This window comes from Oryza sativa, chromosome 12 (assembly GCF_034140825.1).
Source record: "Oryza sativa Japonica Group chromosome 12, ASM3414082v1".
Lineage (NCBI taxonomy): Eukaryota > Viridiplantae > Streptophyta > Magnoliopsida > Poales > Poaceae > Oryza > Oryza sativa.
Genome location: NC_089046.1, coordinates 8,777,436 through 8,849,524, shown reverse-complemented (window position 1 = coordinate 8,849,524; position 72,089 = coordinate 8,777,436). Strand labels below are relative to the sequence as shown.

At 41.4% G+C, this 72,089-nt stretch overlaps 3 protein-coding genes, 2 long non-coding RNA genes and 1 pseudogene across 7 annotated transcripts; 2 read left to right on the top strand and 4 right to left on the bottom strand.

The window, feature by feature from the left end:
- Positions 1 to 2,486: 2,486 nt before the first annotated feature.
- Positions 2,487 to 6,687, top strand: LOC9272000 (uncharacterized). The gene is made up of 4 exons (XR_001541996.3): positions 2,487 to 2,951; positions 3,041 to 3,140; positions 4,987 to 5,042; positions 6,383 to 6,687. It is a non-coding gene; the product is annotated as an uncharacterized lncRNA (long non-coding RNA).
- A 14,536-nt stretch (positions 6,688 to 21,223) lies between these two features.
- Positions 21,224 to 24,111, bottom strand: LOC136354701 (uncharacterized). The gene is made up of 2 exons (XR_010738280.1): positions 22,587 to 24,111; positions 21,224 to 22,201 (listed from the first exon to the last, which is right to left on the bottom strand). It is a non-coding gene; the product is annotated as an uncharacterized lncRNA (long non-coding RNA).
- A 197-nt stretch (positions 24,112 to 24,308) lies between these two features.
- LOC136354518 (uncharacterized) lies at positions 24,309 to 27,285 on the bottom strand. Its single transcript, XM_066306027.1, has 5 exons — positions 26,469 to 27,285; positions 26,032 to 26,141; positions 25,691 to 25,866; positions 24,755 to 25,291; positions 24,309 to 24,330 (listed from the first exon to the last, which is right to left on the bottom strand). Exons 1-5 carry the CDS (start codon positions 27,283 to 27,285, stop codon positions 24,309 to 24,311), a joined length of 1,662 nt encoding a protein of 553 aa, XP_066162124.1.
- An 11,073-nt stretch (positions 27,286 to 38,358) lies between these two features.
- On the bottom strand, positions 38,359 to 39,746 carry LOC136354503 (uncharacterized; annotated as a pseudogene).
- Positions 39,747 to 48,056: 8,310 nt separating this feature from the next.
- On the bottom strand, positions 48,057 to 48,792 carry LOC136354517 (uncharacterized). Its single transcript, XM_066306026.1, has 2 exons — positions 48,345 to 48,792; positions 48,057 to 48,199 (listed from the first exon to the last, which is right to left on the bottom strand). Exons 1-2 carry the CDS (start codon positions 48,790 to 48,792, stop codon positions 48,057 to 48,059), a joined length of 591 nt encoding a protein of 196 aa, XP_066162123.1.
- Positions 48,793 to 53,236: 4,444 nt separating this feature from the next.
- LOC9272184 (probable staphylococcal-like nuclease CAN4) lies at positions 53,237 to 64,846 on the top strand. 3 transcript variants are annotated; one of them, NM_001424583.1, is made up of 11 exons: positions 53,237 to 53,777; positions 56,820 to 56,875; positions 58,143 to 58,308; positions 59,183 to 59,238; positions 59,796 to 59,910; positions 61,461 to 61,571; positions 61,645 to 61,823; positions 62,942 to 62,998; positions 63,079 to 63,238; positions 63,344 to 63,412; positions 64,527 to 64,819. In NM_001424583.1, exons 1-11 carry the CDS (start codon positions 53,382 to 53,384, stop codon positions 64,647 to 64,649), a joined length of 1,488 nt encoding a protein of 495 aa, NP_001411512.1. In that variant the 5' UTR covers positions 53,237 to 53,381; the 3' UTR covers positions 64,650 to 64,819. The 3 variants fall into 3 exon arrangements, with proteins under 3 accessions (NP_001411512.1, XP_015620734.1, XP_015620733.1); XM_015765248.3 differs by lacking the exon at positions 64,527 to 64,819 and adding an exon at positions 63,561 to 63,791 and having other exon boundaries at positions 53,241 to 53,777; XM_015765247.3 differs by lacking the exon at positions 61,461 to 61,571 and having other exon boundaries at positions 53,242 to 53,777; positions 64,527 to 64,846.
- The last annotated feature ends 7,243 nt before the right edge of the window (positions 64,847 to 72,089 follow it).

Here is a 72,089-nt window from a genome sequence, read left to right as displayed (position 1 = left end):
AATTACTCCCTACAATCCTATTTTAAATGCATTTATATGTCCAATGTTAAATTTTTCGTCTTATTTAAAAACTATAAAAAAATTTAAAATAAATCACGTATACATTACTATTTATATTTGATCATCTAATAATAGTAAAATACTATTTAAAAAAATTAAATAAAACGACGATCAAGCATTAATTAACAATATATGGCATCATCCGCGGCATGAGCAAGTTGCTAGTAAATTAATTAGCAGCATAATCTCCGTGGTTAATCACGCTTACCCTCCGTGGGGTTAATGGCTGGTAACTAATGCTGACTTGTTACCTCACCTGCCTGCGTGCGCTTTTGCTTTGCTTTGTTTTGCCACCGACGAGGTGGCGCATGTCGGGGTCGGCGCTCGCTGGCGGGTGGGGCCCACCACCACCAACGGCAGGACGTTAGGGAGCCGCGCTCATCTGTGATTATGTTGGCCTTGGGATTACTCCACGGTTGACGCTCGGCTCATCGGAATCCGCATTGCTTTTGTGGGCGTTTTGCCGTGTCATATCGGAGGTACGAACACACGTTTAAAGTATTAAATATAAATTAATAATAAAGCAAATTACGTATTCCGCCTGTAAACTGCGAGACGAAATTATTAAACCTAATTAATCTATCATTATTAAACCTTATTAAACCTAATTATTAAACCTAATTACTATAGCACCACATTATCAAATCATAAAGCAATTAGACTTAAAAGATTCATCTCGTACTATAGCACCACATTATCAAATCATAAAGCAATTAGGCTTAAAAGATTCATCTCGTAATTTACACGCAATCTATGTAATTAGTTTTTTTTCTATTTAATACTCCATGTATATATTCAAACATTCGATGTAATAGGGTGAAAAGTTTTTGCGTGCGAACTGCCTTAGAAAGAAAAATCCATGGAAGTTAGAAATAGTTGTTGTTTTACGTAAGACTTGTATTAGACTTTCAAAAACTTTGAGTATAAATTTTAAAAACTATGAATAATTTCTAAAATATTTGCCGTATAAAATGAATACTCTATTGTAACATACCCAAATTCTAGACCTTAAAAATTTCCTATCAAAATAGTTGGAAGCTAACTTTTCTATTTTTGAGAGCCAAAAATTTCCATTTTAAACAAAGGTGAAGTTGATCAAACTCTTGCATGATAAAATTTTAGAACAAATTAAAACCTTTGCATCTCTAACCTAGGACAAAAAAAAATAAATTTATGTGTAAGCATGCATACTCTCATAGCCATGTTTGACTTGAGTCCTTCATATGCATTTGGATTGCATTTGGATTTTCGATTTGCATATCATAATAGGTCTCATGAATATTAATTAAGATCTAGATAAACAACTGAACCATTAGGGCCTAGTGCTAGCTAGAGGAAGTTAAAATAGGAACCATACACCTTAAAATATATCAACAAGGCCAATGTCAAGCCCCACAAAACTATTTGGTCATCCATCTGAAGACTAGTCATGAACCTGGTAGTGAACAAATAAATTAACTCATATAGGGTATATTCCACCTTAGTTACCTTTATAAGCATTCTCTTAATTAAATACTAGAGTAAACTTATGCATAAATAGTTAAGGAGCTTATGACATGTGTAAGGTAAACTGTAATTCTAACATATCAATATCACCTCAGGTTAATGAGAGTCCAAATATAACTTTTATAAACATTTACATGCATTTAGGAAAGGAAAACACATATATAAAGATAAGTCTTGCGAATTATCTAAAATAATTCGTGCAAGATAAAATCATGGGAAAATTCATGTAGGCTCTACTTAACATATACAACTCACTGTAATTTTGGTATAATTTAATAACTAAATTTGGTACCTCAAATAAATTAGTCAAACTAATAAAAACTAGATTAACTGTAGTTCTTAATCGGCTAAAACCATACTTTGTCTAAAAGTGCATTTAACTGCATAAAAGTGTATAAGTAAAATAATTTATTCAAATACTAGGTTATTTATCATGAATAAAAATAATTTTTCCAGAATTTATCTTCTCTGTTTAAGTCTCCTAAAAATTCGAACTAGTTTCCAAAGAACCCATATTCCTCTAATTTCTGTGAGTAATCTATCCATAATTTTTGAGTGCAACTAAAGAAAATGGAAACTAGGTACATACACCTACCTCCAGTAAAATCAACACTAGTTAATCTGATCAACACATTGAGTATTGAAGCTACAAAATTAGAGGAGAAAATAATTCCGGAAATTCGTCCAAAAACCAAGCTCACCCATGTTTCTGCCTACACATATCTTTTCCACTTAGTTTACTTCGACCTGGGCCCCCTTGTCAGTCCCTCCGACTTGCCCTTCCTCTGTGCAACTTCCCTAGCCGACCGAGAAACACTGAGAGGGAGAGATCGAACGCCGACTGGCTCTGGACGCCGCGCGACGCGTGGCCACGACGTGTCGACGCCCTAAAAACGCCGAGCTCCATCTCTGCCTCTCCCAGACGCGTCGCCACTCTTCACCCACCATTCCAGTGCCAATCCATCCGAGGGAGAGCATCCTCGCTGCTCTTCTCCACTGGTTCTCCATCGCCGGCCGTGAAGAAGACGATGGCCGCAATCGTTGATGAGCCGCGGTCGTTTCCCCTTCTCTTGCGTTCCATACTCTCCTCACCATGCCGAATATTTCTCCTTTTGATTTCATCCTCTCTGGTGCAGCCAATCGACGGGAACGCTGCCGTGCACACCGGAGCTCTGGAGCGCGCTCAGCGCACCGCCGCAGCGACATCGTCGCCGTTGCCATCAATCTAGATCAAGCCGGAGCGAGCCACCACGCCACCAGCTTCACCTCAACCTCCTCTCCATTTACCCTCAAGAAACCCATCCAATGGCGCAGCGATCTTGGAGGTCGACATCGTCTTTTCCAACTCCGTTCAACCGCTTCCATCATCGATTCCATTCTCTCTGGTGAGCGTCAGTCAAATTCCATGCATGCATGGCCTCTCTAGATAGCCTTTGACCTCTTGCATGCACCGTATTGGTGACTCCCCTTACAGATCGAGCAGCGGACGTCATCCCTGGAGTTGTGCCATGCCGCCATGGAGCTTCGCCGTCGCTGTGACTCTACAGACATCCCCAGCCTTGTCTAGCATCTCGGTGAGCACCCAGAAGCCTATAGAACATACATGCATGCACCCAATTAACCAATACATGATTGTAGAAGCACATGCATCACCACCCGAAAACATCCTCTTTTCAGACTCGCCGCTGGCGTTACTCCGATGTCCACTGACCAAGAAAAGTAGAGGAATGGAATCGCAATAGCATGATCTTCATTTTGTCTTTTGTCGCACCCCCAAACGAGCCATCGTTTGTCGCCGGTGAGCTCGAGATCGAGCTCAGCCATGGCTGTTCTGCCTCTGTGCGTGAGAAAAGAAGTCAGGGACCTTGTTTCGAGAATTTAAACAACTATAAGGTTTAATGTGCAACTTTTCAACTCACTGACATATGGGCCTAGGTCTGCGTGTTGATTCTTAGAAACCTCAGAGATCTTTTTGTATATTGATCTCTCACTGACAGTGGACCCCTTGGAAACAAAATCTGAAATTATAAAAGAACAGTAACTAAAACATGTAAAATCCATATAAAATTAAATATAGCTCATTTTAAGATGATTCAAATTTCTGTGAAATCACCAAATTGAGAACTTTGATGTTATGGAATAAAAACTTGCACTCACAGTACAAATTTAGCCTCTAAAATTTATCCAAGTTAAATCACACATAAAGCATGCACAAACTTATAAAATGCATACAAAATTCATTTCAACTCATTTTGGAGCAATCTCAGTTTCTACAGATCCACCAACTTATGTTCTCCTATAAAGCAAAATGAAATAGTATACATACTATACATCAAATGCCTCTAAAACTGTTACCTTTAAATGACTAGTTTTAGATAAGCTGAATTTTAGAAGTTCATATAAAATTCATCTTAGATCCTTTTTGAGTAAACCCAAGTTCTGTAGAATCACCAAAACATACACTTCCAAGTTATAAAATAAAATTATATACTTACTGTATGATAAAAGCCTCTAAATACTTATGTAAGTAATAACCATCATAGAGCAACCTTAAATTGTAAAATTTGTAGAAAATTCATCTTTAGTCTAAATGAAGTGAACCAAATATCTATAGAACCAGCAAACAGTGGGCTTCAACATAGTAAAATAAAATATGGAACCTTCTGTACAGGTTATAGCTCTAAACTTTAAATTTATAGGATAGGTGCTAATCACAAAGTATCGATTGAGCAATATGTATATATATAAATGTATATAGAAATACACTCTAGCTATAATGAAACCCAAATAAAACTTGTTAGACCAGTGAATGCATATTTCTATCCCCATCCACCAAAACTTAAGGCACTTAGCTCATATAATAATTTCTAGGTTGATATAATAAATTGCTAACATGGACTAGAGCTCCCCTAGTTTATAAAATATGAACCATGATAATAAAGACCATAAGCCTATGAACTAAGGTTAGATTGGTTAACTAAAATACTCATTTTATACATCACTAGCTAGATGAGGAAAGTTTTGGACCTAAACCTCTAAAGCCATGAACCTATAGAACACTATACACCTATAACACGTTATAACTTGTAAAATACATAAAGAATTCATATTAACTCTAAAAATTATGAAACCAAATGTGTTAGTCTTAGAAAATACATATATTCACCCCCCACAAACATGAACTTAATAAGAATCACCTTACGACAGCGGTTCATAATAGTACCTAAGTAAATCCTACACTATACCGACGAAACTTCTAAAATTCATAATTCTCAAATGAAACGAGATAAAATAGAAATTCTTTCACCTAAATTCATTTTAGACCAGTACCTATTCACTGTGCTCAAATCATGCATTTTAGAGTATTTTGGATTTTTCGCATATTTCGGTGTTTAATTGCATAACGTGTACTTTGTATAGATGATTGCTTAAACGGTGAAGAAGTGATTTAGGTGCTGACATTTTCCTGATTCAAGGCAAGTCCCACCTCCCTCTCTTTGATCACTTTGAACCTATGTTTTGGAGGTTATTGAAAATGTTTGCAAATCTTGCATGTCGATTGTACACTAATAAATTAAAATTTTGTTAAACTTGTTAGATAAACTCCTATTATTTGCATTATCACCTTAACTCCACATATATCCATATTCCTCATTCCTAACCTTAGGAACAATATGACTATACCACTTTATATATGAGTTTTGGTGACACTAGGTTACTATAAAGCTTAGCCATGCTTAGAATGGTCTTCCTTGTCATTATGGGCTCATTACAAACATGAAAATTGATTTTTAATTAATCTGGACGGAACTTTAATACTTGTGATTTTGATAAATAAAATGATGGAAAACATGGATTTTAGGTTTGGGCCTCAAGTGGTGCACATATGGTGATTAGTTGTGTACCGATAGGGGGAGAGTGTGCCCAAACCGACCTAAGGACTTCACTCAATGTTAGTTCATTTCGTATACAGTGCAACCACATGTGCTAGTATGGGATAGCCCAAGCTTAGTAAATTATTTATGGTTTAGCCTTACATTCTGGTAGGCCGGTGTGTATGAGTTCGTATAATTCAGAGGAGCTTCCTATTTACCCCGAAGTGGTAGTTTAGGCGACTAAGCGTGTCCAATACAACGGTATTGTGCCACGTGGTGGGTTCCTGTTGTGTCCGCCACCACGGCGTTAAGTTTAAGGCGTGGGCCCGCCACTTAACGGTTCTAGGTCATATAACGTGTATGGCTTAGGATGGAGTAACACGTATCGTGCTGGTGTAAGGCTAAATCATGAATTTTGGAAAAGCTTTGTTGCGGGTAATAAATCGGGTACTTATGTATCGCGTGCCATGCTGTTGCATGATTATTATTTCGCATCATGTGGGTAAAGTGTACAGACTCTGCAGAGTTAAAACTAATCGATTAGCCATGCTCGCGGTCAAGAGCGATGTGTGGATATGTATTGAGTATAGACTTGTGTTTATTCTTCAAAATGCTGAAATTTACCTTCAAATTGTGATGAGATTTGAGAATGATCTCCTTGCTACCATGGAAGGCAATGAGGTGCATATTTATACATGATTAATGCCTACCTTGATGCCCAATATGTCAAATACTAGCTTGCTGAAATTTATTTGAAAGTAAACCTGATTTAGAAATGTTTTATGCAAATAAAACTTGCTTTATGCTAAAAAGAACCATATTATACCTTCCTTGATTATATGCCTTGCAAGTAGGGTCTTAGGCTTGTGTTGGTGCTTGCCAGTACATTATTAAATAATAATGTACTGACTCTTGCTGTGGAATTAACCTTTTGCTTGCAGGATTTAGACTTAGCCTTTGAGTGATGCGGGTGATCGACTGCTTCTTCTAGGACTTGAACTTAATGGGGGTAAACCCCTAGTCGGTATGCTTGTGGATTGGGTAGACAAGCTTCCACTGTTCTATATATTTATTTGGCCGGTCGGCCAATGTAACTAAAGTAGATGTAGTTTATAATCGCTTTCATCTTATTTGTGTTTGCTATGTATAATCATGCTTGAGATGAAAGTGTGAATCTAGTGCACATCCTGGGAACTAGATTCACATGAGTATGAGTTAAGAATATTTGAGATGTTGTAGATCTTTAGCTATTTTTGTCAAGTCTCCTGAATGTGTAACACATCTGGTCGTCGCCTTCGAGTGGTTTGACGGGCACATCTCAGGCTGAAGTTGACTGGCAGGCTAAAGACCTAGCAATGTCTCCAATATTCTTCTCTCGAGGCGTCGGATGTTTCATTATGTTTGTTTGATGACTTGAATTATTCACTTCATCCCTCAAATATAATGGAAGGTCCGTAAAGCCTACGACATCTATGAATAGAATGTACTTCACCAAAATCATATACATTTGTTAATCGGGATCGCTAAAAGCTGTCACAAGTTTTTTTTTTTGCAAAATACTTTCAAATGTAATTATAATGTAGTTATATTATAACTACATTATAATCTATAGATAAGTTAGATATAAAATGGCATATATTGTTTTAGTACATATTATAGTTATAATATAGTTATAGTGGAATTATATTATAATTATATTATAGTTAGATTTGAAACTTTTTCCTTAAAAAACTTATGGCAGTTTTTAGATAGTCCCTCTCTTAATATATTGTAATAGAAAATATTGGTCAAAGTTTCTATATAGTATAATGTAAATATTTTTGGAGACCGTGTTATGATTCAAAATGATAGCGGAGAGTACCACTGTGTCTTTATCGTTAAATAATTAGGCTTCTTTATAAATAAAATAGTCGTTGTTGTCATGATTTATTCTCAAACTTCCAACGCTCATATTTGTAAATTTACATATATACATACATGATCAAATATTATCGAAATATATTTTGCATCATAAATATAATGTTCCCATGCAATTCTCATTCATGATATCTAATCATTTTCTTACTGATCAGAGTAAAATTATATTGATTAACCCTGACAATTATTTGAAAACACAGAGATTATCAACCTTAAGTCCTTAATTCCTTGGTCTCCTAAAATAACATTAACCTTGACCCACTTCGGTTCCATAATTCTTGATATTTTAGACATGAATGAAGTTAAACTTTTATTATTTGGATTATTAGTAACTTAAAAACAAATATTTAGTTTAAAGACACTAAAACATAGATTTTTCATACAAGAATAATGTAATATAAATAAAAGGTTATTTATTTATTATGTATTATAATAAAAATATAATCAAAGATATATTTAATTTTAGAGACCGTATCATTGTCTAAAACGTCTACAACTATGGAATAGTTTCTACTGTAATACTCCTGTATCTACAACTATCAACAAATATATAATTTTGTTGAAATAACTTTTAGGATTAACTAAGAAGGTGGCCCGCACGATGCGTGGGCATTTATTTTGTTGAAAGATAAGATTATAGTTTATTTAGAAATTGTCTCATAGGTAACAAACTTAGGATCGAACAATATCCTTTTAAAATGATTCGGGTGTTCTATTTTCTTAACATATCTCAAAAAACATTCATCAACTCTTGAATAGAAGATGGATTAAGTTAGTACAACTCTTGCATCAAATAAATATTAAACTACCGCTAGCTTAATTATCAAGCATATCACTTGTATACATACCATGGAAATATGGCTACAAGCGAAAATTGTGAGATCAAGGAACTCAAAATGATCAATGATCTTATGAAGGCATATGACAAACAAATTAAGGGTAAATTAAAAGTTGGATTATCCCCCTCTATATAAGTTCAACAATTTCATATTTTCTCCATAGTTCTGAATAACTTTAAAAGGTTTTGGTGCATACAAATTACCTACACCATCGCTTTGCTTGGTATTGCAAAATATCAACATTGTTTGAAGCTAATTTCTTTAGTTTTGGCAAGTTTGATTATTTTCTTGAAACAATATTTGTTTAAAATAAGACCATAATTATATAAATTTAATTAGTATGGGGTAGTTTACTTATAAATTTTGAAGTGTTTTGTAGCAAAATTTCATGTAGTCTAGTTATATCAATAATATAGTTTTGTTCAATAAATTGAATATTATTTACAGCACCAGAATTAATAAAAATTTATCAAACCATCCATGACTACTTAAAAATTTTTGGTTTGTCTAATTTGTTTATTTCAAATTCAAATAATCACATATTCTCCTTCTAACCGGTGTGTTTGTCATTATTCATAATAAAAAACACATCGATGTTGTCACTCAATCACATATAAATGTAAAATATTTGTCATTATTCTCGGACCGCTCATTCCTCGGTGGTATTCTTCACTCATCCATCATCTTAAGATAGTTGTATACAACATATTTTGTCTAATTATTTAGTTTACATAAGGGGTGACACCACGCTCCTCCTCCCTCATGCATGGGACACAGTGTCCAAAATGTTTTTTTTCCAAAGCAAGTTCTTAATTAACCCATGTAATTTATTAGAATATTACATGTGTAATATATGTGTATGTGACACATGGTAATTTTTGTCCTAGCTTCGCCCTGCTTATATACTATAAAAAGAGATAAATTATATTCAACCCGCAGTGCTTGATTCTTCTTCTTTCTACATTGCATCTTCACGATTTATTTTCATGTTATTAAAAAAACCAATCGTTGTCCATTGATAATTTCATACGTCTTCACTTTAGCAAAGCAGTAGCGCTACAACATCATGATCACCTTAGCTACCTTAGGTATACGATGCTTTGTCATACGTGTAGAAGGTAAAGATGTCACATGTGTTGTATAGAGAGACAAAGAGGACTTCCGAGGCTGTTTTTTTTAACAAAAGATAGATCTCATGGTCTAAATAATATGTCCACCGGTTTAACTAAAAATCAACAAACAAATATTTTTATTAGGAAATAGTCTAAAATAATTGTTACATAATATCATATAATGGTGTAAACTCTATTTTTAAATATTGTAGATCCAATTTATTAACATCTGATTGTAACGAGTTATATGCTGATATTCAATTTTTTATTAGGAAATAGTCTAAAATAATTGGTACATAATATCATATAATGGTGTAAACTCTATTTTTAAATATTGTAGATCCAATTTATTAACATCTGATTGTAACGAGTTATATGCTGATATTCAATGTTTGTAAAGCAACTATTATTTATAGTTTATTATCATGAATAATAATAATTATTAGTGTCTCAACTAAATACATGGAAAATGGAAAGGGAAAAAGAGGAAGGTTACATACCTCCTGGGTGGAAGGAAAGGTGTATACATAGGGGGTGGAGAGGTGGAACTGTTGTTTAATCTAACGGCTTATAATATTGGACCCACCAATTTAAGTGGAAATAAACGGATATATGTTTTGTTTTTTTTCTCAAATTTTATAGGATTTGTTGGCAACTTGCGAGAGTTTTGAGGAAGTTTAATCGAAATACATCGTATGATTTATTTGAGGCACTTATATAAGGATAATATTAACTGGAGAACATCTACCACATTTTCTCCCTAAATTTTTTCGTCGGCTTTGCTTTTATAATTTTGTAACCTAGTAGTTAGCTTTATACTATATCGTAGTTAAGTAATACATAGAAGCAATTATTTATACTGTTATTCATCAACTGTAAAGAATGGTAGGCTTATTTTCTTTAATAAAACATGTCTACTAAATTAAGTGTTAAAGTAAAATTAGGACTTTTTTAATTGGATATAGGTTATTGTTTTCTATTAATGGATGAATTGCGTGGACATGAAAATCCACTAAATGCATTGGTTTATATAGTCTAATATGATTGGTGCAGTTCGAGATGTGGCACAGGAATACAAGAATTGAGAATTTTTTATGGTGGATTAATTGTTTTTTGGATTTTAATATTTGTACGTTAAAATTCAGCAGGTATCAGTGAGATGGAGTAACCTGTCAGTTTTGTATTTTTCTTCAGAACTGATGAATTAAACATTGGTGCTAATTACATCTAAATAGTAAAAAGTACGTTTAGTTCTAATAACAATGATTAAAAGAAGCAATATTAAACACATACGTGATAATTGCTGATCTTCGTTCTTTCTATCCCATAATGTTTTCTAATCTGTAAACTCAAAGTAGCAGTCCGAGAAACACTTTTTTTTTGCTTTGACCTATTTCATTATTGTATCGTGTGATAAAAAAAAATTGAGACTATTTTTCAGTACACAGTACTTATTATCATGTTCCATAACTTTGAAATTTTTAAAAATGTATCTTACTTTTTGGCCTAAAGTGGTTTGCCAATTGCTTTGGGATTAAGGCATGTATTGTGTTGCCCTGAAGAAAATAGTATTTACATAATAGAACAATATATTAAATGATATGTTTGCAACAATCATACCTCTGCATCTAGTAGAATCATCCGCGTATACCATAGAACTCATCAGCCATTATAGGATTAACCGCTTCCCATATCCTAATCACTCTTACTTTAATTATCCACCTATCATTTTTCTTGTTAACGCAGTAATCAAATTGCAAGGTGCCATGTTATCTGCAAATGCGTATATGCAATATAATGTATACATTTATGTTATTTAATAGATGCAATATAGTGTAGCCCTAATTAATTAATACATGATAGCACTATTGTGTTCTTCTGTAGGTACACGATTACCTTCTTTTGTCAAAGATGACCAGCCTGAATTGACTAATGTCACAAAGGTGTCGCACACGTCTTATGCTAAGATGAGTCGCCAGAGCCGTGTATTGTAGAGATTAAAATGCCATCTGGTCGTGGTGTTCCTAAAGGAGGTAAATAATATGAGATTCTACTTAGGAGTAACTAATCTTGCCGGCCTCATCGATTTAAAATTTGCTAATCTGCTGACCGGTGTGCATATGTATATGTAGAGATAATCTGAGATTACGTTGACGTAAGTAGGGTAACTAATCTTGCCTACTTTATTGATTCAAAGTAGGAAACTAACCTTGAGATAAATGCGCTCCATGTTATGATCACGGTAAATACATGAACTGCACGTGTGGGTCCTCAACTCCTATGCGTGGGTTCTTATTGTGCCATGTCATGTTGAGAGCGTTTTGAGAAAGCCATGTGGCAGTTCAAGAGTGTTTGTAGGAAGTTTAATGGACTTTTAGTATATAATAATAGATAGAAGATAATAGATAGATAGACAGATAGATTTAATACATGTTATCCCCATATTTCTAAAGTAGTAAATATTTTAAAAGTTATTTGTAGTTAGAGTTTTAAAAGTTTGACATCGGTCTTGTTTAAAGCAATAATTATTTTTAACTGGAGTGAGTACATAACAAATTCTTCCTGAATTATCTAAAAGAAACAAATTCTTCCTGAAGTTAGTAGTGTCATTAGGCTTTTATTTGCATTGACCGGCTGGAAGCTGCTTCCATTATATTAAAAATTATTAGAATTTCTTTTACTGATATTTCGTATTGGACGTGACAACTTCATCAATATTTTACCAAAGCTAACTCAGAGCATCCCCAGCAGATAGTCTGTCATGTCCTTCATCCACGAAATAGCGTATGGTGGGAGAAAATCTAGCTCCAGCGGATACACTATCCGGGCATGCAGGGATAGCGCATCCCAGAGAGTTCTCATGACACGAACACGCAACTGCCGCTCCCAGCCGGATTGAGCCATGAAGAGTGAAGGAGTGAAGGTAGAGAGGAGAGAGGATGCGCTGGTGGCCACCTTCGATGGCCACTCCAACCGTCGGCTACTTGCACCCATGCTGCTCCCGTCATCGGCCACTTGCGCCCGCCCCTTGCACCGCCCGCACATCCTCCTCCGTCCCGGCTACTTGTGCCACCCCTCCGTTCAACAGCTCGTGCCGCTTCTCCGCCTGCGCCGCCTTGCCATCCACTCCGCCCCTTTGGCCCACATTGGCCCACTAACCCCACACCCCCCCGGCCACTCGCGCCACTGTTTGGCCCATGCCAACCCGCCGCCCTGACGGTCGGTCCTCGTCCTATCGACAGTGGACATACAAGAGAGATTGAAAGAGAAAGGCGAGGAAATATTTTTAGAGCGGGGAAAGGTGAGGAAGTTAATATAAATGTATGGTAGTTGAAAGATATTAGTAAAATATAGGATATTGGTATATGGAAGATGTAATATAAATGATACGTTGGAATGAAAAGTAACATAGAGTAGGAATCGTTTTGGATGATCATCTAAATGATAATATGGAGGATGAAATTTGGATGAGCTGCTGAGATGTTCTAAAACCTTGATATTCTGTTGGTGCCAAACCAACTGATGTCAATACAGTACTAAAACAGACATATATTGGTAACACAGATAGACACCCATGATTTCCTTCGACCTAGCTTTTTGCATGATGGGAGTTTCTAGAAAAAGTGGCTGGTTGATGGTGTAGTTTATCTGTTCATGGGCGATATTGCACTGATTCTGTTGTCTTGCAACAAGCAAAGAATATGTTCAGAGTAAGCCTTTCTTCGTACCACACCATAAATATATGCAATAAGGGTTGTGTTTTTTCTAACACTTAGCTCTATTTAAGTTGAAATCGAGAGTTAATTACAGAATAGTTATAATGTATTGTGTTATGTCGTATTTGGATTTTATACTATTTGTTGCTCTATTTAAGTTGGAATCGAGAGTTAATTACAGAATAATTATAATGTACTGTGTTATGTCATATTTGGATTTTGTACTGTTTGTTTGTATAGGTAAAAGAAATCATTATGTTATAAATGTGAGCACAATATTAACGAATATCAATAGAACTCTTACAGAGACAAGGGTGCTATAAGGGAGTTTAAGACCCTCTTTTTTTCCCTGATTCTATAGTTGGATTTTTGTTTGCACGCTTTCCAAGTTTCTAAATGGTGTCATTTTTAAACAACCTTTTAACTTTCTAGAAGTCAATTCATTCATTTATACCCTCGAATAGCTATCACATAAATAAGATAATTCATCAATTTTAGCAGTTCTAAACCCTGAGTAGTATATATTTTTTCATGCTAGTCATGGTGATCATTAAATTAGGGATCAACGGTTAATCAGAGTCGTAAGATGAATATGTACGAACTACTATCAACAACTGTAGATTGGTGTCAAAATTAATTGCTACTAATTAAACATCTAATGGCTTGCTAGCCACATAATTAATTTCTCTCTACATGTATATAAACATGCACGAAGCTAGAACAAATATTACCATATGCCCCATACATATATATTAAGCGGTTAATATTCTAATTACATGTGTTAAGTCCTTTAAAATTTCTTAAAATGCTCTCAAGCTATCACGTGGTGCTCTAATAAATTAGAGGAAATATTAGAAATTCTAAGGAAAAAAAAGCAAAGTATCCATTACTTGATTTTCGGTTAAATCGGTACGCCCAATATTATAAACCGCTATATTAAATTAATCTTAGAGCAAACTAAATACTACAAGGTCCGACCTCTCATCCGCTGGCATAGGTAAGCACCTACGTACGTGGGTACGTACGCTTTCCGTCCCTTTTTTCATTTTTCCCTTTCTTTTTTTCCATGCATACACTTCCCTCCCTTTCCTACTATATCATGCGTCTTCACGAGACAATTTATCACAATAATTTTGAGTATCTTGCTCTCGCATTTTTCATTTGTGGCCATATAACACGGTATGTATATGAATGGCCTGTATGATATCTAACTAGCAATAGTTTATTATTTACTTGAGAAAAAATGATTCAAAAGTCGTAAGTATTTAATCCATCTCCTACTCAAAGTTTGTGAATGGTTTTTAAAGATATATTAAGAAAAATAGAACCCTTAAATTATCATAAAATGACATTATCCGAACTTTAGTTTGCCCTTAATCTATGAGACAAAATTTTTGAACAACAATAATCTTACCTTTCAATAATATAAGTACCCGCGCATACGCGCGGGCCACCTTCCTAGTTATAAAAAAATTAAAAAGATAAGTCACGCATAAAATATTAATCATGCTTTATCATCTAACAACAATGAAAATACTAATTATAAAAAAAATTCATATAAGACAGACAGTCAAACGTTGGCACGAAAACCCATTTTTTTGGGACGGAGGGAGTAGAGCTGAAGTCAACGAAGTATCTGTCATCGGAAAATCTGCAGATGTGATGTTTTTTGATGAATATTAGAGCACCATTGCTTCTTGGTCTTACGAACAAGCTTCGTTGTCGATATATTGTTCTTGACGAGAGCCGTAGGAAGATCGATGATGTTACACTGAAGACCGGAAACATGATGGATCTGAATCGGAGAAGAGTGAACACTGGCTACATCGTATCTGGAGAATCGACCTCTTGAGCCTATCTTTGTCGAAACTTTGAAGCACCAAGTCCTCTATCCTGCGTACCACTGTCAATGGGCTATACCCGAGTATGGTATTTGGAGAGTAATATATATATATATATGCAAAACTGTAGTAAAAGGAGACAGGAGACATATATTTTTATACAGGTTCGGACCCGTACCGACGGATAATAATCATATTTCTATTGGCCAGAGCTGATGTTATCTTTATATATCAATCTCACATAGACAATAGATAAGAAAACCTAATCTAGGCTCTGTCAGTGCAGCGGCGTAAAGCTCGATTAGGTGGTCGACAGCTCCCTAGAACAGGAACGCGGCAAAATTTGTAAAATTATTTCCCATTATCGGTTCAACGTTTATTGCCAGATCAGTTCCTCTTAGAAGATGAGATACTGTAGTTCAGCTCTGTTTTGACCATCCTATATATGAGACCATTCTTGAGAAAATTATGGACCGCAGTGTTGCTTAGGCTGAGTTCTTTTCCCGACTCACCTTTCTTTTATTCCGCGCGTGTGCTTTTCAAACTGCTAAACGGTGTATTTTTTTGCAAAAAGTTTCTATACAAAAGTTTCTTAAAAAATCATATTGATCATTTTTTGAAAAAAAAGCTAATACTTAATTAATCACGTATTAATGAACTGCTCTGTTTTCCAAATTAGCTAATACTTAATTAATCACGTGTTAATGGACTGCTCTGTTTTCCGTGAGCAGGAGATGGGTTCCAACCCATAGCAACGATCGCAGTATTGTTTAGTAATTAATCTATGTCGATTATCTGTGTTGTCAAATGGACAACTGCGTCACGTCGAAAGGCGTGCTTCTCTCGACAGTGGTTGGAAGTAAAAACAATTGTATTGCTTAGTAAAATTTTTTGGATCCCCCCATTACATAGCATTAGGTGGCTATTTATAGCCCTATTACAGATTCCCCCTTTAGTGTTTAGGTCTTACAGGGAATTTACATGGTTACCCTTGTGATAGGGACATTATTGAGGGCACACTGTATCCTTTACATCTATGGCCTCCTATTGGGCCATATGGCTTGGCCCATCTGCTTAGCGAAACCTTCCGGGAGTACAACGGCCCGCTGGGCCACTTTACGGTGAGGTTCGGCACTTGGCGAAGTCCGCGCCCTTATGCTGAGGCTTTCGCCTTATCGCCTTTGCCCGTACAGCCTTCTGACGAAGTCCTTGTCTGGCGAAGCCCGAGTGTCCGAGCCATGGCCTTCGCCATGAGACTTTCGCCTGTACGGTTCCCTTCTCGATTTTCGCCGCTTGCCTCTGGTCTAAGCTTGTCGCTCAAGTCCTCGGTTTCGGCAGGTCGGGCCGAAGGCCCTTCGTGGTATACCTCCAACAAGCCTCTCACGGGCAAGGGTGAGTAGGGAGCTTCGGCCGAGACCGTGTAAGTCGTATGGTATACCACGAGGCGCCCCCTTTCGGCTGATGCTCCTACCGAAACCTATGTTGTGTTCCTGCAAAGTAAAAAACTTGCTCTCGTGTTAACGAAAAGTTTTTGAGGAAAATTTCCTTCCTGTGTTCGCCGATGAGGGGCGAAGAGGTTAGGCTGCTCTTTATATTATTATGAATAGTAATGGCCCCATGGGCCTTACCATTCTTGGTTTCGGCCTTTTACTGTTTGGCCTCGGTCCGACGGGAATTTACCGTTTCGTTTACCCCTAGACACGTGTCAGGTTCTGATTGGTCGGTAGCCGAACTGTCACGCGACGGGGTTATATAATACCCCCCGGGTTACCACTTCCCCCCCTCTTTTCATTTTTACCGCTGTCACGCTCCACGCTCTCTGCCTTTGCTTGCGCTCTAGCGTTTCGCCACCTCCGTGCTCTCGCGCTTGCTCCTTTGGACTTTCTTGTTCTCTTTTTCACCTTTCGATTCCTTTTTCGCTACGGATTCGATGGCTCCTCGCAAACCCACCAAGGCTGGGTCAACCGGCAAAGACCCCGGTAGCCTCGGCGAAGGGTGGTCTTGCTACCTTGGCAAGTCCCTTGTCAAGGAGTCTAACCTAGCCGAGTTCGTCCTCTCCGGTGCTCTTGCAGAGGGCTAGGCGACTTGCGGGGGTGAAGCCGTTGTCCCTTCGCCTGGCGACAGGCGAATGGTTGTCTTTGCCGCCTTCCTCATCGTTGGACTTCGCCTTTCGTGCAATGATTTTCTTCCGTCCGTACTGGAGATATACGAGGTCAAGCTTCCCCAGCTCAATCCATCGGCGTTCCCGAAGTTGGCCGTCTTCGCATGGATGTGCCGAACGTGCGGGTTTACCCCTACCGCCGAGTTATTCGTCATCTTGTTCACGGCGTGCGCGACAACCAAGGACGTGAACACGCTGGCTGGGCCAAGGAAGACGATTTTCGGTTGTGTGAACTTCAAGCTTCGACCGGAGCGTTCGGACGCCTGGCCGGTGCCTGCGTCGATGGCGAAGTGGGATCGCAACTGGATGTAGAAGTGGTTCTACATCGACAACCCATACCCCGCCGAGGACGACAAGGCGAACTGGCTCTGTTTTTAGCGCCTTGCTGTCTCCATCGTCGCTAAACCGAATATGGAGGTCGACGGTACACTCGAGTCCCAGCTTATCCTTCTTCGCAAGGTTGCGCGGCGGCCAAGTACCCGCGACCTCTGCGAGGAGTTTTGCCTACTTCAGATCTCCCCCCTTGCCCGCGACTGGGGGGGGGGTCTCCGTTAACGAGGACGAAGAGGTGCTCGGGCTTCCCCGCCTTGTTCTTCCCGTCGGCACCGAACATGAGTTTCTATTTCGCTTCTTCGACATCGTTCTGTCATGAAGACATGTTTCGACTCGCTTCGATTTATCCAGTTCGCACATTGGAGGATGCTGAGGCGGAGGCGTCGAAAATGGTTGAAGGTTTAACCACCGCCGAATTCGGTTGCCTGCTTCAACGTCAAGCCGACGGGAGGGCAAATCGCGTTCACGCCGGCGAACTGGCCTGTTGGTCGATTCCTTCCAGGGTTGCTGACGACGATGTATGGACGTCAAGGAAGCACAAGCGAGCCGTTGCGAAAGGCCGCCAGGTGCGAACCCAGCATGTCACCAAGGACGCGGCCGACACCGATGCCGATGAGGAGGACAATGACGAAAGGGAGGCCGGGTCTGACGAAGATGGCGGATCGCGCGGTTATACCCCCAGTCCAACCTGGCTGAATGCTGGGACGGGTTCTCATGCTTCGCCCACGGGTCCTCAGGACGTCGCCGGCGCGAACGTGCTCCTGGAGATCTCCAGCTCCGTGGTGAAACCGGGAGTGATTGACAGGAAGAAGAATAAGGGTTGGTGAAAGTCGCCGACGGCTTTTCTGACAGCGAGGTGTCTTTCGATTGGACGCTTACTTCGCCGGCGCCACGACGTGTTGCCACCCGGAGGAGACAACTGTCGCCACCTCCCATTGGTGACGCCGAAGCGCCGATGGGTGGCAGTGCTTCGGCCCCAGCCGTGGCTCTGGTTGGGGCGATTGAGTCAGTGGAAGTGAACACTTCTGGGGCCAGGAGAGTCGAAACGGTCCCTTCGACGAGCCATCAGCGGGAGGGGAAGGCACCGGCGGTTGAGATGACAGTGTCTGACATGACACTCACCGCCCCACACTTCGTTTCCACGGATTTCGCCTCCCGGCCGGAGATCGCCCCCTTCGTTGGCTTGTGAGGTAGTGATTGTTGTCGACGTCGTGGCCAGTTGGGTGAAGGCGGCGGTCGAAGGCGCCCCCAGGGTTTGGGACGACAAGGTCGCGTCTCTGACTTGAAGGGCCTTCGCCGCTACTGCCGCTTTCGCCGCTTCCGCATCAGTCGAAGATATAGGTGCCGAAGGCAGGAGAGAGGGTGGCACCACCGGATGCGGCGCCGCTCCGGCTTCGCCCTCCGAGGCCGAAGGCTCTGCTCCCTCTTCGGCTACCATCTCCCCTTCGCTCCCGCCTTCCTTCCGCTTGACAACTCTCTCCTTGACGATCTTCTTCGGTGGTATTAGTGGTTTCGCTTGGAGGTCCCCACGGACGGCGCCAGCTGCGTCACGTCGAAAGGCGTGGTTCTCTCAACAGTGGTTAGAAGTAAAAACAATTGTATTGCTTAGTAAAAATTTTTGGATCCCCCATTACATGGCCTTAGGGGGCTATTTATAGCCCTATTACAGGTTCCCCCTTTAGGGTTTAGGTCTTACAGGGGAATTTACATGGTTACCCTTTTGATAGGGACATTATTGGGGGCACACTGTGTCCTTTACATGTATGGGCTCCTATTGGGCTATATGGCTTGGCCCATCTGCTTAGGGAAACCTTCTGGGAGTACAACGGCCCACTGGGCCACTTTACGGTGAGGTTCGGCACTTGGCGAAGTCCGCGCCCTTATGCCGAGGCTTTCGCCTTATCGCCTTCGCCCGTACAACTTTCTAACGAAGTCCTTGTCTGGCGAAGCCCGAGTGTTCGAGCCATGGCCTTCGCCATGAGACTTTCACCCGTACGGTTCCCTTCTCGATTTTCGCCGCTTGCATCTGGTTTAAGCTTGTCGCTTAAGTCCTCGGTTTCGGCAGGTCCGACCGAAGGCCCTTCGTGGTATACCTCCAACAATCTGGATTCACACATCTATACTAACTAGCAAAATGCCCGTGCTTCGCTACGGTGTATTAAAACTGAAAATATTTGTTTTTAACCGAATTTTTTTTACACTGCTTTGGTACTTTTGCTCGCTAGAAAAAGTCTCAAATGATAGAGGGAAATATAGCTCATAATAAATTATTATTCAATAGTGCGTTGCTACGGAGTAATTTCAATTAAAATCACAAGAAATAATTTTAGGATTTAATTTGTGATATGAGTCCTTTTAGAGTAAGGCATTCTTGATATAAATTTGCCAATAAACAACATGTTGAAAACAATATATTTCAACATCAACTAAGGTTTTATCGCAATTAAAAAAAGACTAACTTCCTCTTGTTGGGTAATTGTATTTTGTCAGGTAATTTTTATTTTTAGTTTTTCTATGAAAATTAGATTGGAGATATATTTTGAGAGAGACAAAGTGGACTTGTTGCTTAAAAAAAAAGACTAACCATACCAAATGTGGCCCAACAACTCAATCGCACGCTGTTAGTGCTTCATGTGCTGCGTGCGGCCCAGTAGTGCTGCAGCGCAGAGATGGAGGCCAGCTCGATGCGGGATTGATCCGAGCCACTCGTTTTGATGGATGGTTCGGATCGGTTTAGAATCCATTAAAACGGCCGGTACCAAAACCCTAACCCTATTTCAGTTTTTCCTCTCCTAACTCCCGATCCTCTCAGGCTGAAATGGTGATGACGCACCACGATGGATGAAATCTGATTGTTATGTTTAAGGCCCCCTTCTAAACTCCAACTCTAAACTTCAACTTTTTTGTTTTTCGTTAACACGTTTCCAAACTACTAAACGGTGTATTTTTTGAAAAATATTATATAAAAGTTTTTTAAAAAATTCAAAGGAACCCATTTTTCAAATTTATAATAATTAATAATTAATTAATCATGTATTAATTGCTTGCTCTTCCTTTTTTTTAAAAAATTGCCCATACGAGCGTGACGGTGGACACGAGCGGAGAGCGAGAGAGCGGCGCGCCTCGTTACTTCCGCCCGCCCTTATCTCGTTACTTCCGCCCGCCTCTTTTTTCTTTTCTCCGCCCGCCCCTATCCCCTTCTCATCCGGCGATTCCTTCCCCCTCCCCTCACCTTCTACGCACGCCGTCCCCCTCCCCCTCCCATGGCTCCTTCCCAGCACCCTCTTCCTCCGTCCCCTCCCCCTCCATGACTCCTTCCCAGCACCCTCTTCCTCTGTCCCCTCCCCCTCCATGGCTCCTTCCCCATGGCCAGCAGCACCCTCTTCCTCTCCGTCTCCTGTGTGGTGGTAGCGGTGCCCTCCCCTCTGCCGGATCCAGTGGGAGGGGAGGCGGCGGCGGCCCGGTTTCCCGGAGGGACGGTAGGGGAGACGGTGGCGGTGGGGCAGCACCCTCCCCTCCGCCGGATCCAGTGGGAGGGGAGGCGGTGGTGAGATGGTGGTGGCCCGGCGTCCGGATCCAGCGGGAGGGGAGGGGAGGCGGTGGCAGCCCGGCGTCCCAGCAGCGGCGGCGCCCTCCCCTCCTGATGTGCACTAGGGTTCCCGATCTTCCGAAAGGTTCTGAGAAACAACGATTTGGACGGAGTCGCGACACAAATCGATCCGGCTTCTTGAACACGCACGCTCTTGAGCCCCACAATCGCAGCACCACGTCTCCTCTAGTTATCACCCATGTTGAAACGCGGATGACCTCGCCGAGAAGGCTAATCCCTGTTTACCAATCAAAGAACACAAACAAGAACGAGATAGAAAAACAACCAAAATTGCAGATGAATGATTAAGCTCACGAGTTGGGGTCTTACAAACTGATCTAGCGGCGAAACTGTTCTCGACAGATTAATCTAAGCAAAACCCAAAAACCTAAAGATGGCGGCGGGTACTGATATATAGAGTTTAGGGTCGTGCAAACCCCTCTTGACGCAACCCTAATGGGTTCCAACACGATACACGGGCCAAAGGCCCAAATACGGTGACGCAGCACCGGGACAGATTCTGGACGTCAACTTGTTCGGTCAATTCCCGTTGACTCGGAAAGAATTTTGACGTGGGACCAAAACCATTGGAAAGGCTATCTTCTTAGCTTTCCATCAATATAAAGAACGCTCCAATCCGAGCACGTATGCGCAGCGGCGGAGCTAGAACAAAACGAAGGGGGTTCCACTCGCTTGTTTTACTCTGGTTTGAATCAAATTTAGCTTGATACGGGTGCCTAAGTTTAAAATAACGGGGTATATATATGGTGAAAATAGATAAAGTATAGGTAAAAAGTTTTTTGAACCGGGTTCCTGGGCACCCCCCTAACTATACTAGCTCCGCCCCTGCGTATGCGACCTGGGCGCCCGTTTTAGTGCAGATTGGTCCTGAACTCCGAATTGCACCAGACGTCGACTTGGTTTGGGCCTCCACCTTGACTTGAACATCCCCGATGATCCTCCATGGCTGTAAGTCCTTCTCCTAGTGTCTCCTTGTCCCCTCCATTGTTCCAAAGCACAATATAATCATTAGGTAGCAATCTATTCTCGAATTCATACAAAGAAGAACATAGGAACGAGCTCACCTCTAAATTTAATTGTCGCGCACGAGCTCTTGTTATCGGTCCTTGAATGACCGTTGGAGGATTGTTGTGTGTATCCGAGGTAGTGATGTCCGCATCATCCTCCCCCTCTTGAATTGAAGTCGTCCTCGACTCAAGCTCATCCTCTTCTCCCAAGTGTGGCTTCAAATCTGAAATGTTAAACGTGGGACTGACCCCAAACTCGGGAGGCAACTCAAGTTTATATGCATTATCATTAATCTTCTCAACTATTTTAAAAGGACCATCAGCACGAGGCATCAACTTAGACTTTATCAATTCCGGAAATCTATCCTTTCGCTAGTGCAACCAAACTAAATCACCCGGTTCAAGCTTAACCTCTTGCCTACCTTTACTACCAGCAATTCTATACTTTTCAGTCATCTTTTCAATGTTGAACTTGGTTGACTCATGCATTGACAAAATAAATTCAGCGTGTGCCTTATCATCATTATGAACCCTCTCACTAGTAGGTAAAGGCAAAATATCAATTGAAGCACAAGGGTTGAAACCATACACTACCTGAAAAGGACTTACCTTGGTAGTAGAATGTATTGTCCGATTGTATGCAAACTCCACATGAGGCAAACATTCTTCCCACATCTTCAAATTTTTCTTTAAAATAGCCCTCAACATGGTACCCAAAGTGCAGTTGACTACCTCCGTTTGTCCATCTGTTTGTGGTTGACATGTTGTAGAAAACAATAGCTTTGTACCCAACTTGTTCCATAGCGTGCGCCAGAAATGACTTAAGAATTTTGCATCACGATCTGAAACAATAGTAAAAGGCATACCATGCAAGCGAACAATCTCATGGAAAAACAGATCAGCAATATGAACAGCATCATCACTTTTATGATATGGTATGAAATGTGCCATCTTAGAAAAACGATCCACCACCACAAAAATACTATCCCTCCCCCTCTTAGTTCTAGGCAATCCCAAAACAAAGTCCATAGAAATATCTGCCAAAGGAATAGAAGGTACAGGAAGAGGCATATACAAACCATGTGGATTCAAACGAGACTTAGGGTGTGTTTGGTTGGGCTGTAGCTTTTGTAAAAGCAGTTGTGGGCTTTGGCTTTTGTAAAAGTAGCTTTGGAAAAGCAGCTACGAGGAAGTCAAAAGCCTGTTTGGTTGATTAACTGTGGCTTTTGGAAAAACTTGTCTCACTTACGACTGGACCTCGCCTGTCAGCCTCACACAGCTCGTTCAGTTCTTCTTCCTCACGGTCCATTTCGGCGGCGACGGGGAAGAGCATACGCGCGCGGCAGAGTTGCTGCCGTCCTCTCCTCCGCGCGCCCCAACCCTAGGCAAGCCGGCGACGGGCGGGGACGAGGAGGGTGGCGCTGGAGGAGGACGGGATGCGGCCTGTTGGGGACGAGCAACGTTGGCGTCGGGCGGGGACGAGCAGGGCGGCGCCGGACGAGGACGAGGCTGCTCCGCGTCAATGAGGTGCTCCACGTCGTCGAGGAGTTTAGCGGCGTCGCCATGGACATCCAGGAGGAGTACGGCGGCGTCTTGGCGAGGAGAAGGAGGAGCAGCAGCGGAGGCGGCTCGTCGAGGAGTTAGGCGGCGTCTTGGCGAGAAGAAGGAGCAGCGGCGGCCAGTCGGGGACGAGCAGCGTCGGCGCCGGACGAGGACGAGGCTGCGCGGCGTCGGGCGGGGTCGATGTCGGACGGGGAGAAGGGGCGGTGTCGAGCGAGGAGGAGCAGGGGCGACGCCGGCGTTGGACTGGGAGGGTGGTGCCGGTGTCGGGCGAGGAGGGCGGTGGCCGGCCGGTCGGAGGGCAAATGCGCTGCTGCATCCCCGGGCGGGGAGGGTGGTGTCGGCGTCGGGCGGGGAGGGCGGCGGCCGGCCAGTCGGAGGGCAGATGCGCCGCTCCATCCCCATTGCCGTGCGCGTGTGAAGACTGAAAACGAGAGGAGACGAGAATAGATCGAACCGTTTTTCTCATAATGGCAGAGGTGGGTAATTTTTTCCCCCAAAAGCAGATGAAAGCAGGGGGTAGAGGTGCTTTTGATTTGTACTACACCAAAAGCTGGCTTTGGGCAAAAGTAGTTGTGGCTTTTGGGCCTTTTGGTTAGCTTTTGGCTTTTGCAAAAGCAAAAGCAGGTTGAAAAGCCCAACCAAACACACCCTTAGCTTTCTGACAAGTGGTGCAACGTGCCACGAACCTCTCAACATCCTTTCGCATCCTTGGCCAAAAGAAATGCATGGCCAAAACATCTTTCGTCTTCTTAGCTCCAAAATGTCCGATCAACCCTCCTCCATGCGCTTCCTGTATCAACAAAAGACGAACGGAACCAACTGGAATGCATAGACGGTTAGCTCTATAAACAAATCCACCATTGATCACAAATTTGTTCCAAGTACGTCCCTCTTTGCAATTTATCATCACTTCATTAAAATCAGGATCAAGCGCATATTGTTTTTTAATTGATTCAAGTCCAAAAATCCGACAATCAAGTTGGGACAAGAAAGTATAGCGGCTAGACAAAGCATCTGCAATCACATTATCTTTCCCTTTCTTGTGTTTGATAACATAAGAAAAAGATTCAATAAATTCAACCCATTTTGCATGTCTATGATTCAAATTATTTTGAGAGCAAAGATATTTAAGCGATTTGTGATCGGAGTGAATAACAAATTCTTTAGGCCACAAATAATGACGCCACGTCTCTAAGGAACGTACAAGAGCATACAATTCCTTATCATACGTGGAATAATTCAAAACAGGACCATGCAACTTCTCGCTAAAGTATGCAACAGGCTTACCATCTTGCATCAACACACCTCCAATGCCAACTCCACTAGCATCACATTCTAACTCAAAAGTCTTACCAAAGTTTGGAAGTTGTAGCAATGGTGCGTGTGTAAGCTTGTCCTTCAAAGTGTCAAATGACTGCTCCTGTGTCTTTCCCCAATGGAAGACCACCCCTTTCTTCGTCAACTCGTTCAATGGTGCAGCAAAAATACTGAAATCTTTGACGAAACGGCGGTAGAATCCTGCAAGACCAAGAAAGCTCCTCAGCTGTGTGATGGTTTGGGGAACCGGCCAACTCTTTATGGCTTCAATTTTCGACTCATCCACCTCAATTCCCTGTGGAGTAACTACATATCCAAGAAAAGAGACTCGTTCCGTGCAAAAGATGCAGTTTTCAAGGTTAGCAAACAAACGTGCATCGTGTAGAGCATTAAAAACAGCACGTAAATGATCCATGTGTTCATCGAAAGACTTGCTATAAATCAATATGTCATCAAAGTACACTACCACAAATCGTCCAATAAAAGGCCTTAAAACCTCATTCATTAAGCGCATGAATGTACTAGGTGCATTAGTCAAACCAAAAGGCATTACTAACCACTCATACAAACCAAATTTAGTTTTAAAAGCTGTTTTCCATTCATCTCCAAGTTTCATTCTAATTTGGTGATAGCCACTACGCAAGTCAATCTTTGTGAAAATTATAGAGCCACACAATTCATCAAGCATGTCGTCTGACCTAGGAATAGGATGACGATATCGGATAGTAATATTATTAATGGCTCTATAATCAACACACATTCGCCAAGAACCATCTTTCTTAGGAACCAAAATTACAGGAACTACACAGGGACTAAGGCTTTGACGTACATACCAGCGGTCCAAAAGGTCTTGAACTTGCCGCTGAATTTCCTTAGTCTCCTCTGGGTTGGTTCGATAAGCAGCACGGTTTGGCAATGATGCTCCTGGAATCAAATCAATTTGATGCTCTATCCCTCTCATGGGTGGCAATCCTAGGGGTATCTCAGCTGGAAAGACATCCTCATACTCCTGCAAAAGGTTAGTAACAACAGGAGGCATCGAACTAGCAATATCATCTAAAGAAACCAAGGCTTGTTTGCATATCAAGAAATAACACATATCATCATCTGAAATTTCAGCAATTTCACATTTCGTTGCAATCATAACACCACCCTTCAACTTAATTCCCTCAACCTTAGAACTAGGTGAAAGCTTATCCTTTTTAGGTGGAAAAACAGATTTAGCCACTTGCTGATTTTCAGATTCATCAAGTTTCAAACTAGCAGCTCGCTCTTTATCAGCTTCTACAATTTCAGCAGGGGTCAAAGGTAGCAAAGTAATTTTCTTCCCATTATGCACAAAAGTGTATTTATTACTCCTACCATGGTGTGTAGCATCATTATCATGTTCCCAAGGACGGCCCAACAAAAGTGAACAAGCTTGCATAGGAACCACATCGCAATCAACAGAATCTGCATATGAGCCAATGGAAAACGAAACCCTACAAACCTGTGTTACCTTTGCTCTTCCGGAATCGTTTAACCACTAAATATGGTAAGGGTGTGGATGTGTACGTGTAGTCAAGCCAAGCTTCTTGACAAAATCATAACTCACCAAGTTGTTGCAGCTACCTCCATCAATGATCACACGTGCACGACGGTTGTTGATGACGAAAAAAATCTGAAACAAATTATGGCGTTGCAACCTGTCATGCTGCTGTACCTGCGTGCTGAGCACCCGCTGCACAATGATGGTTCTGTAGTCCGTTGTGTCATCACGACCAAAGATTTCGCCATCCTCATCCTCAACTTCTTCTTCCTCCTCTTCCTCTTCCATGTCAGAGGTGGTGATGTAGCCATCTTCTGTAGCAACATAGGCCCGTTGACTAGGGCAATCTTTCTGCACATGCCCAAACCCTTGGCAACGGTGGCACTGAATGCGTCCTGTCGAGGCGACATATGAGGCACTCTTGGCGGGTACCTGCGTGGAACCTTTACCTGACTCTGCTGGTCGTGGTGGTGGAAATGGTTTTGGTGCCGCAGAAGCTCCGGATGCAGCTGGTCGCTTGCCCGCTGGCTGGGAGGACGCCCGAAAAGAGACGGCCTTGGGCAATCCCGCAGATGGCGTCGTGCGCGGAGTGTATGTGCTTGCCTTGCTCTTGCCCTGATGGTCGCGCCCCTGTAATTCCTTCTCTGCAGGCATAGCAAACCGAAACAACTGGTTGACAGAGTTAAATTCCTTACAATCAACAATGTTATGAATTTCCTCCCTCAAACCAGAATAAAAACGACAAATAGCATCCTCGACCCCCTCCACTATGCCACAGCGTCTCACACCCTTTTGTAGCTCACCATAGTAATCCTGTACAGATTTATCCCCTTGTTCCAAACGCATCAGTTTCTTGCGTAAATCTCTATGATAAGATGGAGGAACAAACCTATCGCGCATAGCTACCTTAAGTTCTTCCCAAGTAGTAGGTAGGACCCCCTCATCAGATAACCCAGCCCACCACATAATAGCAAAATCCTTGAACTCACTACTGGCTTGTCTAACTCTATGTTGTTCGGGTACAAGGTGGGCATTATACTTTTGTTCTACTGTCATCTCCCAATCAAGGTATTTCTCAGCATCATAATATCCCGAAAAAGATGGTATTTTTAACTTAACCTTAGCATAAGGATCATCGAGCACACGATTATTATTATTACCTTGTTGGTGGCGAGTGCCACCCATACCTATGCGGTTTGTGCGTAGGCGACGTCATAGCCGTCCTTGCCTTGTAGCCGGTGCGTCAATATAGCCACTGGAATCATACACCGTGTCTTCAGGATGAGCATCGTCGTCACCACTCACCACTTCCTCATTGGAAGGTGTCTCCAACGCGGCGACCCGATCAGTTAGCGTGGATATCCGCTTGTCCAACCTCTCCATGTGGTTCAAGAAGCCGATTTTAGTGAAGGCATCTTGGACAGACTTTGCAACGGCCTCCGTGATGTCCTTTTGAGTATTTTGTTGGAGAGTTCGTAGTTGCTCTTGGCTGACACAGTCAGCAAAATCCTAGGGACTCTTCTCACCTTCGTTACCTGACATTGAAACACCAAAACAGAAACAAAACGGTGAAGGTTATCCCTAATAATCTACTACGCAGGTGTAGTGGTGCCTCTGAACGATTCTCAGCAATATGGAGTTCCTAACCAAGCTCTTATAAGGTTCTTACCAGCAAAGCAAAGGATACCTGGAAGGCGTAGTCAGCGATTGCAGGGATCAAGAACCTGTGATGTCCAGAAGTAATATGTGGAGCTCGGAAGGCCAAATATATGTATATGAGTGGTACACAATCCAATGACAGATAGTAATGCTGAATAAAAATCCCAAGTTACTTGCCCTTAGTTGCTAGTCTACTCGTGTCCTAGACAGTAGTGGTAACAATTATAGCTCAAGAAAAAAACACTAGTAAGCAGCAAAGGACTTGCAGGCAAGCTTCGGTGAGTTTCAGCAAAAACTACAAAACCGAACTAGCAGATAAGCTTAACGGAGCGCGTCGTGAGCTCAATGCACTAGTGGAAATCAACTTTTCTTTTTTTTTCTTTTATTTTTTTGATATATTTTTCTTTTTCTAGAACACGAAAATAGGCACACCTCCAAGTTACAGCTCAATCGGAGTAGGTATCTGGCCTATGGATTTTTCTGAAACCACTATAAATAAGGTGCAGGAACTTGTGAGCTCGAACAGACAATTTTGCAAACCAAATTTCAGAATTTTGGATTTGCCAAAGCCGCCGAAGGTGGGGAGAAACGGATGTAAAATTTTTTTCTCTTATCCGAAAAGTTAAATTTTGCTCTGATGCCACTTGATATGCACTAGGGTTCCCGATCTTCCGAAAAGTTCTGATAAACAACGATTTGGACAGAGTCGCGACACAAATCGATCCGGCTTCTTGAACACGCACGCTCTTGAGCCCCGCAATCGCAGCACCACGTCTCATCTGGTTATCATCCGTGTCGAAACGCGGATGACCTCGCCGAAAAGGCTAATCCCTGTTTGCCAATCGAAGAGCACAAACAAGAACGAGATAGAAAAACAACCAAAATTGCAGTTGAATGATTAAGCTCACGAGTTGCGGTCTTACAAACCGATCTAGCGGCGAAACTGTTCTCGACAGATTAATCTAAGCAAAACCCAAAAACCTAAAGATGGCGGCGGGTACTCATATATAGAGTTTAGGGTCGTGCAAACCCCTCTCGACGCAACCCTAATGGGTTCCAACACGATACACGGGCCAAAGGCCCAAATACTGTGACGCAGCACCTGGACAGATTCTGGACGTCAAATTGTTTGGTCAATTCCCGTTGATTCGGAAAGAATTTGTATGTGGGACCAAAACCATTGGAAAGGTTATCTTCTTAGCTTTCCATCGATATAAAGAACATCCCAATCCAAGCACGTATGCGACCTGGACGCCCGTTTTAGTGCAGACTGGTCCTGGACTCCGAATTGCACCTGACGTCGACTTGGTTTGGGCCTCCACCTTAACTTGGACGTCCCCGATGATACTCTATGGCTGTAAGTCCTTCTCCAAGTGTCTCCTTGTCCCCTCCATTGTTCCTAATCACAATATAATCATTAGGTAGCAATCTATTCTCGAATTCATACAAAGAAGAACATAGGAACGAGCTCACCTCTAAATTTAATTGTCGCGCACGAGCTCTTGTTATCGGTCCTTGAATGACCGTTGGAGGATTGTTGTGTGTATCCGAGGTAGTGATGTCCGCATCACCTCCGCCGGATCCAGCGGGAGGCGGCTGCGGTTCGGCAGCGGCGGCGGCACCCTCCCCTTCCGGTTTGGTTTTTTTATTTGTGTTCTTGTAGTAGTGTTTTGTCTAGGATTTGGATAAAATTTGTGTGTATATGTTTCAGTTTTCCCTCTCCTATTCAATTTGTATGATGGAATTCCGGATGGGATTTTGGTTGTGTGTATATGTTTCAGTTTTCCCTGTCCGATTCAATTTGTATGATGGAATTCCGGATGGGATTTTGAGGGCGGACGATGGGGGGGGGGGGCACGGACGAGGTGACGATTGGAAAAATACAAATCTTTTAATTAGTTAAGATTAGATATAAAAGGTACATTTTGTTTCTTTTCTGCATGCACCTAACAAAGTGTACCCATAAAAATTTGCTAACTGTTCGATGCTCTCATCTAACTATCGATGTTGCGAGTTAGATTAACACAAGGATTAGTGCTTGAATCAGCACTTGGATTAACTCGGACAAGGGACTGATCCGGGTCGGGCTCAATAGTTTCGAGCGCCATAGGCGAACTCGGCGCTATAGGCCCTTAAAGCTAAATTACTTTTGCTTGTAATATACTCCCTCCATCCCTAATGTTTGACGCCGCCGTTGACTTTTTTAAACATGTTTGACCGTTCGTCTTATTAAAAAAATTAAGTAATTATTATTATTTTTCTATCATTTGATTCATTGTTAAATATATTTTTATGTATACATATAGTTTTACACATTTCACAAAAATTTTTGAATAAGACGAATGGTCAAACATGTTTAAAAAAGTCAACGGCGTCAAACCTTTAGGAAAGGAAGGGAGAAGGCTACGGCTTGGACGTCCGAGAAAACTCAAAAGATCAGACGCCCTACCTGCTGTAATTCTGAGCAGATAGCAAACCATGCGCTATGCACCATCTCTTTCCTACTGTATACATGTACACTCTTTAGCAATTTTTGAAATGATTTTTCTCCTAACCTATCTATCCGATCTATGATCTAATTATATCATTGTATTCATTGTAATTAAATCTTTATAACAAGATCTCACATGAGTATATTACGTTGAAAAAAACATATTGAACATTTTTATACTATAAATGAAATAATTGAGTTATAAGTACTGAAACAACATACCTATTTACTGAAACATCAAAAGAACACTATTGCAACATTTGCAAATAAACTAGTGAAACATTTGAAAAAACTTATTGAAGCACCTAGATAATAGGATGTGCAGCATTTAATAATCCATTTCAACATAAAACTTTAAATGTGCAACAAAGTCGAATTAAAAATTGAGACATTTGTTTCTCACGCGTGAAACATTCGATTTTAACGGTTGAAACATTTGTATTTTTTTATCGAAATATAGTCATATGGTCTTGTTAAGAAGATTTAATTGTTATGAATACAATGGTATAATCAGATTACGGACCGGATAAATAGTTTAAGAGAAAAGGAAATTTTAATGTTTCAAATGGTTATTGGTTGTTGGCTTTGGATGAAAAAATAACTATTCTATTGTGTGAGTCCTTTACACATACGTAACAAAAAAAAAGTTTGCTGATGTATGCTTCTATTGAGTACTACTCCATTTCTACTTAGTTAAATGTGAGGATCCCGTCCGATATATTCTTCCGGGTCGGACATCTGAAATAAAGCATTTCCGGAAAGGAGAGAGTATATTTTATAAAGCACATGTCCTATAAAGTGACACAAATAAATATTTTTAACATTATAAATACAAATCAAGCAGTTGCAAATTGTAATATAAAGCAGTTGCAAATTGTAGTATAGTAATTTATTACTGATAAATAATATCAACATTATAATTGAGAATAAAAGAAACACCGTAGAACAAAGTAGTACGAATGAGGTGCACAAATTTTCTTAGAACCAATGAAAGGAAGTAGCATGAACTTTTTCTCTTTTCTTTTCTGAGCACCGAACAAATGCATTTTTTTGTGTACCTTGTAAGTTTGTAACACCTAAAATAATAAAATTGCGAAGTAAACTAAAGAGCAAGAACAAAGAAAATCATGCAAATAAGAAAAATCCTTAATTCGTAACCTAATTTTCTTAGAACCAATAAAGAAAAGAAATAAGAAGGCTAACTGTTGTGTCGTGCCGCTGGCTGTGCATATGCTCCACTGCTGGTTGCTTTGCTTTGCTATGAGATGGGATCAGTCGATCGCCAGGCGGCAGGCCTCGTCGGCGTCGACGTCGCGTCGCGGTCAGGGAGCGGAGCCGAGAGGAGAAAACGGCGCAGCAGCAGATAGAAGACGAAGCGACGCGTTGTGCCATGGATTGAATCACCGCATCACCTTCTGGCCTCAGTATATCTGTCGTTTGGTTCAAGTAAACCCTCAGTATATCTGTACGTCTGCAGAGGATTCTCGAAGGAACTCCCATTAATTTAGACTGGATGCTTTTCAATAAAGTTTTAATCATAAAAGGTTGTGTAAATTCAAACTAAGAAGTAACCTAGCATGATTATTTTACTTTGGTAAAACATGAAAACTACTTCGGGTAACTAAAAAGTAAATTTGGTTGAGAAGCATGGGTTGTGCAAACCCAACAGATTTGCTCCGTAGCTGCACAAGCCATGGCGGATAGGGCACTGAGACTTGGTGTGTTGGTGGTGGTCATCACGTACGCGGACCAACTGCGAGAGATTCTCGTCTTGTTTCATCTCGGGAACATGGCATGGATGTGGTAAGAAGTGAGCTGCTGCTGAATGCAGTGTCGAGAGCTCTGATATCGCTAGTTCAGAATGATTGCATGGCAACTTCTCTCTTCCCCATGCCTCTTATTCCGAGTAGAACTTTATATGCAACTCATATGATATGTTTGTGCACAACACCAAGAGCTAGCATGGAACAAGATTGGCTAGCTAGTCGAGAATGTATATATAATCTCTGCAGCTAAACCGACCGGATGATAGCGATTTATAATAACCAGCTAATAACAAAGTGAACATTCACAGGGTTCACCTGATAGTGTCTGTTTTATTAGATAATATACCTGATAGTGTCTGTATGTATAATATATCTACGTGAAATCGTTGTGAATGGCACTTGTGCTCACTTCAGACCAATCTGCCAGTATATATAAACACACGATTTCTAGGCCACTATTAAAAAAGATTTTTCTATACGAGGGCTCCAATATATAGGTTGTAGACGGACCGTAACTAATCGCGTCTGCAAAAATCGCCTTCCATTTTCGCATGCGGCTCCTTAAGGCTGCCTGCACGGAAGAGGGGGGGGGGGGTTGGGGTTTCTGGAGAGAGAAGGCACATGGTGGCTAGGAGGAGATGGGAGGCGCGGCAGAGTGGCGACAGTCGCAGACCACCTAGGCTTTTTGTGGCAGCGAGCTCGGCGAGCAGCGGCAGGGATTGCGCGGACGGATCGAAGCGCCACGGCGGGTGTCGGTGAGGGATGGAGAGGATGCACGACATGGCAATGGATGGATGGATGCGTGTGGCGGCGGAAAGAGGGCGTCGGTTTTGAGAATTTGTGGCGGCTGCGGTGATTTGGGCGTGAGGGCGGAGGCAGGGAGCGCGGCGGGGATGTGCGATGGATTGAACACGATAGAGATGCCAGATACCGCCTTATCCGTGATTTCACCGCATGATGAAATCGTGCGGTAGAGATGGGTGGACGGTAGTACAGATTATACCATATTTGCAAATAGTCGGTAGGGATTCAATAAGATGATTTGACCTATAGGATTGGATGGGTGCAACTCCGTCTTTTTATCTTAGTATAGATATATATGTCTTTCTCTCTACAATCATTATGCTTTTATTTATCTTCTAATTAACAAGTGTATGTGTATGTGGTATGCTTTTTTTTCTTTTTTGATAAAACGACGGCAGGAGCTCTGCCGGAATTTCATTAGAGGATAGAAAAAGTTCAGGAGGTACAGGGGGACACAAAGAGGAGCAAAAGGAGAACAGGGAAAAAAACAGACTCATAGATCAAAGAACATTAGAACATTGTAAAAACTAATTAAGGGGGTTGAAAGGCTGAGCGTCGAAGGTCTAGGTCCTCCTTTACAATCCTCACGATGAAATCCTCAGAGGATGAGATGTTTTGGAAAATCCTTCTGTTTCTTTCCGTCCAGAAGTTCCACCAAGTGGTGAGAAGAGTTCCTTTAACTTTAGATTGTAAGGATTTGGGGTGTAGCTGATCTAGGTCGATCCACCAAGCTGCAATGTCATCTGGAGGTTGGGTTCCTTGGATATTTTGCCATTGACATATCGAGCTCCAAACTTTCCTGAAGAAAGAACACCCATTGAAAAGATGGTTGGTGTCTTCAAAGGCGATCTCCACACAAACTGCAAATCCAATTGCAAGGCCAATGGCGGCGCAGGAGGTTGCGGCGCAGGAGGTTTTGAGCCGTGAGAGTTTTCTGAAGAAGGATTAGCCACCCGAAAAAACGCATCTTTAGTTCAGCTGGACTCCTCCAAACCGAACTGAAATCAATCGGGGAGAAAGAGCCTTGGAACTTGAAAAGATTGGCGCTTTTTGATGAGTAGGAACCCGATTCATTCAGATTCCACTTTATGTCATCAGTGGTATGTTGCTGAAGCTGAACGTTTTGAAGCATACCTCCAAGCTGAACGACTTCATTGATTTCCTCTATCGACGTTATATTCCGGAAAGAGAGAAGCCAAGAATTATTTGTAAGCTCCGTTTTGACCGATCTCTGCTTGCGCTTAGCTAGGTTGAAACACATGGGTGCAATATCTTTTGGACATGAACTTTGCAGCCACTTGTCCTGCCAAAAAGCTGTTTTTTCACCGTTGCCAAGAGAGATTGTTGTGGCAGCTTGAAAAAGTCTCATGTCACAGTTATCACAGGGTATGTCCATTCCAATCCATGGCTTATTTTCCTCTTTCCATTTGAACCATAACCATCGAAGTCGCAGAGCGCGAGGGAATTTCTCCAACTCCAGTATCCCAAGGCCGCCTAAAAATTTCGGTTTGCAAACTGTACTCCAATTTACTAAGCTACTCCCTGGGTTTGTTTTGCTAGGATCCTCACCTTTCCATAAAAATGACCTATGGAAACGATCTATTCTCTTGATTACCCATTTGGGGGCTTGAAGGGCAGATAGATGAAAGGTCGGCATTGCACTTAAAACTGATTGCACCAGGATTCTCCTACCTTCAGATGTGAAGTATCGACCTTTCCAACCTGGGAGACGCGATCCAATCTTTTCAATGAGCGGTAAGAAGTCCACTTTCCTGAGTTTTCGAAAATGCAAACGTAAACCAAAATAGCGGCAAGGAAAGTTTTTTGAAGTTCCTGGGAACTAAGAGATGACCTGAGCCAAGACCATGTTATCACATCGAATGGGGTAAATTTCTGTCTTATTGAGATTTGTATGGAGGCCTGATGCTTTGGCAAAGATGTTGAGAACTAATTTGACAGTGTCAATCTCTTGAGGACTGGGTTTGACGAACAAAGCGACATCATCAGCGTAGAGCGAGCATCGAAACATGCTAAAACGCCCTCCAATTGGAGTGAGCTACGAGGCCTCTTCCGTTGCTTGGAAAAGTTTATGAAGGGGCTCGATAGCAAGGATAAAAAGCAAAGGAGATAGGGGATCTCCTTGCCGGAGTCTGATGAGGACATAACTAGCTCGGATATAACCATGACTACCTTATGTATTAATCAAATAAAGGTGCATATGTTCTACATTAGATTTACTTGTTATATATTTGAACAAACGTTGCTACACAATGAGTTTTGTGTGTTTTCGTTTGCAGAGATACTTGCTTGGGCGAAGGAAAAGAAACCGAGCATAACTAATGCATGGATGATTAAAGAAGTTGATTGGGGACCAAACTAAGACCTTCTCCAAGTCTACTTCTACCTCACCACGTCACTTTTGGACCATAGAAGACAAGACATAAAGTTGTACACGTTTTGGATTCGGATTCGGGCCTCCTGACAGCATCAACTTCAAACGGACCTAGCCGCTGATATAGAAGGAATTTCGGGGCCCATGAGTACTTGTTGGAAAGCTTATGGAGTCTACTTTCAGATGGTTTTGGTCCCATGTCAAAATTCCTGCCGAGCTGCCGGGAATCTGCAAAACAAGCCATGTATCTCATCCAGTCCGAATCTGACTTGGGTTTTGGGCCTTATAATTGTGTTGTGGGCTTAGCCCAAGGGGGTGTGCGCCCTAGGGCAACCCTAGGACGTCCCTAATCACATTTATTCAGTAGCCGTCATCGTTTAGAGTCGGGTTTTGCTTAGATTAATCTGTCAAGAACAGTTTCGCCGCTAGATCAGTTTGTGGAACCCCAAATTCGTGTGCTTAATCATTCATATGCAATTTGGCTGCAATCTATCTTGTTCTTGCTTGTGTTCTTCGATTCACATGCAGGGATTAGCCTTCTCAGCGAGGTCAACCGGGTTTCAGCACGGTTGATAACCAGAGGATACGTGGTGCTGCGATTGCGGGGCTCAAGAGCGTACGTGTTCAAGAAGCCGGATCAATTTGTGTCGCTACTCCGCCCAAATCGAATGTTTATCAATACATATCGGAAGATCGGGACCTAACTCCCTCATCAGAGTCCTCGTGCGTGCGGTAATGAAGCACCTGGGGATCCATTTAGAAGAATTTGGGAAGAGGAGGTTGCAAGGAGGTTTGATACCCAGTTTCTCCATCTAGTACCAAAACCATACCTCTGGAGGACTTCTAACAGGTAAGGCCAACCCACTGTATCGAACGCTTTTGTGATGTGCACCTTTAGGAAAAGCGCTTCTTTGTGATTTCTATGCAGAATATGCACTAAATTCTGCACGAAGAGGAAATTGTCGTGAATTGCCCTTTTCCTGACGAAAGCACTTTGGTTTTGAGAGACTAATTCATTTAGTCGGGGAGCAAGCCTATTTGCAAGCAATTTAGTCCAGCCGCTCCTTCTTTTTTTTGGGAGGAGGCAGATGTAAGCTGTGTTCAACTTTTTAAGTTGATTTGTATTTAGGGCCATGAACGATTTTGCAGCTAGCAGCAGATCTTCTTTGATTATTTCCCAAGCATGTTTGAAAAAAGCTCCAATGTAACCATCCGGTCCTGGGGCCTTTTCTGACGGCACGGAGAACACAGGATGTTTGAGTTCCTCTTCTGTAATATCATCCTCTTGATCATCTAGGTCGAAAGAAGGGAAATTTAGGGTAGCCCAATTGAGACAGGATTGCCTTTGTGATGGAGTGCCAAGTCTGTCTGAGAAGAAACGAAAAAGAGTGTCAGCCTTTTCCTGAGCCGAAACTGCTATGCCATTTTGAGTCTGGAGAGTTTGAATGAAATTCTTTCGCCTTCGGGAGTTTTCTTTGATATGGAAAAATTTTGAATTAACATCGCCTTCCTTTAGCCATGTTAGTCTTGATCGTTGACGAATTTGAATCTTGTTTAGGACAGCCAAACCTAGGATTCTAGCTTTTAGGTTGCTGCGAAGAACACATTCATCATCCGATAAGGGCCTTGTTTCCTGTGCAACATCCAGTTGAAAAACAACCTCATTTGCCACTGCTAACTGAAGCTTGATGTCTCCAACATTTTGCCGATTCCATCTCTTGAGGTCTCGAGCTAGCCGTTTTAGTTTGATGTACAGGATGGCAAGCGGATTTGCAGCTAGGAGAGGGCGGTTCCAAGAATCTTCAACAACTTCTAAAAACCCTGGAATTTTTAACCAGAAAGCTTCAAATCTGGAATTTGGGGGTTTACCCCTCATTTCATTTCCTATTAAAAAGAGTGCCGCATGATCCGAGGTCGACGAAGAGAGAGGTTGCAAAGAGGCGTTTGAAAACATGATATCCCAGTCAGGTATGACAAAGGCACGGTCAATTTTTGTTTGAGTTGGGTTTTGGCCCGCTCCTGCCCAGGTGAAGCGCCGGCCTGGGAGATGAAGTTCTTTTACCTCAATCTTGTCAATTAGCCCTTTGAAACGCTGCATCATTCTCCTATTTAGGCGATCATTATTTTTGTCAGAAACTTTATAAATTAGATTGAAGTCTCCAATTAGAAGCCAAGCCGGCTTCATAAACGAGGACATGGCTTCAATTTCTGCTAGGAAGGCTATTTTGTCAGCTTCCAATTGAGGGCTGTATACCACCGTTATTGACCATTGGAGGCCCTCCTCAAACATTGTGATTGTTGCTGACAGAGAAAATTGTCCCTGTACAGCTTCTGACAAAGAAAAAAGGTTTGCATTGCAGGCAAGAATAATCCCACCTCTAGTTCCACTGGCCGGCAGGAAAGCATAAGATTGGACAAAGTTTTGACCTAGGATACTTAAGATGTTTCTGTCAGTAACTGTTGCTAATTTGGTTTCTTGCAAACACACAATAGAAGCACCAACTTTATGAACAAAGGCTTTAACTACATCTTGTTTGGCCTGGGCATTTAGCCCTCTCACATTCCAGTTGAACAGGTGTACATTGTGTTGAGACATAATGAAAACAAGAAGACAACTAGCATTGACATTATGGGCAGCGCGCAGTGTACAAACCACACCGAAACACAACCAGCCATGCTGGGAGAAACACAGGTGCGACAATTGTACACAACTGTGGCAGCTACTGCCACCAAAAGAACTTGACAGCCAAACAACTGGAACTGCTGAAGTGGAGGACGACCGCTGGTACTTGTGGTCATTGCTGCGAGGTGATACATAGCCACACTCATCACCTCATCATGTCTTCTTGGAGGAGGGGACATCACATTGGCACCACCGCCGCCTTCTTCTTGGCAGTCTTCAGGTGAATGCCTTCGCATCCACCCTTCTCGACCAAGGTTGTGATAATCTTCATCGAGGCAGGGGATATAGGCTTCTTGAAATGCTGCACATAAAGTTTTTCGATGTTTTCATCAAAACGAGTTTGATCGTTTAAAAAGCCAAAGTTTTTTGCAAGAATTTCTTGTGCGAAATGTTCAATCTTGGTCCCGAATCTGCGCTTGCGTGCTAGGCGTTCACTATGCCTTTGAGGGGAGTGAAGGGTCACCTTATTGCGGCAAGGGCGACGGGAGCTCACATCAGGAGTAGGAAGGATCGCCGGCTGGATGGGAGTTGAGAGGCTTGCCGCGAACTCCTGGAGGTTCTTGGCAGCGCCTAGGACCCCGTCAGCAGCGCCAGAACCCAGCTGGGTACTGGAAGGGATGAAGACGGGGGAGGCGATCCTTGGCGATGAGGTGTCTGGTGAGTACAGAGAATGCTGGATTGTGGCCTCATGGAGCATGGGGTCAAGATGCTTCTCCAGCAACTCCAGCACAGCGACCTGTCCCTGCGAAAAAATCACCGGTTCAGGCTGTACAACCAAGGATGAGGATGGAGAAAAAAGAGTGGCCAAGGCATTTGCCCCCTCATCAGGGCTGCCGCTGCGGCGTGGAATTGCGCTCTTGCAAGGCGAAGGGACTTGTGGAGACGACTGAATGCGGGGGGATCTTGTACCTCTTCTAGGACAGCCGGGGGCGGTCGTACTGCACTTGGCGAGCGAGAACGGTAGGAGCAGCTGCTGCCAGCGGAGGGCGCTCGAACATGCTGGCGTCCGCACGTGTCTTGGTTGTAAACTTGTTGATCTCTTCCACAGACACGGCTACGACTTTACGACCGTCCACAGACACGGCTCCAAAGGGAACGGCTCCTACGCTACCCCTGGGAGCGCTGCTCTCTGTCTTCGTCTTCATCATCTGGACCTCTTTTGGGATCAGGCTCCCTTCTACAAGGAAGGGGAAACTCCCGAAAACGGACACCATCAGTCTCTGCGCCGTACTGCCAGTCGTACGCGCGGGCCACCTTGCTGTGAAGGTCTTCTAGGGTGTCGATGTGAACGAGGATGTCGTAGGTCCACCCTTCCTTTGGCTCGTCAGGCGGAGGGTTGTGGTGAGGTTCAAGGTCTAGAAGAGAAATGTCTGTGGGGAGCCCTTCTTCATCAGCATTAGTGATAGAGAAAGTGGAGGAACGCGGGATGAACTTTGGTGCGTCAGTCCAAATCCAAATGTCGAAGGTGCGGTTGTAGTTCTGGCGGCGAGAGTACTCTTCGACATAGTTGATGGAGCACTTTCTTCCAATGATCTTGGCTGCCGTTTCTTCTGTTCGAGCATGCATTGGGATCCCCTCAATGCACACTCTTGCTCTGTATCTGAAGCGCGCCGGAACGCCGTGAAGGCCTTCCTCCCACGGGCAGAAGAGATAAACCCTCCCCGACTTGGTGGCAAGCCGGGGCTGCCTCAGGATGGCATCTCTATCATTCTGGCTGGAACAGGTGATGAAGAAGTCTTCGGGGTGGAACTTCGTAATTTGAATGTCTGAGCGTCTGATGCGGAAGGCCGAATGAACATCATCTGCAAACACATTGGGATCCACATTGGAGCCCTGATGGCCAACCTGCCAGGCAACAATAGAGCGAGCAGAGAATTTCTGCCTCAGTCGCTCAATCTCCCCCGTGGCCGAAATAACCACAGGCTCTTGAGAGGGACGAGCAGAGAGGTCATCCATGGAGGAAGGGGAGGAAAGAGCAGATCGCGGGAGCAACTTAGGGGGGAAACGAATTGGGGCGAGAGGAGGGAAAGATTCAACGGAGGTTTGGGGGAGCGGCTGCGAGGTAGCTGTGGATTTAAAGGATTTTCTCTTTAGGCACGAGGAAGCACAATGACCAATGCCCATACAGAACCAGCAGCGAAGGGGCTCTCTGCATTCAATAACTCGATGATCTGACCGAAGACAACGAAAGCATTTACCTTCCATATGCTTGAGGAACCTCGCTCGGCTTAACTGCAATTGAAATTGGTTGGTGCTATCGGGAGAGTGAGCAGGGCTCCTCCTCCATCGATTTGCTTTGACTTCTTGCCACTCTGAACCAGAGACATCAAGGCTACCTCTCGGATGCTGCACTGCAGAAAGGATTTGAGCTGGCATCTGAACCTTGCGTCCACTCTTGAGGATACGAAGATCTTTGGGAGCTGCTCCTTGGGAACCCACATCTGGATCCGTCAGGTTGACTGGGTTAAGGCGCTCAGTGACGGAAGAGCAGGGTTGCGCTGCAGGGAAGTTAAGGCGGCCGGCGAGGGACCGGATTTTGGGCGGAGACAGCTCCTGTTGGGACTTGGAACTAGCAGCTAGGGGTATGGGAGCAGGAGCGGCCAGGACCTCAGAGTAAAGGCGGAGTGCTCCAAGCGGCGCTGTGGCTGGCAGATCTTGGAGCGTGGAGGATTTGCTGGGATCTTGAGGACGCAGTGTGACGAACCTTGAGTCCAATCGAGGGGAAAGACAAATCGAAGCTGCAGTAGAGGAATCAATGCCGGAGATTTGAATGGTTTCTGGTGGATCTGGGTGGGTGGAGAAAGGGGATTTTGGCGAGGGGGTTTGGGCTGAGAGAGGAGGGTTGTGGCGGGGAACCGGGATGGGGAAGGTTTCGAGGGTTGGGGATGCTAGCGAGGCTTGGAAGACGCCGACGAGATGCTCCGGCGAGGAGCGAAATCGCCTATGGCGGGGGTGGGTGTCGGGGCTGAGGGAAGGGGACGGAGCCATGGGGTTTGGTCTAAAATGAAAACCATGTGGTATGCTTTGGATATTCGTGTTTACGCTACATTCCAATATTAGTTGTGTCACGTCCTTATGGTCTTGCTTCATGCATATCAGATAAATTTATGCACCAAAGCAAGTGTTTTATAAGTTCAAGCACTATATTGCAGTTAAATGGCAAGTCCATGTAATGCTAATGCAATTTACTCCCTAAGTAAATATACATTAAGAGTTAGCTAGTTAAAAAACATCAATTAGTAGTTCTAGTCGTGTATGCAGTACTGTAGTGTCTACATGCTCTTTTCCCATCACTAGTTTGCTTTGTCTTTGGATTGTGGTTTGAGTTGGGTTCTCCGAAAAAGCGCAGTGGACTGATAGCTGGTTTCCCCAGCAAAAACTATGCATGCAACATATTGCTTTCCATAAAAAAGCAGGGCTGCCCTGGCATTTTTAAGTACAGCCATCCATGGCACACACCTGATTGTCCCTTGACAAGAGAGGATTCTCATAGGAACTTAATTGATAGCAAGTGGATATGTTTATTTCCTAATAATATATGAAGTATATTCTTATACAAATATGAAACTTTTAATGAAGAAAGATTGTACAAATTAATCAAACTAAGAAATATCCTATAGCTACATTTACTAATTCACAATCCACGAAAACTTCGAGTAATTCAATTATTTGTTATTATTTGCACTACATGTTTGCTTTCACTGTTTTAAAAAAATAGGTGATCATTCACCCTTCTGATTGACTCCATCTTAATTTTATAGCCTCTCTTTCAGTCTCTTATGCTTTCGCAGCCTTGCCAACAATTTCCCTACCGGACAACATCAGGGAACCCTGGTCATCTTGGATAATCACCCCGAATGTAAATGCACTTTGTAACTGCAGGTAATACCACGAGAGATTAAAGTGAGTAGTTCTCAGCTTATTCCATTCTACTCTCTTCGTCCCACAAAAAACCAATCTAGGATTGGATGGGACATTTTCCACTACAACGAATCTGGACAGGAGCGTGTCCAGATTCGTTGGACTAGGGAATGTCTCATCCAATACTAGATTAGTTTTTTATGGGACGAAAAGAGTAGATTGGAACATGGCATCCATAGCAGACAAACCGCTGGATTCCAAAAAATCAATGTAACAAAATAGAGAAAAGAAATCACAGGAAATGGTTGCACTGTGGGAGTTTAATCAGTCTCATGTGGGCAATTTGGAAGAGACATAGAAACAGAGATTGCTAATTAAGAATGATCTTCTATCAAACCAAGCTGATCTAATTCATTACATTTGTTCTTGGATTTCTTCATGGTCAATATTGCAGAGCTCACAGGAAAAAAAAAAGAGAACAGAATCCACCACTGGAAGTATGGCTTGAAGAGGAGATGGAGAAGTTTGCAGGGAGGAAGAGAATGAAATATACGCTGTATTTTGCTCCAATTTGTTGGCCCTGCTACGTACTGGTGGTTCTACCTGGATGGTGATTCTGGCATCTAATGGCTAGGTGCAGCGTTGTTGCTGGGGACTTGAAATTGAACAACAAAGAGAACCTTGCAGGTAGGTTAAGCAGTACAGGATTCCAGAGGGAAAACTTCACACGAACTTCTTTCTTCCTGATGTCACTCATTCTGAACAAGTTTACGCAAGTGATCTTGGGGAATCTCAAAAGCATGACTAAAAGATTAATTGGCTTGTTAAGAAATAATATAGCGGTAATATATCTAGCTAGAAAGCTATGCATAGTAATTTTTTTATTGATATACATATGTTAGATGAGAAAGACGAGGTGGAATAACGAGAGAATAGGTGTCTCATGTGTTCAACTTATAATAGTTGAATGCATGATCGAACAGGTGTATAATTAATACGGCCGAAATGAGTAGAGTGCTGCAAGGATTGCAGCATACAAATGTGTGCATTTATGTGCAACAATTTTCATTTGGAGCTGAATTTCTTGAAACTCTTGCGCGGCACTCGGGACTCGGGAGGTAAGCATGTTTTTGAGAAAAAAAAAACAGGTCGAATGAAAATGTGGTCTTTCTTATTATCATAGAAAAGAATACTAGCTCTTCAATACCCCCTCATGGAAAGTACTGTTAGATAGTCCCGTGATTTCTCTTGATAAACTAATGTGCATAAAAGATGAAAAATATATTAATAGTAGTATTTTTGGCATGGCAAATCTACCAACACCATTTTCACAAATCGCTCTAATCATTTGAGCTACGGCTGATAAGCAAAAAAATAAATGAACGAAAAGAAAATTATTGGTAAAGCTTTTATTCTGTATTTTTGAGGTTTATAAACGCCATGGTACGTAGAAAAACGACTACATAAAAAAACCTGCTAAAATCAACACAGAAATGATGTTTCTAAGTTTATTTTTTTTGCTACGGATGACAAGCTAACAAATACAGTACTTGGTCTATATTTTCTAGGCTTACATGTTCTTCTTAAGGCACTAGAAGCAGTCCATCTATTCGTCCGAAACAATCAAGTATTACATGTGTATCTCGGCATTCGAGCTTCTGAATATATGATGAGACATATATTGCATTTTTCTGGTTTTGGATATGTATCACGGCATGCTGGCTTGAGGAGGCTGTCGTGTGATTCTCCAGAGAAACTAGCATTGACATGCTCCCTGATTCCACTCATTCCTAGCAAGTTAACAATTCAAAATAGGGAGGAAAAGCAGATGCATGTTAGAACAGACAAAAGATTATATGAGGAAAAATGAGGGGTGGGATATTTAATTACAGAGCATCAGTAGTATAGGGTACACAAAAGTAGTATGGTACTTGACCCAATCTAAGCTAAAGAGCCCTGATAGGAAATTATTTCGGTCACAAATTAAATTATTTTTGGATCAAGTAATTTTTCTTCAGATTGAACCAAAATATGTTCAAATTTCAACGTTTTGATTACCACGATATAGAACTTGCCTCTTGTAGTAATATCATTAGAATAGGATTATATGGAAAAGGGTTTACTAAGGTCAATGGTTCAGTGTATTGATATCCATGGTGAGTTACATGAAGTAAATCCATTGTGACCCAAAATTAAATTAAATATCCATTGTGAGTAACTTAAAGTAAAAAAAAAAAACATGCAGGACATCCCAATATCATTGTTTGCAGAGGATTCTCCAAGGAACTCCATATGTTCAAATTTAGCCTGGATGCGTGTCAAGATAATTTTAATCATAAAAGGTTGTGTGAATTCAAACTAAGAATTAACCAGGCATGATTATTCACTTACTTTCACAATACATGAAAACTACTCCGAGTAACTAAAAAAAAAAGAAAAATGGTCGAGAAACATGGGTTTGTGCAAACCCAGTATATTTCCTCTGTTTTCTGCAAAAGCCAGAAATGAACATATGACAACTGAACTTGAGATGGATGCTACTGATCGAGACGGGTGGTGGTCATCACGTACGGTTACACTGATCAGCCAGACACATTTCCGTCTTGTTTCATCTCAGGAACATGGTATGGATGTGGTCAGGAGTGAGCTGCAGAATGTAGGTGCTCTGTGCTCCGTATTTTTTTTTTCTTTTTTGCCGTGGGAAAGGAATTTCATTTCTGGACACATGACAAATTACAATCGTTCAGGATATCTGGATTAGACCTGACACAAAATTAAAAACAAAGCCATACCAGAAGCCAAATAAATAAATCTTGACTTCTAGCTGTCCTAAGCTAGTTCATGACTAATCCCGATTTGGTCCCGCTGAGTCTTCACTATCTTCACGGTCTGGATTCTCCTTTCGCCTGAACGAAGCAACTTTGCTTATTTGATAAGACAGGGAAGCTCTGAGCCATCCACGTCTATCTCATTAATCAGGTGCCTAATAGCAGCCAGGGGCGACGCTAGAGTCACTTATCGGGGTCAGTAGACCCCGACGATTTTTTGCAAACATCTTGTACCAGCACTAATTTACCAGCTACGACCCCAGTCAAGGAAACTACTAGACCCCGGTGGTCCGGTGATATTGTTCTGGTCAAGCTCAATTAGCAACTAAACAATACTAACAAGTAGTAAATAGAAAATTAGCTAGCACTTATTATACAACAGCCCAATATACGTATGAGATTTGAGCCCAGAAGGCTTTGTATTCCTGCTAAACAAGTCCACAAATTGCCTTGTTGTGCTGCTCTGTATTCCTGCTGCAGTGCAGTCTGGCTCGAAGCGCTTCGCCCAATCTTCGCCGATTGGCAAGGGTAACCCACTAACCCCATCACAATTTCTTAATTATTATCATCACAAATTGGTTGTAGGCTGGTTTCTCAAGTCCAAAATTTTAGGAAGTTAGGGTTCTGAAATATGAAATTTCTCCAAATTTCTGTTACATAAACATAAATTTATTCTTTCTAGAAAAGTGGAAGGTAAGAAATTAGTGATTTTGATCATCTACAGCAGCGTGGGTATTTTGTTTTACATATTAATCATTCCATTTTTTAATAAATTAATAGGCAAGCAAAGTATAATGGAGTGTGATTCTTGAGAAGAAAAATACCCACTTACTAGTTCATGTGGTACTAATTCTCCTTTATCATTGGAGATAACCTTCTCGGTAATAAAAGTTGTGTAGACAATACTGCACGCAATCGTATCGGTAATAAATATATGGATTACTCCTTGCGTTTTAAAATATAGCTACAGTTCCAAATGATGACGACGTGGTTGTTCGTTTTCACAAGATGAAGGATCGTAACTGTACACATGAGAAGTTTGTAACATGTAAAACATAACCACTTTACTAAAAAAACTTTATTTTATCATATTATATGGTCGATAGTTTTGTTCTAGGATTATCTTAAGATTATTATAAGCTATAGTCAGTTAGTGGTGGCCCCGATAACTATTTTTCCTGGCTTCGCCCCTGATAGCAGCACATTCTGTGATCGGATTTGGCTGGTGCAGAATGAAGATTTGGCAATGTCTCTCTTCCCCATGCCACTCATTCCGAGTAGAACTTCGTATTCAAGTGATATAATGTTGGTGGAAAACGCCAAGAGCTAGCAAATCAAGAATGTATATATATAATCTGCAGCTAATCCTACCGGTCAAGAAGAACTGAACATTCATATATTCACCCGAGGGAGTCTGTATGTATATATCTAGGTGAAATCGTCATGAATGGCGCTTCTCTTCACTTCAGACCAATCTTCCAGTATATATACACACAGACGATTGCTTGGTGTATTATAATTACACAAGAACCCATACACATATAAGAAAACACAAATAAACTTTTATCTGTAATAGCACTGCTCAGACAGATTGTACAAATTTGTAGGTGAGAAATATGAAAGTCAATAGTTAAGAGGCACCTAACCCAACTAACAGGCAAAAAGTCAGGTGAATATTACATGGCCCAGCAGCTATATATGTGAGAGCGCGATAGACTTATGGGGGGTGGTGGCAGAGAGGTTCGGGTAACACTTACAGCCAAAAACTCGAAGGTGTGTATAGAATGGGTGAGTTCCATAGAGGGCAAAAAACGGGGTGTGGTGATGAAGAGTTTTGGTGGGATGACGGTTAATGAGATGCGTGGCAGTGTGGAGGGCCTCAACCAGAATGAAGGGAGTAGGGTGGCATGAAACAACAAAGAGCGAACTTCGTTGTTGAGAGAACATAGCGTGCGCTCGGCCTTAGCATTCTGAGGGGAGGTGTGAGGGCACGACATTCGTAGAGAGACGCCGTTGGTGATCGGAAAAAGGTGCGACCGTTGGATTTGTCAAACTCACGACCGTTGTCACACTGAATGCTCCGAATGCTAGCTGCAAATAGAGTCTTCACAAAGGCAAAAAAACCGTGATAAATTGGCAAAGGTGTCGGGTTTAAAACAAAGCGGAAAGGTCCATACATAATGTGAGAAATCATCTAAAATGACCAAATAGTATTTAAAACCAGACACACTAGGTATAGGGGATGTCCACAAATCACAATGAAGAAGCTCAAAGCTGGTCGTAGCCCTAGTAAAACTGCTAGTAAAAGGAAGATGAGTGTGACTCCTAAGTTGGCAAGCATGACATAATGGGTAGCACTCTTCGGAGGAGGAATGACGGACGCCTGAGCTAAGCGAGAGAGAGCTTCATGACCAAGATGTCCAAGTCGGTGATGCCAGAGGTTGGTGTCGATGGTGGAAGCAACAAAAGGCTGGACGGAGGTGGTTGAGGGTAGAGAGTCCGCCAATAGGGGGTACAGGTCACTGGAACTATTGCACCTAGCGATCTCGATCCTGGTTTGGTAATCCTTCACAGAGAGGCAAAAAGATTCAAGGCAAATAGAACACCAATTATCACGAGCAAACCGGCGTGCATATATTATGTCTTCAATAATGGAAAGAGACAAGAGAATATCGTTAAGAACAAAGGAGCGATGCGAGTAATGCAAGTAAGTTGTGCCAGCGGAGGTAATGGGAATAAGTGATCCGTTGCCAGCAACAATGTGTGAAGGAAAATTGGGGGCGGGGCGGGGGGGGAGCATGAGACGCACTAAGGATACCGGTATTAGAAGTCATGTGGGAAGATGCACCTGAATCCATGTACCACTCGTTGGTTGTCAGGGGCATCAACGTGGAGGTGCTGAAGGAGCTCGCGAGTGCCTGCGGGTCCCACTGGGAGGGGCCAGCCCAAGCATGTGGAGATGGCGTAGCCGTCGGGGAGGGAGCGGCGCTAGCCCGGCGTGCTGAGGAGCTCCATGGGCCGCGGTGTTGGCGACATAGACAGGCGGCCCAACGACTCCCGCGAAAGGAGGCCGGCCGAATATGCCTGGACCGTGGGCCTGGCCTGGCCACATTTGTGTTGTGCCGACCCACGGGTTGTAGGGCGTCGGCCACTGATGGGCAAACACGAGGGGGGTGGACTGGTCCGGCTAGGTGACGTGCTGTCTGCCGCCACCTCTGCTATTGCCGCCGTTGCCACCGCCGCGTTTGCGACGACGATTGTGGGAGTTGCCACCGGAGCCGCCGCCGCCTTGGGAGTTGTTGCCGGTGCGGGCGCTGGTGGTGGTGTTGCCTGAGGTTGCAGTGGCCACAACAAAGGCAGTGGTAGAATCGGTGGCCGGCCGGTGTCCCTTTGTGATCTCCTCCAACAACAGCTGCGACCTGGCTTGGATGAAGCTAGGGAAGGGATGCTGCATAGGAAGAAGAAATTGCATGACCATATTTAGTGCTAAGGCCATTGATGAGCATGCGGTCGGACTGCGGTTCGCCGAGGTCAGCGAGGTTGTCCGCCATAGTATTGAGCCGACGACAATACTCGAAAATGGAGATATCGCCTTGCGTGAATCCATGGAACTCGGTGGAGAGGTTGATGGCACGAAGCTCACAATTTTCAAGAATTTGGAACTCCAAATCATGCCAAATGGAGCGGGTGGTGGCAGTGGGCGACATCACCTCCTGAAGCAGGTCGTGGGAGATGGTGCGCCAGCCGAGGACGACACAGTCCATCTGTGCCCAATCGGCATGATTAGGAAGAGGAGCGTCATACAAGACGTGGTCCGTCAAGGCATATTTGCCAAGAACCACGAGGAAGAGACCGCGGCAGCGTGCATAGTTACCGGTGGCGAGGTCCAATGTCACGGGGATGAGGGCCTTGACATTGAGCATGGCAACCGCTTGAGCGTGGAGGGCGGCATGGGTGTCGGCATCCAGAGGAGGTGCCGAAGCCGGGGCGCGGCGCCAGAAGGTGGGGGTGCGGCGGGTGCACCAGACGCGCCGGAGGCCGGGATGGCGAGCTAGGCAAAAAGCGCCAGTAGTTTTGGTGGCAAGGCACCGCAGGGCGTGGTCGGGAGCGGCGGTGTGGACCACGACGACGAGTGGATCTCCTCGGCAGGAGAAGCAGAGGCTGGCCGCGGGAGGTGCTTAACGAGGGCATCGCAGACGGCGAAGGATGCCTTAGTGGCCACTGATTCGGCAACTGACTGCGTCGAGGAGTCGTCGATCTGAAGACCCAGCGACGGTTGATAGTTGGCACGCACAGCATCGGCGACGATGTTCGCGATGGTAGTGATGAGGTCGTAGTGCGAGGAAGAAGACGACGTCGACATGGCGACGAGGCGCTGCGCACAGAGAGGAGAGGGTTTAGGGTAGAGAGCGGAAGCGGTAGAACAAGGAATTTGATACCATGAGAGTGCGATAGACTCGCAATTGATTGGATTGATATCGGTGCGGAGTACATATAGGCGCGAGGCTTTCGTTATCCACTTAACTGGATTATAGAAACAAAACATGTACAAGATAATATTTTTCTAACAATATGTACCCTATGACCCAGCAACATGACTCGGAGTTCATCTGGTAGCGTGCTATTCATCACGGTAAGAAAGCAATGTATGATATAGCTAGTTACTCCGTGGGAATTGGTATATTTTCCTAAAAAAAAGGTGATCAAATCAAATCAGCATCGGTCAAACCATTTTGTGATATCTCACTTTCATACATGCTCGTTGGTGTTTGGGACATATAACTGTTTTGGAATCAATGCCGTTTGCCCTTAATCTGTTTTTCTATGATATATGTTTTATGTCTGCAGGACACTATCCCCACTACTGGGGAAAGCCTCTTTGCTAATGGTTTGCAACCCTTTTAGTCCCGGGTTGCAAACCAGGACCCCGAATCCGGAATTAAAGATAAATATCTTTAGTTCCGGTTGAAATAATCAGGACTAAAGATACACTAAAGTTTTTTTTTCTTTAGTTGTTATCAACCGGGACTAAAGACGCTACCATCTTTAGTCCATCTTTAGTCTGGACAAAAGTTTTTTTTCTTTTTTTTAGTATTTTTTGCTTGCTTGCATGTTGATTTCCCCAAATCAAAGATTCACAGATAATATCACAGGTTCACATCACAGATCAAATACATCATAAATTCTCAAAAATAAATATATTACAAACCACATATTCACATACCATCATCCATTCATCCAAGAACACATTAATCATCAACATCACCCATGAGATCTCATCCACGAACACAATCATGAAATCAAAATCACAAATTATGTACACAATCGCCTCATGAACAAAATCACAAATCCATGAGTAGCAACATCTGCTCCGCCATCACCACGACCGCCTGCCCCTTCGCCTCATCCTCTTCGCCACTCCTCTTGTTCCGAGCCGCCGCGGCCCGGATCCAGCCGGATTCGCCCGCGGCCGCTGCTGGAGATGCCGCCACCAAATCCGCTGCAGGAGGGAGCGAGGGGGAGAGGAGGGGGAGAGGAGGAGGGGGCGAGCGTTGCCGGTGAGGGAGGCGGGGGGAGAGGATGAGGGGGCGGAGGGAGCCGCCACCGGCGACGGAGGCGAAGGGAGCAGAGGGAGAGGAGGGGGCTAGGGAGGCGAGAGGGGAGAGGAGGAGGGGGCAAAGGGAGCTGCCTACGAGGGTGAGGAGATATGGCGGAGGGAGGGGACGGGCGAGAGCGAGAGAGAGGGAGGGAGTTTCACGTGTGCGCCTGAGGAGATAAGGACTAGGGAGGGGTAACATGCGGCTGCATTTTTCTTTTCAATCTTTCGTCCTGGTTGGTATAAACAAACCGGGACTAAAGTGTTAATCTTTAGTCTTGGTTGCTAGCACCAACCAGGACTAAAGATAATGGGCCCTGACACGGCCTGACGACTTTTTAAACCGGTACTAAAAATGATCCTTAGTCCTAGTTCCTATTTGAAAGTTTTTGCACCACCTAGCAAAGATTAGTTTTCCAGTAGTGTCCTGTCAAAAGTTCACTAGATAGAACCTCCCTGATGTTATGTGAACCTTTTCGTTGGTTTTTCAAAAGCCTTATACCATGATATTCTGATAAATGAAATGAGCAAAGGACCATGAGCCACACGTTGAAACTTGAAGTTGAACAGTTCATAAGGATAAAAAAGCAAGTGTAATACATATTTACGCACAGGAACACTTCGTAATATTAAAAGAGTACCTAGTGTTAAAATAACACAGTACAAAATGTAAATTCAACATATATAAATGGTATTAGTCACTTCTCAGGTACATATATTCAGGTAAAATATATGTACCTGATAAATTCAACATATATAAATGGTATTAGTCACTCGTATTTAATATTCGGATTTTACAGTTAATATATACCCGCCAAGGATAAAAATTATTAAAGAGAGTACCAGACAAGAGGTAGTTGTGTGGTTCTATTTGACATTCAGTGTATTATTCGAGAATTGGTTTGGAAAGCCTTGCTAGTAATGCACTCAAATCGACATTGAGATTGGGACATAGCCACCCAACGATTAGACCGACCGAGGGATTGGAAGATCTGGAACTTTCCTTTGGCCAACTACAAGCAGTTGATCAATTTCACCATTTCTTTCATTCCCTTTTCTTTTTTTCTTGAGTTTATGCACGAGTTGATGCCATTGCTTTATTTAAAATCAGAAGCACCAATCATGCATGTAGGTATACTGTTAGAGTGGTGGACTAGCAGAGATTTATTAGGCATGGCTCGTATGTATTTCTCCTAAATTATAAGATCTTGTCCGGTTAGTCAAACAAGGCCTAAGATGGAAAAATCACCAACTTCTATATGGAAGTGTTCAGAGACGAGAACACTAATCGGAGCCATCCTTTCGCTCATTCGCGGAATAAGCGAAACGACATATTTATAAACGAAAAGCAATTTGTGAATAAAACTTTTATATACATGTTCTTAGCGATCTAAAAACAAAAACATAAGCATTTAAGATTGAAATTTAAGATTGAAAATTTAAGATTGAAAATTTAAATTTTAGCTAATAAGCATAAGCAGCGAAAAGATGAGCCCCATAGCACTGACTGCGTCGACGTTTCCCATGCGCATGGCTCGTTGGCCAAGAATTGCTTGTGGAATTTGTGCTGCCAAAAACAAAAGATGACAATGTCATCTTGTGGGGAGAAAAACTTGAGGAAATTACGTGCCGAAAGCGTTCCTGGTGCTTCGCATTCCCATCAAAATAGCTCGTAAAATGGAATTTTGTGTTTGTTTTTTATTAATTGGGCTATAAACTCTATGGCTGAATAGAAATGATATGGTTTTTGACAAATCACCATCAAAGTCTTATGTGGAGATATTTTTCAGGGCAACGCATTGGCACCAGCCATGTTGGGCTCCACTAGTCCACTACAATGGTGTAATGACAATATAAAGCTAATAAATGATGGATGCCGTAAGGTTAAGTCAATGGTCATGCAGATTTTCTCCAATTTTGGGTGGAGATTCACAAATAGGATTCAACGGTTGTGGGATACAAAATCATAAAAAATATGATGTGAATGATTTACAATGGGGATAATTTTATTTTAATATTTGAGGTTTAAAGTTCTTTTTAATTCCCGTTGCAACGCACAAGCATTCAGCTATTCAAATAAAATCAATAGAGATCAACCACTGCACAGTTATGCGTGTTTTCTTATTATAAACATTTCTATTAATCTTTCAATATATAGAACCTAGACATGAGGGATGGATTTCGTTGCGCTTAAAAAAATAAAAAATCTGTCAAATTATACCACTTCTTGCACACCGCAGAGCAATTCTCTGGCTTCTATGGCTAGAGTTAGACTCTCTGTTTGGATTGATTATTGGGACAGTGAAATTGACCATTTGATTGTACTCCAAACCTAACTTATTGTTTACTTTAAGAGAAAGAACGGCGTTTTATCCTTTTCCATGTCATCACTCAGGAGACCACATGATGTGATCGCAGCATGTTAGATAGGATGACTGGATGAGTTGGTTACTAAAAGCAAATGCCTCACTAATTAAAGAGTCATCTTTCCACTACTATGCTGCCAACATGATTTGGTCCATAGGCAGGCATAGTACGAATCTTTCACCTTTTGAAAGTGGGGAGAGTCCTGGTGCCTTTTGATAATCAGTATCAATGGTTGGATCAAAGATGGACGTAGGAGATTCATCTTTTCAGAGATAAACTTTCAGCTTTCGATCTGATCCATCGGTTCCTTAGGTCTAGCGGCTGAGATGATGGAGCAGTGGCAAGTTGCTGAACCAATATTGGTACCATTGCACATATTAGTAAGGCGAAGACTTGACCACATTGTAGCATCATCCTTTTTGGGTCCTTAGCTCAGAAGCAAGGATAGCTTTCCATGATTCCATCACTCATTAATAGCTAGGTACAAGGAGAAGATGGCAAACTAGAGGGATCAGGAGTAGCACCAGATCACATAGAAGGTGAGGTTCCATGGGGAACATCCTCAAGTGCTTCATCAGTTGCTTCGACGGAGAAGACGAAGATGGTGGTAGTGGCCATGGTCGCTTCCCCAACAGCTATCCTCCGGTCTCAAGTCTCCATTACCAGCCTCTGCATTTGGATGACCTTCAAGTGCCATTATCGCCTCCACCACCATCAACTAGGCAGCAGCAGCCGCCACCGCGACCGGCGCTCTCAAGACTCCATTACCAGCCTCTACGTTTGGCTGACCTTCAAGTGCCATTATCACCTCCACCACCATCAACTAGGCAGCAGCAGCTGCCACCGCGACCGGCACGTCCTCTTGGTTACCATCATGGAGTCCTCTGGCCGACGATAGAGATCACCCCATGCGATGACTTCCTCAACTTAGAATTCACAACTAAGGTAATTTAATTATAACTCGTTATAACATAAATGTTTATCAATATACACTACGGTTTGGCACCTAAGAACTCTGATACTTCAAATTTTGAGAAACCTATAGTAAAACAACCTAACATGTGGCCCATTACACATACAAATTTTCGCTGTACCAACTGAACTAATTAACCATGTGTTGCTAATTACAGGGTTGTCACCCGATGACTTTGGAGTGCATAGTTTTATTTAGCAAGTCATAAAGTTTGACACATAAATTTTTATTTATAACTAAAAATTATATTCCTCAAAATAAATAGCTATCGTAGTATTCTAAACCAATATACTAGTGGAATTTTCATTTTATTTAATTACTATTGAACGACTAAAAGGTTTTCATAGTAATGCAGTAAAAGAAGCTTTAAATTGCCACTTTTACCTGTGCATAAAAGGAATAAAACGATTGTGTTGAACCTACTGGTGAAGTCATAGGCAGTGTTTGGCAAATGTCTAATGGAAATTATTTCCCACCCATCTTTAAATCCTAACCATTCATTCTCCCCTATCCATTTAATCCTAACCCTTCATTCATTTCCCAATCCCAATCCCACCCCTCATTTCCCATTATCCAAACACACCCATACAGTATACGTCACTTCAGCCTTTTAAAAGTTTTGCCCTTTTTATTCCATACCTTTGAGAATTTTCTTCTCCCCCTTTGTGAACCTTATCTTCTTATTTTTTTTCTTTTCTTTTGGGATATATTTGGTTAGGGTATCCACAATGTGACCAAAAAGTAGTCCTTATAACTCTATATGGGTACCTTTACCATTGTGAGAGGTGGCATTAGGAATAGCCATATGATAAGCTACCCATAGCTATAAAGACCACCTGTATAGATTAAAATATACTATCTCTCTCCTTTTGCTTCTTTCATGTGAGAGAACTATAGCATTTGGAAGTACTTTTTTTAGTGTGGGTCCCATCTTAATGTCAATTGCTATCTATACACATTGTGAAAATAGGAATAACAAAAGACCATTTATGTGGGTCCCACCTATATGGACTAGTTGATCCATATACATTGTTGATGCCCTGGTTGAAGATGGTACGGAAGGGGCTGTACTTTTTTCTTCTTTTCATATTTTCTTCTTTTCATAATTTTTCATACTTTTTTCTTCTTTGTACTATGTGCCGGTACCTATGTGTCGGTACCTTCATAGAAGGAAGATATCGGAAGATAATATCATAAATTATATTACCTTTTGGCAATCTTTTCAAATGCATATTTTCGCAAGATAGGGTATTTCCAGCCCTTAATTACTCAGGGAAGAAATTGTGAAAACAACATAGCTCTTTGTTTGCATAGTGGTAAAACATGCCCCAAAGATATGTGATATCTATATGTTCAACAAATATCAAATGCACATCCCACTGTCATTAAGATACATGTTGGACAATAACAGAGGATACATGAGTGGTGAGTATCAGACCAATTAATGTTAAATTTCAGAACATATGAACAAAGTGTATCAAGAATTGCCTAAGGCCGTGTTTTTTTGCTTATTCACCGGACTATTTTTTTAATGTTTCAAAAATACGTTTTTTTCTAAAAACATTTTTCTTCTATATTATTTATACCAATTATTTAAGCTATATGGTAAATTTACTTTTAAAAATATTTAATTTATCACTATCAAGCACATAATGCGCAGCAATAATCCACTTAATAGACCAACTCAATTTGGGCTTAAGTAATTAACAGATCATCTAGTAAAAGAAATTATGAGGTACGACTTTTTTATGTTGTTGAAGATACTTCATTTTAAATATGATACTGTTGATTTTTGGACACAGCGTTTATTAAAAAACTATTCTCTCTGTTTCATATTATAAGTCCTTTTAACTTTTTTCAAAGTCATTTATAGAGAAACGTAACAATATTTTCGACACAAAATAAACATACTATTATAATATAATCAATATTAGATTTAATGAAACTATTTTGATGTTGTAAATGCTACTATATCTATCAATTTCATCAAACTTAGTGTAGTTTGACTTAGAAAAAGTCAAAACGGCTTGTAATATGAAACAAAGGCAGAATGTAAATATTGTAGTTACTTTATTTACCATTAAAGGTATTATAACAATAACTTTGCATATTTGCACTAAAATTATGAATAAGGTGGCTGACATATCCAAATGTAATCATCGTCATGTATTGAGAAATAGAGGGAGTAAAACTTTATCCATAACTTCTTATTATAACTTTTTGTTATAAAAGTTAGAACTACTATAGCACACCCAGTACATTATATACCTTATACAACAGACCAGAACAAAGTGAGAGTGATATATTTACTTGATATGTGTATTCATGTACTGGGTACGTAAATTAATCTGCTAGTAGGGCGTGTGATACGTTATACCATGCCCACTGCTTGTGTTTTAGAAGGACCTTTATGAAAATTTATATAATCTAATAGATTTATGATATTATGAAAGTATTTTTCATGACAAATTATACATTCCAATTTTAATCTTTTCAAACTATGTAATTTATTATTTATTTATAGTACCTTTTTTAAAAAATTAAAAAAAAGTCAAATGCAACATTCTTGACCAGACAGCGTATTTGTTCTAACAAAGGGCATCGATAAGAAATCAATCCCAAACACATATACTCAGTCTCCAATTTGACTGAGTTCAACCATTTCTTCCATATCAAGTATAAAGTTGATTGATCTACCCACACATACAAAAGAATTGCCAAAAAAACACATAAAATTAGGTATCTGTTCAACTATTCAATGACAGCATGCACACAAGCGCACATGCCCCGCGAGTTGGTTACTTTCTCTTGAATTGCAGTAAGTTTAAATAATACAAACACTAAATTATTGAGTATAAAATCTCTATCTTGGGGCATTTGTAACACAATTCTAGGTTTTATAATTTGGTTGATGGAAGCCCAGTTTCATTTCAAAACAAGATTACTTTTTGTCTATGTGATATCTTTGCCTATAGTATTTCTATATAGCATATACTTATAGAAAATATTGGCAGGTTTGTGAAGGGCCCCAGCATCACAGTACACCATCCAGGAAGACGGACCTTAATAGGTAGGCATCAGATCCTAACATCTTTTTTTGTTTGATTATTTTTTCAAAAGCTGAAACATTGGTGACACATACATATATAGTAATACGTATCTGAGTTGTTTTCTAATTGTTTGAGAAACAAGCCATCCAACAATATTTGTTTTGTAGATCTAAGGCCCTATTCTAACTTCATAAATATACATATTTTTCCTCGTTTTCCGTTAGCCCGTTTTTCAAACTGCTAAATAACATATTATATGCGAAAACTTTCTATACAGAAATTGCTTTAAAATATTGGATAAATCCATTATCAAGTTTGTAATAATTATTAAAACTTAATTAATCGCGCGTTAATAGTTTTCTCATTTTGTGTACCGCTTTTAAGTATATCTCACCAAGCTACATAGCCGATGAGGCAGCCTTTCAGTGGTGGTTGTTGCCCCTCTCTTTTTTTTTTGACGTGAAACAGCAGGAGGAGAGGCTCCTACTGCGCTCTATATATATATATATATATATATATATGACACTCATATGGGGCACCATGGTGCCCGGGCACCATGGTATCTAATGTACAAAATCACTCAAATTTTTCAAAATTTTCAAATTGTGAGTATATACCTAGTTATAATAATTCAATTCATATCTATACCTATCAACAAAACAACTCAAATTTAACTTTATTTCACAATCCATGATTACATACCTAACTAATTATATGTATGGATGCTATATATCTAGAATCAAAATCTAACAAAAACAAGTTCAAATTCAGTACAAACATGCTTTGAACTAGTTAGTAAAGTAGTTAATGTTAATACCTAAGTAATTGAAAAAGTTTCATACTCATTTGAATTGGGTATATACTCAATTTCAACAATGGTGCCCGGGCACCATGGAGCACCAAACAAATTTACTATATATATATATATATATATATATATATATATATATATATATATATATATATATATATATATATATATATATATATATATATATATATATATATATATATATATATTAATTACAAAGAGAGGAAGATCAGGAAAAAAAAGATTAAAAAATGCTATCTATCCATGATTGCCAAACTGGTTTATCTACTAACTTTGCCTTGTGCATATGCATAATTGTACATGCATTTTTTTATTCTCTGTTTACAGTATATAATCATTTGGATCAACATTTCGTTTTATTTTTAAAAAAGTATTGAGCAATAAAATCCATTGATGCCTGGGCCATAAATGGATGATTTTCTCATGATTTGTACTATGTATACATGCACCCTTAGGTGTATCCATGAAAAAGACGATGGCAACAGTAAACCCTCCTACTACTGGCTGACCAAGAACAAAGACAATCATGTAGTAACCCCTCAGACCAAACGGTCACCTCGGCCCCCTAGTGGGGTAGCTGCCCTGGAGCGTGACCTCGTCGACTTTACTCGGACCTTTGAGGTAACTCGCTACACCTATAAAGTATCCCTATATATAAAGTTGAGTGAAGTGCATGAGCGGTCCCTAAACTTGTGCGGACGTGTCATCTAGGTCCCTAAACTCCCAAAATGTATTTTCGGGTCCCCGAACTTGTCTTGAGGTGTCATCTAGGTCCAAACGACCTCTAACCCGCTCCATGCGCTGATGTGGCATGCCACATAGCACCTACGTGTTAGTCGGACCCACGCGTCAATCACATAGAAAAAATAAAATTAAAAAAAAAACATATTTTCTCTTCTCTACCTTAGAATTTTTTTTAATCTTTTTTTGTTTACCTAAGAGGAGAAAATATGGTTTTTAATTTTATTTTTTATATATGCTTGACATATAGATTTCACTGACATGTAGGTGCCACCGTGGCAATGCCACGTCAGCGTATGGAGCGGGTTTGAACCCGTTAGGACCTATATGACACACATGACAAGTTTAGGGACCTAAAAATGCATTTTAGGAGTTCAGGGACCTAGATGACACACCTGCACAAGTTTAGGGACCGCCCACGTACTTCACTCAATAAAGTTCTATGCATCATACATGAGAACCACTTGATTTGAAATGTATTTACTGACAAAGCCGAGTAAGCAGGGAGGATGCTTATCCTCAGGTACATGAGTAAATAACCAAAATACAGTTTGTATGCTTGTCTTTGTGATAATTAATGTGATAGTTCCATTGCTATATGTGAAGTATTTCTTTTGTTATTAAAGTTTGCATGCATGTCTTGCAGCAATATATTTACCTTCCTGTTAGCAGTTTTGCCTTCTACATTCCTGTATTGCAGAAGAATATTATGTTTTTGATTATTCTTAAGGGGATTTTCATTTGTGGTATTTAGGTTCCTGAAGGGCTTGCACAGCATGTTACATCACCTATGCAGGCACAGGTTACATGGTTAGGAGAAGATCCAGATTTAACAGCTTCTGAACTTAATTTTCCATTAACCATTACATTTTGTATACATAAGTCAATAATTCTAAAGCTGCATTGAGTCCTATAGTTCAATATAGAAATCCAGTTAGCCACCCAAAGCTGATACTCTCTTCGATTGCTATCAGGTATAATACCCTCTTTATAATATCCAATGATTTTTAGCAATGGAACTATCACAATTAACACTGCTGTATACATGTATTTTAATGAGCACATACACAGTTTTTTGAAACAAATTTGTACTTTATTTTTTTGGTATAAATCTATATAGCTTATAAATAATGAATTTATATCCTGTAGGCCTCGTGATCATCTGTAAGACATATTACCCAAGCCACTGTATCCTAAACGTAGAGGTTTAAAAATTAATAATTTTCATTGTTTTTTTTAACTCGGAACAATATGCTTTAGTTCTATTCTTTGCGAAGAACAATATTCTTAGTCAAGGGCCATTCAGCTAAAATTTTTGTTTCTCTAACTAAATTAAGATAATAGTTTTGCACTTTTACTTTTGATAGGTATAGGAAATTGTTGGCCGCATACAAGGATATAAAATATCCACCCAAAGAATCAGCAGATGCTGCTGTGCTTGTTGCTGCAACCTTGAGAGGGATCGAACGAACTAATTTGGAGGTAATTATTTGAAGGTATTAGGATAGTCACAAAATTTATCTACATATATATGAAGCAAGTAAAGAAATATTATTCAAATGCTAGTTTCTCTATTTCTTAGCAACTGAAGTACTCAATCTATCCCAGAATAGTTTTTTACATGGTCTCTAACATAGAACTTTTTCCTTTTAATTTATTTTCCATAAGATATTATGAATGCTCTTTTAAATACGAATCTAATAATATCACATGCATGGCACAAAACATTGTTAGTTATTTTACTTATTAGTCAAGGGAAAATGTTGATTTTCCTAAATTATATTCTGAAAAAATGTCTCAATTGTTGGTGATATAGTACATGCAGATACAACAAAATTTCATAAGGACGTTAGATTGTTCGCATTTCCTGGGACATGAAAAAATCGTATGGATCTTATTTCAAAAAAAATTGTATGGAGAGGCTATACGCTATAATATTGTGCACATTTAACAAAAAGATTGTTGGTAGATAAAAAATCTATTTTCCCTAGAAGTGTAAGAGAATGTCTAGGTTTACCATTAGGGCAGTATTGTTAGTTAAATTAAAATCATTCTTTTTGTATCAACTCAAAATTATAACATTGGATAATACTATCAACTCAGAGAATAATCTGTTAATTGTTGATGATTTTCTCCAAATCTGGACTGCTAAAGAAATTATAAAACCAGTTACCATTGTTTTATTTTTGTCTGGTAACTGTTTTACTTTTCAGATTAACACTACAACAAGGCAATGTGGACATATGTTTAATATATTCAGTCTCCTAAACTCAGGAAGAAATTAATATTTTTTTATATTGTCTGTTATTAGAAATGAGCATCATTTTGGAACGTTCAGGTAAAATGTTATCCAGGATTGTTTTACAAATTGTCCTCAAGGAAAAGTTTGGACTATTTTGGTTTGAAGCCCTACAAAAAATTTTGTAATGCCAAAATTTAGGCATGTTTTGGCACTACCAATTTTTTTAGTTAAAATTGTCTAGTTAATGTTCCATTTGCTACCAATATGATGAGAATAAATTTCTAGAATGTGACCGAATAGAGCATGGCCAACAACAATTATTTCACTTCATTCCAAGCTATCCCTATTACTATTCAAGTTGCCAAAAGATTGGTAGAGCATATATTGGCATCAATCCAAAACGGTCCTTTGTAAACATTATTATGTGTATCGTCAATGCAAATGAGCAAATCTGCAGAAATTCTTAGAACATCAGGTGTTCATACTTTGTAATATTAAATGATAGTTGTGAACTAAGGCTGTGTTTAGTTCACATCAAAATTAGAAGTTTGGTTGAAATTGAAACGATGTGACGGAAAAGTTGGAAGTTTGTGTGTGTAGGAAAGTTTTGATGTGATGGAAAAGTTGGAAGTTTGAAGAATTATTTTGAAACTAAACATGACGCAAATAAATTGTAGCAAAATCCTTAATCATCCAGGATATTCTTTGGATTCTATTTAATGTAAGTTGGCATAATAGTTCAACAAATCGATTCTATCACCATGGAAAAAAATGTGTGTTTGGTTCACAGGGCATTCTTGCATTTTATGGCTTTCCAATTCCTACAATCTCCAAAGAGGCATCAGAAAATCATCCATCATCAATACCAAAGGGTGTGCTGTTCGTGCTAAAAACATTGCCGGTCAGATTTCACATGATATATCACCAGTATTGAGTAAAATAATGATTCTCACAAATCTAAACATTTATATCAGGTTAATGCAAAGTGCATAGTAGATGGTGATGGCTTTACTGCTTATGTCGACACACTGGATCCTATAGAACTGCGTCAGGATTGCAATGCAAGCTGTCAATCCCGTAACTCTAAGAAGCAAAAATTGTGGGACAAAACAGCAGCTGATCTACAAATAAGTCTCGAAAATACTGGACAAAAGTAAGTAAACTGAACTTTCCCTCTTCTCCATGTTGTTTGGAAGTCAATAGTTTCTTGTGAAACAGTACATGTCATTGATCTGGGCAGAACAAATGCATTTGTGTTTCAGTACTATGAAATACTCCTATGGTAACCAATCAGCGCCAGAACAAATGCACATTTGGCTTTCCATATTCTGATACATATTCAGTTATGATTAAGTGGGATTTAAACTTCTCAGGGAAATGAAGAGAGAATATCAAAGAAACCAAATAAAAGTACATTAGAAATGTGTTTATTTAACTAGAAAAAAATACCCGTGCGTGGCAAAGGGGAAGATTATTTTATTCTTATTATTGTTATACGGTTTAGCTATAAGATAAAATTCACTGTAGTAATTTATTTGGATATATATTTTTTAAGAAAACCATGAGCTGCAATTAGGATTCCGACTTTTATCTCAAGTTAGTATTTTTTTAAAGAGATTTCTTATACGACTCATTTTGTTTTTCCAAAAGCAAATGAACATCAAATCCGACTCATACACAGATCTGTATTTCCAAAAGCGAGCGAACATAAAAACTGACTCAAACACAAATGAGGTACCAAAATACCGGAAAAACATCTTTAATTTTTATAATAGTAGAGATTTATTATTTTTTGAAAAAATACAACAGCAGAGGCTTCTACTGTGATGTATATAGAAGGGCAAAGAGTTTCTTTAAGTTTTATAGAAGAACATAGTATTTCAAGAAGAGACTAGGAAATTATGTAGAATATGCTAAGATTGCATATAGCTTAACATTATAATATTAACTTAACTAAAAATGGTCCCTACAAAGAAAAACATAACTAAAATGCTACTACAATTGTGAAACAAATACTGGAACGTAATAATAAACAACCTATTCTCTCTCTGGAAACGTATAGAAGCAGAGCAAATTTAGCACTCACAATGATCATGCAAATAGAGTACATATTGAATTAATTACTATTTTCCGTGCAACTATAAATTAAAACTTGCAAGGGTTGCAAACCAACTCTTGGTCGTCTAGTTTATTTAAGTCTTATTATGCTGTTGATCTTTTTTAGTTCACATAGAAATTTATACATAAATTCAAATCGCTACGTACGAGCAGGAAAATGTTCTTTGGGGGCCGTGAGATCCTCGCAAGAAAATACGAAATAAGACTGAGGTATACTCTATATGCACAACACAACTCAACACAGAAATTAATCAGATATACAGTGTTAAATTTGGCATTCATATTGACAGGGGCATTGATGCACCGGAGATAGGCATGCAGTATGGAAAGGAGTCGCAGGATGCACTGGTGAAACTGATCGCTAGGAAGTGTGTCACGCTTCATGTTTATGGGCAGGACCAATTTAAGCGCTTCGTCTGTGATATCCATTGTGGTGGTGTGTTCATCCAGGTGGACACAAAGCCATACACCATTGTGTCATTAGTCATTGATTTTAGTAGAACAATTTTGTTTGGATGGAAACGATGGTGAATGTGGTGTAATCTTTAATTTCAGGAGCAAATGCTGGTGAATGGTCATGCCTGGCACTTCAAGAACTATGACAAACGGCCACAATTTGCAAAGGTAAGAAACTATGGAGTATATTTCAGTATATTCTTTAATTGCGATATTCATATATATATTCTGTTATGTAAATATTCCGTTTTGAACTTTGAAAATGATAAATATTATTAGCAACATAAGACTAATAAATTGTTAGTCATACTTGCAGTATTGAAGTAAGGGATCATATTACCGCACACCGAATCAGCACGATTTCTGATTATGTTTAACATAGTATTTCTATTCAATTTATCATATATTCCTGTATAATTTTTGTGACATCCTGGCCCAATTAGGATGAGGCATGTGTTGTCCATGTGAGCTGTGTGCGCATATTTACTACCACATTGCTAGTTTAGCACGAGTGGAACCAACTTATAAGGCATCTTCCCTCTAACCATATTACTCTCGAGTTAACCCTTTTTACACAAAGCGATGACAAAAGTGTACCTGGGGTGGTATGTTTAAGTGGGCCCGCCCGTCGAATGGGCTGGCTAAATCGGTTCTGGATGGAGGGTTGTTACAAATGGTATCAGAGCCAACCCTCGCGGTTACGCGTACGGGTTAGTGTACGGGCATATGGCGCATGGTTGTTACAAATGGTATCAGAGCCGACCCTCGCGGTTACGCGTACGGGTTAGTGTGCGGACATATGGCGCATGTGGGCTCTATATGTGAGGCACATGGCATGGTATATGGCGCTAGCATTAGACGTACGGACGTGCCCTAAGAGTACCACATTGCTAGTTTAGCACGAGTGGAACCAATTTATAAGGCATCTTTCCTCTAACCATATCACTCCTGGGTTAACCTTTAGAGAGGGTTTTTTACAATTTTCTATTCAAATTCAATTTATGTTGAAATACAACAGTTTGGTGCATCACTGCAGGTTCTTTTCTTTCCATGTTGAATATTTGGAACATAAAAGAGCGTAGTTATCTTGTACTTGATACCATGCAAGATCCAGTTTTAAACAGTAGTTCTCCATATTGAACTTATCTTTTAGAAAAGAAATTTACCATACAGTTGAAATTCCAATCTCGTTTGAGAACTCTATAGACATACGGGTGTGTGTATTTGTGTGCATTTTCTGATGAAACTGCTTTGGTTACTTCTTCTCCCTCGGATTGTGAAGTGGGAAAAAATGGCACGGGATGCACGTCAAGGGCTTTGGGCATATGATAACCTTGAGAAGCCATGGGAATGGAGAAAGAACAAGAGGAAGGCATCGCGACATCACAATTCAGATGTACGTTGATGGACTCTGGTCACTTGGATGATGATCTTATCTGAAATGACATAATTTGGAATTGGATCTATGGTTACTAGACAGTTAGCCCCAGTTGAGTATGTATAAAAGTATGATGTACTTTGTATATAGTAAGATTATTAATCTCGATCTGTATTATTTATAAACTAATATTTGAGTGAAGAATGTGTAGATGAATTATGATATGATACCGCTTTTCAATTAAAGCGGTGAAAGGGTCTAGTACTTTTTAACTAGCTTGCCTTGTTTACGCAACATGTAGCTACATAAATACTACGGGTTAATTCGTTAGGATTGCAGCAAAACTCAACAAGGCCATAAGATTGGCACTTCTAAATTAGTAGTGGTTTCTATTTTGTAGCCAAAAAATTTGCATGCCAAATTATTTCTTTTAGCCCAATGTTGGAATGCAACTCTGGCAGTGAACAAAATGAAGCAATTGCCAGTTCTTGCCAAAAAAAAAACTTGTGGAGATGGACATCCCTGCTTTTTTTTTTGTATGGCAAGAGGTGTCCATTGCCAAAATGCAACCAAATGTCAATAAACCAAACAAGCCCAATAAGAACAACCAAATGGATATAGGATCCAAGAAATAACCACTACTATGGAACCGGTCAGCTGTAACGGCCGGAACTATCATCTATATCGCAAAAGTGTGTGGTCACTGATTATTAGTCAGTGATGTGAAACTCTCATCTGTGTCAGGGTAGATGTCATCACCGATGATAGATCTCTTTATCGGGCCCCAAATCCCACCCTTCACCGATCGGTTCTCTAGGCCGTCACAGATATGTCGTCGGTGACGGGCTCCACTTGCAACTCGACAAATGTGTTGTTGTTCCCTTTGTTGGATTCGTTTAGAGCCCATCATGGATGATCATCGGTGACTGGTTCCAATTGTGACCCGACAAAGGTGTTGCCGTCACCTTTGTCAGAATCTTTTAAAACCCGTCACAGATGATCATTGGTGATGGATGAGGTTTTTCACTCAAAAGATAAATTTATTTTATTGGCTTATCTCACTTCTAGTTTGTTTTTTCTTTTAAATTTTGTACTACCATGTAGAAAATAAACTAGCAAGCGGGTTTTTATGCGGGTAGTGAGACTACCCATTTGCATCCCACCCAATCGTTCTCTGGAAGTCTGAAAATGAACTCCAGCCAACACATTTGTTAGGAAGCATATGAGTGGAGAGAAGAGGGATAACAACGAATCTTGAAAAGAAATGAGCGAAAACACTAACACGAGGAGTAGAAGTAGCCAAAAAAAAAGTTGTTGATTTCTTTTGTACACTACTACATAAAAAGGGTTAGGTGTCGGTTGGGAACTCGCCATAGGTGTTGAATTTCTCAAATGGCACCTAGCAAGTGGCACTTTTGAGGTTCTAGGAATGAAAAAAGAATGCCGGCTCGAATCGAGTAGATGCATTAGGCAGCTCCCCTTCACTCCAACCAGATTACATAGAACATTTAATTCATATAATGAACATTTAATCCAAGAACATTAAGAATATAAGAGCATCCAAGAACACAAGAACGGACCGAACACTAAGAACACTAAGAGTACAAAGAACGGGCCAACATCGGGGAGGGCGCCACCCCTGACACCGCCAGGTGGTAGAGTGCCGCAGCTAGGTGGGGAGGGCCATCGCCATCGATGGGTGGGGAGAGGCACGCGACAGAGAGAGACCAAGAAAGAGAGGTCAAAGACCGGGGAAAGCGAACAAGTCCTCCTCACCTTATTCGTTCGAGAGAATAATTACGAACGGTCAGCTCGGTTTGGTTTTTACAGGTGTTGGTTTTTAAAAAACAAACACGTATAATAGATTATCGATGTTAGTTTTGTAATTAACAGGTGTTTAGAGAGAAAATTAAACTTTGTTCTCTCTGTCCAGGGAAGAAATAAAACATGTGCGAGTGTGCCGATGTACTAAGTACACAAATAAAATAGACAAAGAAAAATATATTTTATTATAATTCTTGTGGAACTACAAAATACAAAATCCTTAGTTATTTAGATATTCTCCACGGTCATAGGCAAGGTGTATCTGACTTTAAGTGATTGTGTTCTCCTGATTCCAGGGGTGTCATAAAACGCCTGGTTAATTACTCTCACAAGTTAAACTCATGAGAAGCCTCCAATTAAGTCGTGCTAGTCTCATCGTCATCGATCTTCGCTTCGCATTCTCCTGTATGTTGGAAATATAGTCATTAATCGGCATATTTTAATCCAAAATGTTAAAGCAATAATCATGGCATAAGCAGTGTAGGGCGATCTTAACATAACCAGTAGCATATTATGCGCATCATGAATGTCAGGAACAGGAACATGAACATAATAGTAACGCATAGAGGCATCATGAAGAACAGGAACAAGAACATAGCGCACATAGTATAGCGATAGCGCTAACAATGCGAACAGGAGCAGAAGATTATACCCCGAGAATGGCCCTCCGCTGGATGGTGAGGCAGAATTGCCTCCGTTGTTGTTGTCGTTCACGGCACCTCCTCCTGGCGCACCAGCTCCGGCTCCTGTTGGCGGCGCACCACCTCCGCCATCTCCTCCAGCAGCGGCGGCGACTCCAGACATCGCGATGAGCAGTCGTGCGGGAGGCACTCCCCAAAAACCTGATCACCCGCCTACCCGGTGCAGATCTCAGGCGAAGGTGTGGTTTCGGAGGCACTGCTCCTTCCAATCTCTCGTGCACGCAAGAGATCAGAAGCGAGGAAGCGAGAGCAACTCAGGCGGAGAAGGAGAAACTAACACCGGGAAAGAAGCGATGAAAACGGATCGCACTCGCGGCCTCCTTATCTATCAGGAGAAAGAACGTGGACGCGCTGTTGCGGAGGGAATCGTGGGAACGTGGGTTAGTGGCTGCAAAAGGATAGTGACGTGACGTGACGTGACGCACGCCGCCAGCCAGCCACGCCACGCCTCGCCCTCGCCCTCGGCCCGGCCCGGCCCGGCCTGGCCCGGCGCGCGCGCGCGCGCGTGTGGCAATCCGACCCCCACCTCAACTGGTCAACAAGGAGTCTCCAATAACTCCCTATTTAGGTTGAGATATTCCTCGCTTAAATCCTGAGGTGGTATTATTATCCTTAACACTTATTATGGGCCTTTGAGATTTAATAGGATAAGTTGGGCATAGCCCAATTATTCTAACAATCCCCACCAAATTTCAAGGCTCATAAGAAATGTTCTCAATGTTGTGCCTGTTTGATATACCAGGGTTTTGGTGGAGACTATTAAGTTGAACTTCCACCTAGGAAATGAGCTACATCAGACCACAACTGAACAATGGACTATGCCTTGAATTGTCAGTTTTGTGTGATCAGGTTTCACTCAGAACCTTGACTGGTACTGGGCTGCCGTTCGCATCCCCTCTGTTTGGAGCATATAAGTCAAACTCCAGGCCTTTCATGAGTATCTAGAGATCGCCCAAACCTCATAGACTGTGACTAGCAGTCGAACTCATATAGGTGTGTTCCTTCTAAGATGTTCTGCAGGTCAACATCTCTGCTTGGAAAAGCCACTCGGATCACATTAAGGCATGAGCCATCCTACCATGCAGGAAAGAAGAGAAGCACATCATGAAAATGAGCCCTTTTCAAGGGTCTCTTCTCTCAGTCACACAATAGTTTGTTTCGCCATCCAAATTCACGGGATCTCCGATCACAATGGGTATCAAGCCCATTTCCCTCGATGCACTGTCTATCACATTACGTGGTAGCCCCTTGGTAAACTGATCTGCCAGATTTCTAGCCGTTTGGACATAGTCCAATGCTATCACTCCGGAGTTTTTCTGTTTTCTGACAGACTTCAGTCTTCTTTTAACATGCCTGGATGACTTCATGTTGTCCTTCGAACTGTTCACTTTAATAATCACTGTTTGATTATCACAGTTCATCAGGATTGCTGGTACTGGTTTTTCAACCACCGGCAAGTCCATCAGGAACTCACGAAGCCATTCGGCCTCAACTGTCGCAGTATCTAGTGCTGTAAGTTCTGCTTCCATTGTTGACCTCGTTAAGATGGTCTGCTTGCAAGACTTCCAGGAAACAGCGCCACCTCCAAGTGTGAACACATATTCACTTGTGGCTTTTATCTCATCAGCATCAGATATCCAGTTTGAGTCACTATACCCTTCTAGTACTTTTGGATACCCGGTATAGTGAATTCCATAGCTCATAGTGCCCTTTAGATAGTGCATTACTCTTTCCAGAGCCTGCCAATGATCATCTCCCGGATTTGAGACAAACCGGCTCAGCTTGCTTACAGCAAATGAGATGTCAGTCCTCGTTGCGCTAGCCAAGTACATCAATGAACCAATGATTTGAGAGTATCTCAGTTGATCCCTTGCTATTCTTCGGTTTTTCCTTAATAGCACGCTGGGATCATAAGGAGTAGGAGCTGGCTTGCAGTCACTATATCCAAAGCGACTCAAAACCTTGTCCACATAGTGGGATTGCACAAGTGTAATCCCACCCTCATCTCCTCTTTGTAGTTTGATGTTAAGAATAACATCAGCCTCTCCCAAATCCTTCATTTCAAAACTCTTGGACAGATAGTCCTTGACCTCCTCAATCACATTAAGGCTGGTCCCAAAGATCAATATGTCATCGACATATAAGCACAAGATCACCCCTTCTCCCCCACCATAGCGATAGTATACACATTTGTCAGCTTCGTTCACAACAAAGCCTGCAGATGTAAGCGTGGTGTCAAACTTCTCATGCCATTGCTTAGGTGCTTGCTTGAGGCCATACAAGGATTTCAACAGTTTACACACCATTCCCTCCTGACCTTCTAGTACATACCCGTCTGGGTGATCCATATAGATCTCCTCCTCCAGCTCTCCGTTTAGGAAAGCTATCTTAATGTCCATCTGATGGACGAGAAGACCATGAGAGGCTGCCAGAGCAAGTAGTACTCGAATCGTGGTCAAGCGAGCAACTGGTGAGTATGTGTCGAAGAAGTCCTCGCCTTCCTTTTGGGTATAACCCTTGGCAACAAGCCTTGCCTTGTACTTTTCGATTGTACCATCAGGCCTAAGCTTTTTCTTGAAAACCCATTTGCATCCTACGGGCTTGCACCCATATGGATGCTCAACGACTTCCCAAGTACCATTAGACATAATCGAGTCCATTTCACTGCGTACTGCTTCCTTCCAGTAGTCAGCGTCAGGAGATGAATATGCCTCTTCTATGGTTCTTGGGGTGTCATCCACGAGGTATACAATGTAGTCATCTCCAAAGGATTTTGCAACCCTTTGTCTCTTACTCTTGCGAGTATCTACAATGTTGTCCTCCTCAGGATTTTCCTCAGGCGTTTGATCATTGTGTTCTATCGGTGCAAAGTGCTCATGGGGCATGACAGTTTCTTTACTAGAAGTGCTAGGTGTATGTTTCATAGGAAATTCATTCTCAAAGAATGTAGCATCTCTGGACTTAAGAATTGTACCAACATACATGTCAGGTACTCCAGAGTTTACTATTAAGAATCTATAACCCACACTGTGGATAGCATAACCAAGGAACACACAATCAACAGTATTTGGTCCAAGTTTCCGCTTTTTGGCTATAGGTACATTTACCTTGGCCAAACAGCCCCATGTTCGTAGGTATAAGAGATTTAATTTCTTCCTTTCCCATTCCTCGAATGGTGTTACTTCCTTATGCTTCATTGGAATTTTATTCAGGACATGACACGCAGTCAAAACTGCCTCACCCCACCATTCCTTGGAAAGCCCCGGTGTCTAACATGGCATTTACCATCTCAGTTAGAGTACGGTTCTTTCTTTCGGCCACCCCATTTGATTGTGGTGAATAGGGTGGCGTCCTCTCATGAATAATTCCAAACTCTTTGCAAAAGGATGCAAACTCATTGGAAAAATACTCCCCACCTCTATCAGACCTCAACCGTTTGATTTTCCTTTCAAGTTGGTTTTCTACCTCAGCTTTATAGATTTTAAAGTAATGCAATGCCTCATCCTTTGTTTTCAATAGATACACATAGCAAAATCTAGTGCAATCATCTATCAGTGTCATGAAATATTTCTTTCCCCCTTTAGTCAACACGCCGTTCATTTCGCACAAATCGGAATGAACAAGTTCTAGAGGTGCCAAATTCCTCGCCTCAGATGCCTTGTGAGGCTTGCGAGGTTGTTTCGATTGAACGCAAGTATGGCACTTGGAACCTTTGACCAAAGTGAATTTTGGAATTAAACTAATGTTAGCTAAGCGCGTCATACAACCGAAATTCACATGACAGAGTCGCGAATGCCACACATTAGACTCATCATTCTCGCTAATATGGTTCACAGCATTATGATTATTACACATGTCATTCAAAGAAAAGCGGAACAAGCCTCCGCTATCATAACCTTTTCCAACAAAAGTCCCATATTTAGATACGACACATTTATTGGACTCAAACACAAGTCTAAAACCTTCTCTACACAATAGAGAGCCACTAACTAGATTCTTCTTTATTGAAGAGACATACTGCACGTTCTTCAGCTGCACGGTCTTTCCCAAAGTAAACTTCAGATCTACCGTACCAACACCATGAACAGCCGCAAGCGACCCGTTTCCCATCAACAAGGAGGAACCTCTCCCGACCTGATAAGAAGAAAACAGAAAAATGTCAGCACATACATGAATATTAGCACCAGTGTCCACCCACCAATCAGGTGAATGAAAAACAGAGAGAACTGTAGGTAATATTTTACCGTACCCCGATGTTCCTCCGCCCTCGCTAATGACCATGTTGGCAGACTTCCTGTCTTTGCGCTCAGGACAGTCCTTGGCCCAATGCCCAGACTTGCCACACACAAAGCAGTCTCCCTTTGCCTTTCCCTTGCCTTTCTTCTTAAAATTGGTTGCAGCCTTGGGTTTGACATCAGGCTTGACTTTCTTGTTGTTGTGGGATGCATGAGGGTTCTTCTTCTGTACCATATTGGCACTAGAACCTCCCTCAACCCTTTTGCCCCGGACGTCCTTTGCCCTCGCCTTCTCCTCAACACCCAAAGAGCCAATGAGATCAGAAACACTGAACTCTTGTCTCTTGTGCTTTAGAGAAGTGGCAAAGTCCAACCAAGAAGGTGGTAGTTTGGCAATAATGCCACCCGCCACAAACTTGTCCGGCAACTCACAATTGTTATTCTCAAGTTCCTTAGCCAGCATCTGAATCTCATGAGCTTGTTCTACTACAGAACGGTCATCGACCATCTTGTAGTCATAGAACTACTCCATGACATACAACTCACTGTCGGCGTCAGAAACTCCGAACTTGGCCTCAAGTGCATCCCACATGTCCTTCCCAGAAGGCATGTGCATGTACACGTCCACTATGTTGTCAGCGAGTACACTAATCAATGCTCCACGGAGCAGGCAATCCGAAGCCTCGAACTTAGCCTCTTTGTCACGC

Coding starts and splice junctions, on each gene's coding strand:
- LOC136354518 (XM_066306027.1), bottom strand. CDS start 27,285: ATGCGCGATAGGTTTGTTCCTCCATCTTATCATAGAGATTTACGCAAG. Junction 25,867..26,031: donor AGCTTTCACCTAGTTCTAAG/GTTGAGGGAATT, acceptor AACCTTTTGCAG/GAGTATGAGGATGTCTTTCC. Junction 24,331..24,754: donor TCCACGTATGATAAGGAATT/GTATGCTCTTGT, acceptor TTGTTGATACAG/GAAGCGCATGGAGGAGGGTT.
- LOC136354517 (XM_066306026.1), bottom strand. CDS start 48,792: ATGCTCAATGTCAAGGCCCTCATCCCCGTGACATTGGACCTCGCCACC. Junction 48,200..48,344: donor TGGCCTTAGCACTAAATATG/GTCATGCAATTT, acceptor CTGCAACCTCAG/GCAACACCACCACCAGCGCC.
- LOC9272184 (NM_001424583.1), top strand. CDS start 53,382: ATGGGGAACATCCTCAAGTGCTTCATCAGTTGCTTCGACGGAGAAGAC. Junction 58,309..59,182: donor ACTTTACTCGGACCTTTGAG/GTAACTCGCTAC, acceptor TGTGGTATTTAG/GTTCCTGAAGGGCTTGCACA. Junction 62,999..63,078: donor AAATACGAAATAAGACTGAG/GTATACTCTATA, acceptor TCATATTGACAG/GGGCATTGATGCACCGGAGA.